Genomic DNA, 72089 nt, shown 5'->3' on the forward strand with positions numbered 1-72089 from the left:
ATGAAGAAAGACAACTTGAGCTAACCCTACAATTCTGACTTATTGACCAACCCACCACACACTTATGCTAGCTGAAGTGCCGGCAAACTTCCAAAATGAGAAAAAATTGTGAACTCCCATAAGTTTCTGATTGCTAGGTGTGGTACGAATCTAAACCAAAGTCTGGAAACTATTCAAAATCCTCCTTGTTCTTAAAAGGTTTCACATATTTAAGTCCTTCTAAAATGGCCACCCCATGGCGGAAATGACAGCCTTCAGTTTACTATTTTCAATTGAAACGATGGCCGTTGATTTGTCCAAAGAACTTTGATATTTTATTGTGACTATAACACCAAATTAATTGTTTTGTATAAAAAGGGGAAAAATGCATAATTTGCATCATTATTTGAAATAACCTCACATGAGCATATGGTCATCTATTGATCACATTTGGTAGTTATTTAATTAAAAATTACGAAGTCAAGTTCGGCCATTTTTATTTTCTGCTCAAATAACTTCAAAATTACGAAGTCAAGTCGTGTTCTCTCTTTATGTTACTGTCTTCAGCTTTCTCCTGCATCACATACCTTCTGTTACCTTCTGTTAGTGGTGGAGGAGAGTACCTTGGTGATGCTTGTTGTAACCTAAATTTTGACCCATTTTCTTTTTAATCTTATTTTAAAGGGCTAAAATTTGAAATTAAAAGATCAGGGCTTGAATAAAAAATTTAGAAACTTCAGGGACCAAATTGAAATTGGTCATGCCTCGTCCAAAACGGCACTGCTTCAAGCATACACAATTCTTCTTCTTCTTCCTCTAACACTGCAAATCCGCCTGCAAAGAAGGGAACAAATTAAAATGCCAGCATCCTAGTCCTATCAAAACACAAAAGATCAATCCTTATCTTCATGATGTTAACAACCAGGGGAGATAAGGATTGAATATTGCGTCCGCGTCTCAGCAGAAACCGACTCCCCAAGCCGTGCTTATCAGGAGGAGAGAAGTAAGCTGAGCAAATAAGGGTGATCCCTATAAATACCAGAGAAATCAACGAGGAGGAAAGAGGGGAGCAAAACGATTGAAGAGAAAACAGAGTAAAACAATTAAGCAAATAACAGAGTAAGGCAATTGAGAGAGAACAGAAGAGGAGACCGAGAGAGAGAACGGAAGAACTAGGAAAGTAACACGGGAAAGTAAACCAAAAACAAGAGAGAGAGGGGAGTGAGATTGAAAAGGAAAGCAAAGAGTAGGACGTTCTTCGACCAGAGCTAGGATCATCACCCTCGTCTTCGTCTCCGTTGCTGTCTTCACCCAGGTAAGCATTCTTCCTCCTGCCCTGCAATTCCATTTCCAAGTTTTGTTCAAAAACAGTGCTAAGGTAAAATTAATTACCTTTGCATTATGGAGTGCACGCTAGAACTAGTTCACATGAGCATGCTTTTTGGGCCGGTTACTGGCCTAAGCTAGTAACTGGACCGGGTTGGCTGGATCCAACCCAGCCTGTATGACTAGGCTCGATCTAACCCAAAAAAATAAAAAATAAAAATAAAAATATTCATAGAAAAAGGTGTAGAAAAATTGTTTCTTTATTAAAAATTCAAAATTTTGCGAAATTATTCACTAACACCAAAGTCAGGAATATCATATTTTTTGGATTTGTGCGATATTTACTAACGCCAGAGTTAGAAATATCCATAGGAATTATTTATTGTCACAAGAGTCAGGAACATGAAAGGAAGAATAACAAAGAAAAAGAAAAACAAATTCTTAGCAATTTTAGACAAATCAAGCAATGTAGTCTGCCTGAGATAGAACACTTAAGAGGTGATAACATCTTTTTTTTTGCGTAATCAGTCCCGTATAATAGAATCTTTGTTAACCAGTTAGGGTTCCTAGTAACCATAATACTAGGTGGCGACTCCTTAAACTAGATATTTTCTTCCTAAAAAAATAAGATACCAAATATCTATTCCTTTTCCAATCGAGATTATTTTTAATCGGTCGTCGTGATGTCCGGGTGTGACAGAATAAGGACTTTGCTGGGAACCTCTTAGGACTAAGCTTTGCCTTTTTCCAATCGACAATCTTTTACTCCAATATCTCCTCTGCTAAGTGCAATTGCATTTGCTCGTGAGGGTCGGCAACACAGTAATGGGAGGGACCCAAAACGGATAGTATACGACAAGGGTGGAGCCACCATACTTCCAGGCTTAGAAGTGGGCTCGCGTCACCAGAAAAAAAACCGTGAAGGCGGTAACACCCAAAGTGGACAATATACAGCATGTTGGGCCGAGTTGTTACATTTGGTATCAGAGTCGACCTCACTAATTGTCTGGTTGTGCTGACGAGGTCGTCAGACTCCTTAAAGGGGGTAGATTGTAATATCCCACATCGACGAGTGAGGCTTTGGTAGTTGGCCTTATTAGTAGTGTTGATTGCTAACATGTTGTATGTGTTTAAAACCGTAAGGGTTGGCAACCTGGTTCTGGGAGGGACCCAAAGCGGACAGTATCGACAGGTTTAGGCCGCTGCGATACTTTGGAGTACGTGTTTAAAATTGTGAGGGTCGGCAACCTAGGTATGGGAGGGACCCAAAGCGGATAGTATACGACAGGGGTGGGGCCCACCACACTAGAGTATGTTTTTTGGGGCGTAAGGCTCAAAAGTGAGCTCGCATCACTAGGAACAAAATTGTGAGGGCTATAAGACCCAAAATGGACAATATACAGCATATTGGGTTGGGTTGTTACAAAAATAAAATGGTACAAAATTGAAATATGTAAAAATAAACTTGAATAATATAAAATCCAACTATTCATTACAAATTTATATATTTAAATAAAAATTAAACTAGAACAATGGCGACGCTGGAGGAGGAGGAGGAGGAGGAGGCTAGTCGTTCGTGGAATCATATGGCCAAAAAGATAGTGCACACATACAACCTATCTGTGATCTCATGTCCAGGACCATTTTGCGGAGGTGTTCATAATCCGCCAAGAGTTGCTCATATTTTTATGTGAGATGAGTTGTATGCTGTTGCAAGGCCATGAACTATTAAGATTAGGTGCTCGATATCAATTTGGAGCTTCCATTAGTTAAGACACTATGGCCCGCTCGCAAGTTCTCGACCATAGTGTTAGAGAGTCCGTACACCTGATTTTTATCGAGTCTACCAGACAATCTTGCCTCCATCCACAAATTCGGATCGAAATCTATGTGAGTCGAAGGATCGTCCCCATATCTCTCCCTAAACCAGCTGTTATATGTCTCCTAGAAATGAAACCTAAAATCATCAAATTCAATTCAAGAAAATAATAACTTACAAAAAAAAATTCTTATCGTAAAGTGTTGAGCGTGGTTGTCGATGGATTGTTACACCTCTTTTTAGTGGTCTTCACTTCGCACCTGTGTCTCCACAAAAAGCTTCATTGGGCTTGACTCATGCCCAAGAGTTGCAGCCTATAAGAAAAATAACGTTGCAAGTTAAATATATTTATAAATAACAACAAATTAATTAAAGATAGGTGTAATTAAAAATAATCTTACAATCTGTTTCGCTTGCGAAACGATATAAACAGAGCCGCTGGTGTGCGTGGCAACTAAGCTGTGAATTTTCTAGCTCCAGTTCCCCGCATCAGACTGCAAGTGTTGTGTGAAATGCTCAGACATCACATGCTAAATATATTCCACCCATATATCCTTCGGGATGTATGGCGGCCTGAAATCCCTCCAAAACCACCACGCTATTCTAGCCAAACAGAGTGTTTTCCCTAGCATATTTTTGTGCCTCATACCAAAAATCACACAACTTACATGATACAAACATATTTTATGAGTTAATGGCAAATGCAATTTTAATATTTAAAACAAAAAATAATTATCATATTGTTTTCATCGTTACCTAGTTGCAGTATGATTCTCCCAAACCCTCTACGCAACATTGTCTTTTTCTCTAACCCATTCAAATTTACCCTTGCATTAACAATTTATGAAAAATAAATCAATATTGTAAATAAAGTATCCGAATTTACTTAAAAAAAAGTAGTAAAACTTTTAAGGTAACACTAGCTTGAAATCTTGAAAACCATGCATCGACATGAGGGTTCCAATCAGGATGCCTGCAAATCTAAATCCATTGAAACAAAGAAATCTCCATTGACAATTTAAACGCCGATGTTATTACCCGGGCGGCCTCAATATTTTGAACCTGAAAATCGATAAAATTAATGAAATATTAGTTGTTCATAAATTGTTAAACACAAACAAACTCAAAGCAAAACAAACTTACATTGAAAGATTATCCTTCCAATGCGCCACGTACTTCCACGTGATTTGATTACGTTGTGAAAGGACACCGCCTCTACATTGTGAAACAACACTGAAAGAGGCAGTGTCGTGTGTCGATGTAGGTGCCTCTTCTTGCTTAGCACCTAATGACATGTTGTCATCATCGCTACTAGAAGAACTAGCTGCAATCATGTTCTCACAGTGTGAAGTTGATTTTTCCCTATGCATTTACACAAAATTAATGAATATTAGCATAATCAATTTTTATTTTAAAAAAAAAAAATTGGCAGCACCTCCCCTATATTGGAGATTACCAAGAATTTTCAATTCTGTAAATATACAAAATATTTGCCACAAACCAATTGATTTTAATTTATTTCTACCAACAATTTTGGATTATTCAATTTCATCTTATTTTCAACATGATAATGTTTTTAATAAAGAATTGACAAGAATTCTTTGTAATTAAATTTAATCCTATATATTCAACTATTTATATTACAAATTTGACAATAACAATTAAAATTCAACAAACACAATAAAACATTATTGCAATGTAGACAATAAAATAGAAAAAAAAATTAAACCTATATATTCAATTAACATTTATTTATTGAATTTAACAATAACAATTAAAAGTCAACAAACACAATAAAACATTATCAATATGTAGACAATAATATATATATATATTCAATTAGCATTTATACCACAAATTTAACAATAACAATTAAAATTCAACAAACATAATAAAACATTATCACTATGTAGACAATAAAATATATAAAAAATACAAAAACAAATAGAATATGGTTAATGAAAAATGCTTACCTTAATAACATGCGTAATTTTAGAGTTTATCTACGTGTGATAAAACAAAAAAAAAAATACATTGTTAATAAACTGAAGAAAAAGAAGTAAAAAGATTCACCACATACCTTTTAATCGTGTTGATTATAAAAACCTTAAGTTCTACTACTATGAAGAGAGGATTCGAGTGAGGGGGATTTGAACGAGAGTGAAGAGAGAAAATAAAAGGAAAAAATGAACTTGGAGCAACCTCGCAAGGTTTTATACTGTGTTTTTATCAATGGAATTACCAACAGACTATTAAATATTATTTTAATTAATTCATCAGTGATTTCCTCGATAAAGTAACCTTGAAATTTTTATTTCACACTAAAATTTTCAAAAAACCCTCCAGATTTTTGGCGGTCCGTCACCAATTTTGTCGATATCAATGACACATCATTATAGAACTATCTTTGTTTGAATCCAACTATAATTCCATCAGTAAAAGCATTCACAAAAATTTACACATCATCATGTTTTTTTTATTATTATTTTTAATTCCTTTGATTCCGATAGGGATTCCCTCGGTATTTACTAATAGAAATAGTTTGTCAGTAAATACCGACAAAAATGGTGATGAGAACAATTCTGTTAGTAAATACCATGCTAAAATATCGACTGAATATTTTCGTTGGTGATTTTGTTTGTATTCGTATATTTTCTGGTAGTGTTCAAAGCCGAAAAAAACATATGATCTTCAGGTAATCTTTGTATAAATCCTAAATAACTCTAAATCAGTTTAATGAGATTGTTGGAACTCCCAAAAAGTTTTTTTGTTTATAGTTTTCATTGTGTGTATATGTTTCAAAAATCTAACATGATCAATTATATATATATAACCAATATTAAACTAGGCTACAGATCTATCCCACTTTCTCTTCACGGGTCTATATAATATTACTGTTCCAAACAATTTTGATTTAACGAGAGTACTTTTAAATTACATGAGTAGAAAACAATTGATTGAGATGCAACTAATTCTAGGCAAGCCACCTTGGATATATTATAGTCTTGTCGAGTCATACCCTGAAATTTGTTCACTTTTTAAATGCATCATTCATTGAATAATTTGTTCACTTTTTAAATGCAGGCATATGGAGCAGGTAACCCAACAAGTTTTCTTTACGGAGGAAAATCGTGTACTAATGAATACTTAGATTTTTAACTCAAGGTCTCAAATTATGTATAATTAAATATCACTTAAGTATTATAAAAATGTTTTATTTGCTTATCTTGAAAATAATCTGTTTTATTTATTTATTCATTTAAGAAATAGCTAATTATACTCCAGTCATAAAATAATAACAATTACTTTTATTCGATTACTTGCATAAATTCAGTATTTGTGAAAAAAAATCCCAATAAAAAATGAATGAAAATTTTTTTTGGACTTAATAAAAATAGGTGTGGATATTAGCAAAATTAAGTTTTTTCCAATAAAATGAACATTTATGCCAAGATATATTGCTCCTTCCATTAGCTATGGTGGGATAATGGTACGTTGATTACAATTTATTTAGTCAAATATGTTTATTATCATTCAATTCCCAGGTAAACGGAATAAACTCTGGTTCAATCACTGGATTTTGGACAACATTGCATAAAATACCTTTATGTGTGACTGCTTGAAGAAGACAGAAAACGATGAGCAAGGAGAACTAAGGATTTGAAATCTCATTAATGGAGGATTCGAGATGGCCAGTTCCAGATTGATCTGATGGATATGATTCATGATTAGTCAATGACCTTGATGTTGATATTGGTTGCTCTCTAGAGGAGGGAATATCTTGTGCCGGCCTTGATGTTTCTTGTTCCTCCATAGCGGAGTGCATACAATATGGAGGTCTTGATGGTAATGGAAGAACGAAAGAGTCGCTGCTAAGCATCAGAATAACTGAAGCCATGGTTGGTCTATCTGCTACCTTTTCTTGGACACATAGTAATCCTATGTGGAAACATCTTATCAATACATCTTTCCTTGAAACAACCCTTTTGAGAATAGGATCTATCAGATTTAATGTTCTTCCTTCATGCCAACTCTCCCATGCCTGCAAACATTTTGATTTTATCAATTGTGCCTATGTTTTGGGGTAATAGATTAGAGAAATACAATGAACCTTTTTTAGCAGCAATAAAAAAAAAAGTTCAATTGATCTGAAACTACTCATAAAGATGTTACTTACGTTGGTGAGAAGGTATTGTTGCTCTTCCTCGCTATTGAATGAACCATTTTGACGACCAGTAATAATCTCCAAAACTAGCACACCGAAGCTAAAAACATCTGACTTCGCTGAGAAGCATCCATGCATCGCATATTCTGGAGCCATGTAGCCCCTGAAGGTAACCATAATTTAAATAATTTCAGTTCCACGAAATTTTAGCAATAAGCTGTAGCTAGATTCTTAAACTTACAAGGTCCCCACAATTCTACTTGTGGCATCTTGCGTTTGATCCATTTGAAATAGCTTTGCCATGCCAAAATCTGAGATTTTAGCATTCATTTGATCATCTAACAAAATGTTGCTAGCTTTTAGATCGCGATGAATAACCCGAAGCTGAGAATCTTGGTGAAGGTACAGAACTCCTCGAGCAATGCCTACTATGATCTGGTAGCGTATTTCCCAATCAATGAGCGATCGCTTGCTTGGATCTACAGCCATGAAGTCATAAAGCATGGGTATCAAAAAGGAACAAGGAGCAACATAATCTACTCTTTCAAAAAAATAAATTAAGAGTTAGAATAGTAACAAAATCGTGTTTTCGGATTACCAAATAAGAATTGATCGAGACTTGAATTAGGCAGAAACTCATACACTAGAAGCTTTTCTGTTCCTTCGAAGCAGAAACCAAGGAGCCTAACTAGATTCCTATGCTGAAGCCTCGCCACTAACAGGACCTCGTTCTTAAATTCAACTTCTCCTTGTGCAGAATTTCTTGCTAGTCTCTTTACAGCTATTGCTTGTCCATCTTGAAGCAGACCCTGAATCGTTTTTCCATTGAAAGAGTTTAAGATAAAAACAATGCAAATCAACATCATGTAATACAATCATCTTCAAGTTTTATAAAATGTAACAACTATTTGATTCACATTTCAACCTTTTAATATCATTAATTACCTTATAAACAGCACCAAAGCCACCTTGTCCAAGCTTATTATCATCAGAGAAGTTATGTGTTGCAACTCTGATGGATGCAAATCTGAATTGCACGCATTCATGGCCTCCATTTTCTTTGAAATCTTCATGAAAGAAAAACGTTGGAAGTAGTTAATGCCATTCTATGTTCAAATCTGTATCCCTGACAATTATTATGTATATTGAGTAAAGACTAACTTACTTTTGACCTCTTGCTTTGGCCGCCTATAATAAAGAAAGATGGAAGTGATAACTACAACTGCCATGAAGATTAATACGGAAACAATGATGATTACAACTTTCCGAGTTGTATTGCCATTCTCTGAAAACCATGGAAAGGTTTCAGATAAAATGTTAATAGAAGCTGAAATGTTAATGCTCAACTATGCGTGAAATGATTAAATTTATTGCCTTGTACGATAAAGAAGAATCCGTCGTTTGCATCAGTGCATATATTTGTTCTAATGGAAAAATCACTTGCCGATGGAAAAATTATGTTGGTAATTAAAAAAGAAAGATAAAATTTTCCTAAAACTTTCTCTGTAACTCTTTAATAACAAGGGAAGCAATATTTCCATCGGTAATTTCTGTTAATGATCTCGAATTTATTTTCTAATAGTGTATGCAAGATAAAGGCAAAGTCTCCGAAAGTCTGGCGGTCGGACTTTTTTTTTCTTGACCAATATAATCATATATAATTGTAACTACAGGTTCTCAACAGGGTTTAGGCTGCGGGAATCTAGAATTTTCCTTCTCCTTCAATCTAAAAGAAAAGTAGAAGGACAAGTACATGGGATTCCATTTCCACGTTTCAGTAGAAATACGTGATTTGAATTGAACAATTTTATTTTATTTTTTGCTTGAGAAAGGAGTTGAATTTAATTGAATACAAAGTGATCAGTAGAATTTATTACATTGAATTCACTCATTTTCTATGAATTTTTTTCAGGTGAGAATTAGGACAACTAGAGTTTTTGTATTCTCTTCTTAAAATTTAGGATGTTGCATGGATGACTTGGTATGAACCAAATAATTTAGTGTGTGTGTGTGTGTGTGTGTAAGGTAAAAGGGCTCTCTTAATTCATAACTTTTCAAGGTCTACCTGCAGCTGGCGATGGCGGAAGTGGTAGCTGTGCTAATGTGGCGGCTGTAACTCTATAAAAAGGGTAGGTTTCAAACCTTAAATAGCAGCTTCCTCTTACAATTCTCCCTCCAATCTTTCCTTCGATCTGTCCATCACAACAGCTTCGGATCTGTTGAAAAGTCCCAGCCAGGCAATCATCACAATCCTGGGCTGATAAATCAGGCATGCATTGAACGAGTCCAAATATTGTAATGATTCCCGCCGTTTGATTTCCTGTCGCAAACTTTAGAAGTGAAGTACCTGAGGCTGCAGCTGTACGAAGTCGACTTGTCAAGTTTCCAAGTGCCTGACTGAATAGATTCACATGCGAGGCATTTTCTGTGTTCCAAGTGTACACAATAAACTCTCCGTCTAAGACACCAAACGAGGATCTGTTGGAGTATCGTAGAATACAGAAATCATAAATTCCTATCGCCTCTTTCTGGTTAGGACAAACCTGTAAGATCTTACGCACAGAGTTACTAACGCAACCTCGACACTCATTCAGCAAAATATCTCCTCTACAAAGTGCAATTGCATGAACTTGGTCGGGCCTATTTGACCAGCAGAGAAATTATAATACCCGTAGTCAATTTGGGTATTGGAGGCCAGAGAAGAAAGGAGACTGTCAAGGTTCTTTTGGAAAGTGCTGTTAGCCGTGTAGTTGTTTTCGGTGTTTCTGCAAGACTGGTACAAGAAATTGTAAGTAAAGAAGGAAATTTGGTAATTGTAAAATCTTTATTAAAATCTTACGTTTACACTGTTGTAGTATATATACAAAAAAAAAGAATTTGTAACGTTCTAGGTTCCTATTATAATTAGGAAATTTACAACTGTAGAATAAATCAATTCCTAGAATCTCTCCAATGACAGTAAATGCTAACACTCCCCCTCAAGTTGGTGCAAAGATATCTTCGATGCCCAACTTGTCAAGTGAATTCTGAAAAATTTTGCTGGAGACGGCCTTTGTAAGGATATCTGCGAGCTGGTTTTCTGACCTCACGAATGGAAAATTAATCACCCCTTCTTCGAGATTTTGTTTGATGAAATGCCTGTCTATCTCGATATGTTTTGTGCGGTCATGTTGAACTGGGTTGTGAGATATTTCGATGGCAGCTTTATTATCGCAGTATAGGTTCATCTTTGATTCTGGACTGAACCCAATTTCGGACAATAACCTCTTGAGCCATAATAATTCGCATAGTCCCTTTGCCATTCCTCGAAACTCGGCTTCTGCACTTGACAAGGCAACTACCTTTTGTTTCTTGCTCCTCCATGTGACTAAGTTGCCGCCAACAAATGTGAAGTATCCCGACGTAGATTTTCTATCCGATATGCTTCCTGCCCAGTCAGCATCTGTGTATCCTTCAACCGCTAGATGACCATTTTTAGAAAATAAAAGGCCTCTTCCAGGAGCTGATTTTAAGTAACGTAGTATTCTAGTTACAGCATCCATGTGTTCTTCATTCGGACAATGCATAAATTTGCTGACTATGCTTACTGCATAACAAATATCAGGGCGAGTATGTGACAAATAAATTAATTTTCCCACCAGCCGTTGATACCTTTCCTTATTAGTTGAAGCCCTTTCCGTAGAGTCCCCAAATTTCTGATTTTGAATCATGGGGGTGTCAGCCGGTTTGCAGTCAAGCATTCCTACTTCGGTTAGTAGGTCTAGCACATATTTCCTTTGTGAAAGAAATATGCCTCGGTTTGATCTAGCCACTTCAATCCCAAGGAAATACTTTAGTCCTCCTAAGTTCTTCATCTCGAATTCGGTAGCCAATTGTTCCTGTAGTTTCAAGATTTCTTCTGTATCGTCTCCAGTAATGATCATGTCATCCACATAGATTATCAATGCAGTCACCTTTCCCTGTCGTTGTTTTAGAAATAGAGTATGATCCGAGTTGCTTTGTTGAAAGCCATATTTCTTCATTGCCATACTGAATCTCCCAAACCACGCGCGAGGTGATTGCTTTAGCCCATATAATGCCTTCTGTAGTTTGCAAACAATTCCAGTATTTGGGGATGAGGTATATCCAGGTGGGATGTCCATATACACCTCTTCTTCCAGGTCTCCATGCAAGAAAGCATTTTTTACATCAAATTGGTGTAGCGGCCAATCTAGATTTTCTGCTAGTGATAACAGCACTCGAACAGTGTTTAACTTTGCTACCGGAGAAAAAGTCTCATGATAGTCCACTCCATATGTCTGAGTATATCCTTTTGCTACCAGTCTTGCTTTAAACCGCTCAATGGTTCCATCCGCTTTGTGTTTGATAGAGAAGACCCATCTACACCCAACTGTTTTCTTCCCCTTCGGCATGGAATAAGTGCCCATGTTTTATTTTTCATCAGTGCTTCCATCTCCTCTTCTACTGCTCGTGCCCACTTAGGATCGGTCAAGGCTTCCTGAATTTCATGCGGGATATGATGAGCTGACAGCTTATTGGTAAAGTCTCTAAGTGGTTTGGTCAGCATTTGAGTTGTTACATGGTTGGAGATGGGATACTTCGATTGTTTTCCCTCTGTGCTAGGGGAGTATCTAGCTGGAGGCTTTTCCCCTATTTTTCCTGGCAGGTAATTTGTAACCAATAGGAGTATTCAAAACAGGATTGGAGGATGGAGCAAGAGAGTTTACCTCATGGATATTCTCTGGCGAGGAATGATCATCGTCGAGTACAGAGAGTAGAGGGGTCTGACTACTAGATGTGTGTTCAGTTTCACTTTCCATTTCAGCTTCTTTATCCCCGGTGTCGACTGCCAAGTCTGCAATTAAGTCCTCCTCTCCCATGTCCACAGATACACCCATCTCTTCCTCAACCGTGGCTGCCCTTTTTGTTTCCATGTCTTCTGATGGAGTACCCGTGGCATCATCGTCATCTTCCCTTTCCACGTTGATGACTGCCCGTATGTCCCTCTCTTCGTCTGCATGTATAGGCAGTATGCCCATCTCTTCGTTTCCTGCATTGCCCGTTCCATCATCCGCGGGCAGTGCAGGTATTGGTTCTATATTTGGGCAGCTCCACCACTTCTCTTCTTCCGTCCATGTCTCCCCCTGAAGCTGAGAAGTGGACACTGGAGAATAATAATTTTCAGCTTCTGAGAAGGTTACATCCATTGTGATGTATGTGCGTTTAGTTACTGGATTGTAGCAACAATAGCCCTTCTTTGATGCGCCATATCCCAGAAAGATGCACCGATCAGCACATGCATCCAGCTTGTTTCGTTGGTTCTTGTGAAGATGAACAAACGCTACACATCCAAATACACGTGGGGGCAACATTAGTATAGATGGTAGTGTAGTATGAGTGGCCAAGACTTGCAGCGGAGTCTTAAATTCTAAGACTTTAGAAGGCATCCGGTTCATTAGGTGCACAGCCGTGACCACAGCTTTATCCCAGTATCTATGGGGAACGTTTGCTCCAATTAGTAGTGCACGAGCAGTTTCTAAAATGTGTCTGTTTTTCCGTTCAGCTATACCATTTTGCTGTGGTGTTTGACTGCAAGAAAATTCATGTAGGAGACCAGCATTGTGGAAGTATTTCACAAAGTCTTGATTGATATATTCCCCTCCATTATCCGACCTCAAAATTCTGATTTTTGCTGAGAATTGGTTCTGTATCATAGCATGAAACGCACAAAATACACCAAAGACTTCATTCTTATTTTTGAGCAAATATATCCACGTCATCCGGGTGCAATCATCTATAAAAGTCACAAACCATCGAACACCATGAACCGTGGTGATCGGGGATGGTCCCCAAACATCCGAATGGATTAATGCAAAAGGAATATCACTTTTATTATAGCTAACCGGAAATGATACACGGTGGCTTTTTGCAAAAATGCATGTATCACATTTGAGGTCTAAATGTTTTTTACTAGAAAATAAATCTGGAAATAATTGCCTCATATAGCCGAATGACGGGTGCCCCAAACGAGCATGCCATAGCCGAATCTGTTTTTCTTGTGCAGTGGTTGAGTTCTTCACCATATTGATTTTTCCGATACTGAACTCATCTATGTAGTATAACCCCTCTCTCTTAGTACCACGCCCAATGATCTTCTTCGTGAGAATATCCTGAAAAAGGCAAAAATGTGGATACATTAAAACAATGCAATTTAGGTCTTCAGTAGCTTGTCCCACAGATATTAATTTTGTTGTAAGAGAAGGAACTAAAAGAGTATTAGTTAAGGATATTGATGGTGATAATTGTACTGTTCCAGCCCCTGTTACTGGATACAAGACCCCATTAGCATTTGAAATATTGTTCCTTCTTGGCGTTATGTATTCATCAAGGTCGTCTGGATTGTAGGTCATATGGTCTGTTGCACCAGAGTCTACAATCCAGTCATCATCCTTTTGTTTCGTAGAAACTACCAAAGCACTGCTGGTATAACAGCAGCCTTTACCTTGATCACTGCCATTACTAGCCGTCTCTGCCTTTGTCTCTACACAGGGAATGAGAGAAAGAGTAGGTTCTGCATGTGCTATTGCTGTCCGTTCAACTCCTCCATGTGCTATTGCTGCCCGTCCAACTCCTCCATTAGCTTCCTGTGATTTCTTTGCTTTAAATTCATTCCACCATTCCGGATAACCATGTAGCTTGAAGCACGTTTCCCGTGTGTGTTTGGCATTACCACAATGGGAGCAGCCAAGTCCTCCAGACAGATTTTTGCTTCCCCCCGTTGCTGCATATCCGGGTGCTCTTTTGGTCATGCGCAACATTTGATTTTGTTTCCCACTCTTCGTTGCCATAACTGAAGCAGTAGGGCCACCATTTGTTTCAAGCATTACAGACTGCCTAATGTCCTCTCTTCGAACATATGCGTAGGCCTGCTCAACAGATGGAAACGGTTGTAATTGTAGAACATCACTTCTGATTTTATCTAGCCGATCGTCCAGTCCATCAAGGAACACATACACCCGATCCTCTTGAAGCAGGGTGTTGTGTCTCTGTACATCAATTGCACACTCCATTGGGTTTGGTCGCCGGTAATCAATTTCCCTCCATAAGCCCTGAAGACAATTGTAATATCCCTCAATAGATTCCCCATTTTGTTTCATTCGAGTGGCCCTTCTCTTCAAATCGTATACCTGCGATTTATCATTCCCATCAAAATAAGTTGTGGCAATTGATTCCCATACCTGTTTTGCTGTTGGAAATCGGATAAAGTTGCCGACTAGAGAAGGGTCCATTGAATTAATCAGCCAACCCTTTACAATAGAGTTTTCTGTCCTCCATCTTCTGAATGTTGGATCATTCAATTCTGGTTGCGGAAGATCACCATTGATATATCCTAGTTTGTCTTTTCCTGAGATATACATCTCGACAATCTGAGACCATAGAGCATAATTAGTTCCATTGAGTTTGATAGCAATCGGTGCAGTAGTATCATATGTTACTGCAGGGGTCTGGTTCAGGCTTTGTCTCAAAGCCTGGGTCATTCTCGTAGTCAAATCTTCCAGGATAGCCTCTGTTCCTTGTTGATTTTGTTCTACTAAATCGGTAGGGGCTGCCATCGTATCTACTAAATCAGTAGGAATTTCCATCAAGTTTCTACGCTAACAGGGAGAGATAGTTTGTTCTGGGTGGCGGCTGCCTCTTTGTTTCACAACTCAAAGGAAAAAAAGGTTAAAAAATTTAGGGTATTTGCTCTGATACCATGTAAGTAAAGAAGGAAATTTGGTAATTGTAAAATCTTTATTAAAATCTTACGTTTACACTGTTGTAGTATATATACAAAAAAATAAAATTTGTAACGTTCTAGGTTCCTATTATAATTAGGAAATTTACAACTGTAGAATAAATCAATTCCTAGAATCTCTCCAATGACAGTAAATGCTAACAGAAATCTGGTTGAGCAATACTCAGTGAAGCTAGAAGAATACAAGAAAATGAAAACAACACTATCAGTCTTAAGGAATCCATCGGAAAAGGGTTGCTCACTCTTCCCTCAAGTTTTTGTTTTTTTTTGGGGAGAGGGATAGTGGATGATAGGTTTCATCTTAGGGTGTTAATTCTATTTATTTTTTGAAATCAGTAGTCTATGATTTCAATGCTTGAACATAGATAGCTACTATTTTGGGGGAGAAAATTGCTTTTGACACTTTAATTAATGGTCGATTTGAACACGAATTACTATAGGTGAACTTGGTCAACATGGAGGCCAGAAAAATGATTCAGGTATGCAAGTATGATGTGAAGCACATTCAATGAAGCAACAACTGTTATCATAGGTCATAAATCGGAGAGTCTTTAACAATTTACGAGATTATTTGATATAAAGGGAGCAGTGGCATACAATGGGAATAACACAGATCAAATACAAAGATCAACAAAAGGCTCATCAAATATGTTATTATGTGGGATAGTAGGCTTATCAAATATAAAGCAACACGTACGGTTGTATAGTTCAATCCTTTGTATACCAAAAAATTCACAATGCATTTACTCGTTTCTATGTCGTCCAGTCTCATTCCATCTTATTCTATCCAGCATACTAAAAGTATCCTTAAAAAGCGAAGTGATCGATTGTTGCCATAAAAAACGATGATCTGTTTATTACAGTTGTTTGATTTTGATATGTTATTATAAAATATTAAATTAATATGTTTGGTAAACAAGTAAATGGATTGAGATGTAAGTCATTAACGACAAGCCGCCCCTTGAACCATATCCTTCCTCTCAAGATCCAGATTTGATAAGTTAATCTAAGTTTACTTAGCTAATTTTTTTTAGTTGAAGCTTGTTTTCGATTTCATCCTTCAATATTAGATTGATTGAGAATTAGATTTAATAAATTTTTTTTTTACTTTCTATAGGGTTATCAGGGTCTCATGACCTCTATAGTAAAATTTAACAAGTTAACTAGAGTTCATTCAAGTTGATCTAATATATTTTTATTTCAATATTTTTTTAAAAAAGTTGTTTTAATTTTTTAAGTTCAATTATATTTTTTATCAGTCATCTGAGTTGTTTTTTTTTTTCATATAATTTATCAAGTCAATTCTTATACAATTTATTTATTTTCAGCTAAAAAATACATTAACACAATTTAAATATTTTTTTATATTAAAAAAATTAATTCGATCCACAGCATAGCCCTACAAGTAATAATCTAGTTTAATTCTAAATTTATTGGGTATTCCCTTCACATGCGATTATTAGACACCCTCTTACCTTTATATATATATAATAACATTAACAATATTTTTATTTTAAAATAATAAATAGGCTCCCTATTCAATGTTCAAATGGTAGCAGAGCCCATATGAATTTGCTTGTGGGCTTGTCATTTAATTAAAGAACTGATCAACTAGACAACCGGCCTCTTATCGTCTGTTCTTCTACGTGTTGGAAAACACGAAGGGCTAAGCGAGTCGACATCTTCATACCAACTTTTATGCCTTCATAAAGACACGCACAGACATGGAAAGCCCATGATATGAAACCTACTAAATCTTGTTATCCAAGATAGGCCTTTTAACACCAGGAATTGAGGATCCTTCAAAGCCTATAGCTGGGTTTGAACCTTGGCCCTCTTCTAAAGATACTCCCATGCCTACTATATATCCCTTTTTTCTTAAAGAACTAAAATTATGAGAGAAAAAATGTCAGATCCCCAGCTTTTAGATGCATGTAAATATATAGAGGGAAAGAGTAAGATCTGGGATTCGATAATCTAATCTCTCTGTTAATTATTGATTGTTTTAGGACCAGATTATAGTTATTTTTAAGTGTAGTCGAAGAATAGTTTAGTTTATTTTAAATATATCTGTATGGTCTCCGAAGAACAGGCTTGGCTTGAATTTGCACAGCCAATCAACCAAGATTTTTTACTCTTTTGCCTAATTGGTTGTCATTCAATCTATAAAATATAGCAAATATTGCTACCAAAAGCATCTCAGAAATATAATAAGGACGTAATTGAACAATCACGAAATCTAATGTGGCCCTTCTTTTTTATTCTTTTTCATCTATTTATTTCACCACAGCATTTGCTTCAAGTCCAACAAGAAACCACAGCTTCTGCTTCCATCAAAAAACAAGTAAGTTGAAGCAAAGTTGGAGCACCAACATGCTTAGTAACTTGCTCTTTACCTTAGGATGTTATCGAGGGTCCAGCTCAGAGATGGTAACCTCATTGTTAGACCACCGGGAAGATCTAGTTCTGGATTCATCCGACTCAATTAACCTTGAAGTATTCACCGATGACGGAAACGAGTCTTCCCTGTGCATAAAAAATGCAGGTTTTGAGGGTGCTGCGAGAGTGACAGAGTAGCTACTAAGCATCATAGAAACTTGAGCCATAGTTGGTCTGAGGGCTTCTTTTTCCTGAACACAGAGTAATCCGATGATGATGCATCTCGTAATTTCATTTCTTGGACCAACAATCAAGGTAGGATCTATTATGTCTAGAGGTGTCCCATCGTTCCATTTTCTCCATGACTGCAAAAATTTAGATAAAGTTCAAGCACATTATTCAAACAGAATCAATAAAATTAAGCACTGTTGATACTTACATAGGTTAGAAGGTCCTCTCCTTCGTCTCCTATGCCCCTGCCACCAATCTTTCGACCACTAACAATTTCTAAAACTAAGACACCGAAGCTATATACATCTGATTTAACGGAGAAATGTCCACGGATAACATATTCTGGAGCCATGTACCCGCTGCATGGAAACATCAGATTTGGATTAATTCTAGTTTAAACAATGACTGCCGAAAATCTACTATAAATTATTTCATTTTTTCCCAATCAATTTATTATAATTTGAAAATTTCTAAAACTAAGACACCGAAGCTATATACATCTGATTTAACGGAGAAATGTCCACGGATAACATATTCTGGAGCCATGTACCCGCTGCATGGAAACATCAGATTTGAATTAATTCTAGTTTAAACAATGACTGCCGAAAATCTACTATAAATTATTTCATTTTTTCCCAATCAATTTATTATAATTTGAAAATTTCTAAAACTAAGACACCGAAGCTATATACATCTGATTTAACGGAGAAATGTCCACGGATAACATATTCTGGAGCCATGTACCCGCTGCATGGAAACATCAGATTTGGATTAATTCTAGTTTAAACAATGACTGCCGACGAAAATCTACTATAAATTATTTCATTTTTTCCCAATCAATTTATTATAATTTGAAAATTTGTGGCAGACTGGCAGTATATACTCACAAGGTCCCAACAACTCTACTCGTGCTATCTTGAGCTTGATCCATAACAAACATTCTTGCCATTCCAAAATCTGCGATTTTTGGATTCATGTTCTCATCCAGCAGAATGTTAGCAGCTTTGAGATCACGATGAATAATCCGTAGTCGAGAGTCTTCATGTAGGTAAAGAAGCCCCCTTGCAATGCCATCTATGATTTCGTAGAGGGTTTCCCAATCTAGAAGTACACGCTTGACTGGATCTGAAAATCAACTAGAACCAGATCAATTACCTGAACTGACCATGGAGATTACATGTTCAAACTTGATCAAGGAATCAAATGACGAATATACCAAATATCAAGTTGTCGAGGCTTGAGTTGGGGAGAAACTCATAGACAAGAATCCTTTCTTCTTTCTCGAAGCAGAAACCCAGGAGTCTAACCAAATTCCGATGCTGAAGCTTGGCAACTAACATGACCTCATTCTTGAATTCTATCTCTCCTTGTCCTGATGTCCTAGACAATCTCTTTACAGCTATATCTTGTCCACTCGTCAGAGTGCCCTGGAATCATGTCAAAATCAGAAATGTTTAGAACAAATTGAATCTAGTCCAAAATTACCAAATGTCTCACATTGAATCATATTTGACAGGCAATTGATTTTCCTTTACCTTGTACACGACACCAAATCCTCCTTGTCCAAGTTTATTATCCTCAGAGAAGTTACCAGTTGCTGCTCTGACAGTGCCAAAATCAAGTTGGAGCAATTCTACATCTTCCATTTCATTTAAATCTACAACAAAGTAATCCTAACGCATAAGCAAATGAAAAGGCTGCTTCTCTGAACAGCTTGAATGAAACATATCTTCATGTAAAAAATGGTGTATTTTAACACTAGCAGAATTTCCCATCAATTATCATAACATCAGCAATTTAAAGCTTAAGATTGAGTGTAGGAATGGTAAGCAATAAAAAGAGGACTCTAAGAGGCTAAAAAGCTTCGCGTTATGTCCTTAACCTTTCAAATAACTTCAGAAATTACCTTCAGCTTCCTCTTCCTCTTCCTCTTCCCCCTTCTGCTTCCTCCTAGCTCTTAAGAAGATGCAGACGCAAACTATAAGAATCACAGAAACAGCTATCGGAACAATGGAAATGATGATGATGACATTTCTCTTCAAGCCCTTCTTTCCTAAAAACCAGAAATGAAATCTGATTTACACATGTTTAGGTTGAATTTATAGATTTGTCTAATAACTAACAAGTAGTAACAGAGTAAGTTAAGTCAATATCAAAAGGTTAACTTCTAAATTGCTGGGAATAGATCCTTAATTGAATCGAATCTTTAACAGCCTAAACCCACATACTCAAATTCAAAATAGTTGAAGAAAAGTATTTCATCTAGTCATGCTTTAAGTTGTGCGCATACCTTGTGAAGTTGAAGCTGGTGGTGATGGAATTGAATTGTTCGAAGTTGAATCTGGTGGTGGTGGGATTGAATTACTCGAAGGGTCATAGAAACGGTCTATCTCATACCTGAAATTACAGCTTGGATAAATAACTCTTCCTCCTTGTCTTGCATTACAACACTCTGGAATAAGTCCTGAAGCATTATACAGGCAATCCCTGCATTCCGAAGGAGATAAATCCGGAGTACACTGTACAAGTGCATATATTGTTTGTCTTAAAGTTATGGCGGTATCCTCACCGAATTTGACAGACTTTGAAAAAAAAAAAGAATATTAACATGGAAGCTCAAGACAAAATTGATTTAAATTAAATAGTAAAACCAATATTATTCAAGAACTAAAAATAATCATGCCAATTTTACATGCTTTATTTAATTTCATAAGATTTTAATTTAATTATCATTTTAACTTACAATTAAGGGCCTTCCGGATATAAAAAGTGGATTCAATAATATTTTCTTGAATGTGAGGTGAGAGGGCTTTGTCAAATATTTATTTTTCTTAGGTTACCTCTATAATTTCCTTAATACCTCAAATCACTTGTTGTATTCTACCCTTGAGAAAAGAAAAATTGTTTTCTCACCAAAGTTGAGAAAACTTGTTTCCTTGGTACACATTGCCTATCACAAAAAGACAACAGACCCGCTCACATGCAACTAGTTGTTTGGTTTGAAGACTTGTCAATATGAATATTCTTAGAGAAACACATAATTGTTTGTCCACTTCCTCAAAAAAATAAATTGGAATGACAAGATTGCCCACAGCAGTGTTGGAAATTCAAAACCAAAAATATTATTCACAACCAAAAATTCAAATAAAAATATTACTTCATCAGGTTTGATTTGTAGACACTACTGTTAGTGAAGTTACCAGTTTCTGAACAAAAATGATAAAGTGGATCTGCTTGTGCAATAGAGAGGACAAGAAGGTTAATGAAAATGGGACAAAAAAAGAAAAGCAATTTTGATGCTGCCATAGCCATTGCAGAACCTCACTTTCTCTTTGTGATTTTTATTGAGTGGCAGTAGGATTCCTTATAGTTTCAAGCATCGCACAGGTACTGGGTGGGCAATCTCCGAGTGAAATGGTGACTTTTCTGTTGGTCTACTCTCTACCTGCCTAATTTCTACGGAATAAATGGTTTGGTCCCCCATTTTTTGAAAGACTCGTTGAAGACTTGAACTCTTTGGCTATCACTAAAGGCAACGGACTCGGTCACATGGAACTCCTTGTTTGGTTTGAAGACTTACCTGTTGAAATAATTAAGATCAAACACAAAAAGAAGCTAAAATTCTGAATAATCTGTATATTATAATTGCTTAGTCTTAACATAAATATTATTTAACATCTCCCCTTAAACTCACAATGCAGAAGTTACGAGCATCGAAAGTTTTCCAACTAGAAAACAAAAACGAGAGATTGAATGCGTCTTCGTAAAGAAATCTACAATCTGCAAGGAAAAAGAAATAAAAGGTAAAGTAATGGTGTCATGCTTGAGACGATGACAAGTAAGATGACAATCGATCTCAATGTGTTTAGTTCGCTCATGAAAAACCGATTTGTGAGCGATCTAAATAGAACTCTTGTTGTCACAATACATAGGAGTAGGATGAGAAAAGATATGGCGGTATCCTCACCGAATTTGACAGACTTTGAAAAAAAAACAAGAAGAATATTAACATAGAAGCTCAAGACATAATTGACTTAAATTAAATAGTAAAACCAATATTATTCAAGAACTAAAAATAATCATGCCAATTTTACATGCTTTATTTAATTTCATAAGATTTTAATTTAATTATCCTTTTAACTTACAATTAAGGGCTTTTCGGATATAAAAAGTGGATTCAATAATATTTTCTTGAATGTGAGGTGAGAGGGTGATGCAAATCAGGAGGAGACAGAGGAAGGAACCTTGTAACACACAAAGACTACTGGAAGACAGAAACATGGGAAACCAAGGAACCGTGAAAGCTTACTAGCTGTAGTTATTATTTCTTAGTCTAGCTGTAGTTATTATTTTAGTTAGCTGGCAGTTTCCTAGTTAGACTAGGATTAGAGTTCAATTACGTATTAGATTATAATTCATTAAATAGATGGTATTTAAGAGGGGAACATAATATAAGAAACGACAGTTTTTGTAATCAAGCAATTTGCTATTCTTAAATACAAATTCAGGAGTGATTCCTCTACAGAGAGATTCTACATTAGTTTATTGTTTTCATTGTAAGCAACGAGAGGTTGCAGCAGAGAGCAATTACACCAAATTGGTATCAGAGCGGTTCATGACTGTAACCTGGAGTGGTAATTCCTATCCAATGTCAAACAGCTCAGCCCCTACTAATTCCCCATGCGAACATACAGACTTACAGCAACAAATCATCCATATCACCACTATGTTAGAACAGCTTGCTAACCGAATGGATGCTGTGGATGAACGTAGAGCAAGGTCTCCCAATAGAAGGGGGCGTGGACAATTTCGTGAAGAGGCACCAGGGGAAAATCTGGACGCTGAATATAAAGATGTTGAACCCCAACACCACCGACTACAACATCACAGAGAAGAGGTTCCACAGCACCTGCACCATAACAGAGAAGAACTTCCACGACACCGTAACAGGCGAGGACTGGAGACTCAACCAATCGATGAACTCACCAAGCGAATGAAGGTGGATGTGCCTGACTTCTATGGCAAACTGGAATCACATGCTTTCGAAGATTGGCTAATTACCATTGAAGACTACTTTGATTGGTTTGATGTATCGGAAGACCGAAAAGTCCGGTATATCAGGATGAAATTAAAGGGACATGCTCGTGTCTGGTGGGGAAGCGTAGAAGAACAACTGCGACGAACTCAACGCCCACCAATCTCAAACTGGGAGGAGATGAAGGAACGATTGAAAGAGAAATATTTACCAATTGATTATGAACAAATGATGTTTGAAGAAATGCTGCAACTAAGGCAAGGGGCCTTAACAGTAGATCAATATACAGATAGGTTCCATGAATTGACGGTTCGTAGCAGGATTACAGAGACCGATCAACAGACACTAGCCCGATATCGCAATGGCCTACGTGGGGAACTATACAAAGAAATGCTAATCGCAAGACTCATCACGGTGGAAGAAGCATACCAACTGGCACTGCGTATTGAGAAACAATTAGGGACCACAACCGGAAAGAAAGTCATGCCAATGGAGGGAAAACCAGGACATTCGACAAACTTTTCCATCCAAAAACCACACTTACCATATGACAGATCAAGTGGCTCAATACTGGGAGAACAAAGAGGAAAAGCAAAGGTTACAAGTGATGGTCCACAGTGCTACAAATGCAAAGGATTCGGACACTATGCTGTGGTGTGCCCCACCAGAGATAAGAAGCTTGCCTTTATATGTGAAAAAGAACTAACAGTAATGGGGGAGGCGGAAGGAGAGAAAATTGAAGACCTTGCAACTGAGAAGGAGGAACACCTGGACGCTTCTGATCTTCCAAGCTGTGTTATTCATCGAATATTAACAGGAAATAAAACTGAACTCAGAACAAATCAGGACTGGTTGCGCACCAACATCTTCCATACGCGACTAGAACATGGGGGCAGAGCACTCAATGTGATAATCGATAACGGCAGTGGTATGAATGTAATCTCTGAAACCGCAGTAGAACGACTACATTTGAAGACCGAGACACACCCATCTCCCTACCGAATAAGTTGGGTTAATGAACACAACTCAGTCTTAGTCAAACACCGTTGCCTAATACAGTTCTCATTAGGAAGAGAGTATGTAGATGAAGCATGGTGTGATATCATTCCAATGACCGTCTGCCACATGTTATTGGGACGCCCATGGCTTTACGACAGAAGAGTCTCTTATAATGGTTACACCAATACCTACTCTTTCCAGTTTAAAGGCAAGAGGCTAGTCCTAGTCCCACTACCAATTGCAGAATTTGAAACAACACAAAAACAGGTGCCAGTATTAAATATGAGGCAGTTCTCTCAAGCTGTCAATGGCGAACAAATGTTGTTGTTTGTAGTAAGGCGTGAAGTGAAACAAACTGATGGCCTAGTGCCCAAGGAGCTAGCATCCATACTGAAAAAATTCCAAGACATCATGCCAGATGAGATGCCCCACCAACTGCCACCAATGCGGGATGTACAGCACGCAATTGATCTCATCCCAGGGTCATCTTTACCCAATTTACCCCATTACAGGATGAGCCCTGCGGAGAATGAGGAGCTCAACCGACAGGTCCAGCAGCTAATGGACAGAGGATTCATCCGAGAGAGCCTTAGTCCCTGCGCAGTTCCAGTACTGCTCACACCAAAAAAAGATGGAAGCTGGAGGATGTGTGTTGACAGTCGAGCAATTAATAAAATAACAGTCAAATACCGATTCCCAATCCCCCGGCTGGATGACATGTTGGACTTACTAAACGGCGCCTCTATTTTTACCAAAATTGATCTACGTAGCGGATATCATCAAATTCGCATTCGTCCTGGAGACGAATGGAAGACAGCATTCAAAACAAAAGAGGGGCTATTTGAATGGCTAGTCATGCCCTTCGGATTAACCAATGCACCAAGCACCTTCATGCGTGTTATGACACAAATTCTCAAACCATTCCTGGGAAAATGTGTTGTGGTATACTTTGATGATATCTTAATTTTCAGCAACTGTTTGCAGGATCACTTAGCACATGTGGAGCAAGTCTTAACAACATTACAAGCAGAGCAACTCTATATTAATCATGCCAAATGTTCATTCCTGAAGAAGAAAGTCTATTTTCTAGGCTTTATCATTTCCAGCAAAGGTGTTGAAGTGGATCCCGCAAAAATACAAGCCATTCAGAATTGGCCAACACCTCAAAATGTCTCTGAGGTCCGTAGCTTTCATGGCCTAGCTACATTTTATCGACGTTTTATCCGTAATTTCAGCACTATCATGGCCCCAATAACTGAATGCCTAAAGGGTACCAATTTCAAATGGACAACAGCAGCAAACAAAGCCTTTGCTGACATCAAGGATAAGCTAGGGAATGCACCAGTACTAAGACTCCCTGATTTCTCCAAACTCTTTGAAGTCGCCTGTGATGCTTCACATATAGGAATCGGGGGGGTTCTAAGTCAAGAAGGACATCCAATCGCTTTTTACAGTGAAAAGCTCAATGATACTCGTCAGAGATATTCAACATACGACATGGAATTTTATGCCTTGATTCAGACAATTAAACATTGGCGTCCTTACCTGATCCATAGAGAATTTATCCTTTACACAGATCATGACTCTTTGAAACACCTTGGCTCTCAAAGCAAACTCAACCCAAGGCATTCTCGTTGGACAACATATCTGCAACAATTTGATTTCATCATCAAACACAAAGCAGGGACAGAAAACAAAGTGGCAGATGCACTAAGTCGACGACCCCACCTGCTACAAATGTTCTCAGCTCATACTACTGGCTTCGAAGAAATTAAGACTCAATACACTGATGACAATGATTTTGGCACAATATGGAGCAATTTACAAGCCAAAATCACGATCACTGGAGGAGACTATTCACTGAAGGATGATTACTTATTTTGTGGTACTAAGCTCTGCATCCCCAAAGGCTCACTACGTGACTTCATCATAATCGAACTCCATAGTGGTGGATTGGCCGGACATTTTGGCTATGACAAGACATTTGCCATAGTTGCTGATCGGTTCTACTGGCCTCGAATGCGTAAAGATGTGCACAAAGTGGTTGATAGGTGCAGGATTTGTCAACTAAACAAAGGAACCAAAAACCAAGCCGGACTCTACACACCCCTCCCAATCCCAGACCACCCATGGCAACATATTAGCATGGATTTTGTTCTCGGATTGCCCAGGACTGTGCGACAAAATGATTCAGTTATGGTAGTAGTTGATAGATTCTCAAAAATGGCTCATTTCATCCCCTGCAACAAGACCTTTGATGCATCCAAAGTAGCAGTTTTATTCTTACAAGAGGTGATCAGACTACATGGTGTACCCCTCTCCATTGTGTCTGACAGAGATGTCAAATTTGTTAGCTATTTTTGGAAGACTTTATGGTCCAAAATGGGGACAAAGTTAAAGTTTTCCAGCGCATTCCACCCGCAGACAGATGGCCAGACTGAAGTCCTCAACAGAAGTTTGGGAAACCTGCTACGTTGCCTCATTGCAGATCATGCAACCAGCTGGGACCTTGTGCTCCCACAAGCAGAGTTTGCTATTAATAATTCTGTTAATAGATCTACAGGACACACACCATTTGAAGCAGTATATGGGAGACGACCCTACACCCCCATGGATCTCAAACCACTACCCTTGCCTCCAAGACCAAGTGAAGCTGGCTTGGATTTTTCAGAATACATAAGAGATGTTCATACAGAGGTCAAAAGACGTCTGTCACTTAATACTGAAGCATACGCCGCCTCTGCCAATGTTAGGCGCAAGGACAAACAATTTCACAGTGGTGACATGGTGCTGGTTCGTCTCAAACCAGAAAGATTTCCTTCAGGAAGTTTCTCTAAACTACACGCACGTCGTGCGGGTCCTTTTCGTATTCTTAAGAAATTAGGCAACAATGCCTATGTCATAGACCTACCTTCTGAATTTGGCATTAGTCCAGTTTTCAACATTGAAGACATTACTGCCTTTAAAAGTGATGAAGATGTTTCAAGTCATACTTCCAGAACAGAGGAAATGCCAGCGTACCTCCCTAAAGTCTCTACAACCACCACACCACAAGAGGACATTGCCTCAATCATGGATCACCAGTTCGTTTCTACGCGTCGCGGGGGATATTACAAATTTTTGGTCCACTGGCGACATCGACCCCTATCCGACTCTGCATGGGTCAAAGGTACTGAGCTTCAGCGTCTGCACCCAGAATTGTTTACTGCCTATGTTCACCATAACTTGCCAGAGGCAAGTTCTTCAGAGGAGTTAGCAATTGATGCAAATCAGGAGGAGACAGAGGAAGGAACCTTGTAACACACAAAGACTACTGGAAGACAGAAACATGGGAAACCAAGGAACCGTGAAAGCTTACTAGCTGTAGTTATTATTTCTTAGTCTAGCTGTAGTTATTATTTTAGTTAGCTGGCAGTTTCCTAGTTAGACTAGGATTAGAGTTCAATTACGTATTAGATTATAATTCATTAAATAGAGGGTATTTAAGAGGGGAACATAACATAAGAAATGACAGTTTTTGTAATCAAGCAATTTGCTATTCTTAAATACAAATTCAGGAGTGATTCCTCTACAAAGAGATTCTGCATTAGTTTATTGTTTTCATTGTAAGCAACGAGAGGTTGCAGCAGAGAGCAATTACACCAGAGGGCTTTGTCAAATATTTGTTTTTCTTAGATTACCTCTATAATTTCCTTAATACCTCAAATGAGTAATTGTATTCTACCCTTGAGAAAAGAAAAATTGTTTTCTCACCAAAGTGCAGAAAACTTGATTCCTTAATACACATGCAACGGTTTTTAATTTCATAAATATCCAAGTATTGGAAGGGAAATGATTACTATCTCCGTGTGAAATTTTCGGTTGGTCTATTTTTTGACTGCTTAATTTCTATGGAAAAAAGGGATTGGTCCCCCATCTTTTCAGAAAAATGTGGAAATTTCAAATACTCTGCAAAGACTCGTGGAAGACATGTGACATTGCCTTCCACAATAAAGACAATAGACTCGTTCACATGGAACTAGTTGTTTGGTTTGAAGACTTGTTAATATGAATATTCTTGGAGAAACGCAGAATTGTTGGTCCACTTCCTCAGAAAAGAAATCAGAACGACAAGAATGCCCACAGCAGTGTTTGAAATTCAAAACCAAAATTATTTTATCGGAATATAAGCTCACCATATTAGATCATGAAAAATTAAACCAAAATTTTGAAATTTTGACTTGATAATTTTTAAAATTATAGGTCATTTCTTCTTTTACTTCTACCTAAACAATATTAGTAATCAAATAAATTAAATGATATAATCTTTGGACACCCTAGTATATCCCCTAGCAACATTAAATATTGTTTAATAAACTTACTCTACATGTCTCCTTAATTAGCCCATCCTATGCCTTTAATGTTTCACATATTTTTCAAAGCTAGCTTGTAGTGTAGGATGCCTTTAATGTTTCACATATTTTCCAAGCTAACTTGTAGCAACATTAAATATTAATTAATAATCACAAAAAGAATGCTACAAGTGAAATGATGACTTTGGATGCTGCCATTGGCTGATACAAAAGTCATTTGGTTTGAAGACTCTGTCGCTAGGAACTCCTTGTTTGGTTTGAAGACTTGGCGACCTGAATTAATATTCATGGAGAAACACAAAATTGCCTGTCCAATTCCTCAGAAACAATTAATGGAACTACGTACAAGATGACACACAGCAGAGTTGAAAATTCAAAACATGGAATAAATGGAGTCTTTGGTCAATGGCGAAGTCTCCCCGAGTATTTTAAGTCCAATTTTGTACATATAATTCAGTTCAGTCCCTTTTTCTCAAATTTATTCACAATTGCATCCTCTTTTCTCTTTCTCTCTCTCGAATGTATGTTCTCGAAAAGGCTCATCAATCCAGGAGTCTAAAGTTAGCCATGTTTAAATCTTTTCAAATCTGAATTCTGTAACTAACAAGCACATCTCAAGGCATCTGATATACATCACTTGAAAACGTAATGGAGCAATAAGATTAATACTTCTCTTCTTATCAATTCTTCATCGAAATATTTAAAAATACTTTCCCTATTTTTCACATAGAATTTTATAGGAATATATAGAAGCTCACCATATTAGATCATGAAAAAATAAACAAAGATTTTGAAACTTTTACTTGGTAATTATTGAAATTAAAGGTCGTTTTCCTTTCTTCCTTTTTTATTTGTTTACCTACATAATCATTAGTAATCAAATAAATTAATTATATGATGTAATCTTTGACCATCCTAGTATATACTATAGTCACACCAAGTATTAAGAACCCATATTACTCTCCATGTCTCCTTAATTAGCCCATCCTATGCCTTTGAGGTTTCACATAATTGTCGAAGCTACGTTGTAGTATAGTTTTGCATTTTTCTACTCGTATGTCACATGCTCTCAATTTTTGTCTTTTGTTTGCAAGGTCACATATACATGTTGTATCCTGAGATTTAACACAAAGCCTGCTTTACCTCGTTCCTATGATAAAAGTTCTTTCTAATATACTTGTGAGTGCTCCATAATTTCTATTTTTCTTTAAGCTTGTCATAATGAAATCTATTCACAGGTTACCATATATACTTTACATTTCGAGCCATGCTAACATTCCTAAAACTTGTTTGCATTTGTCACAAAGCATGCATGGTAGAAATTACACATTCTTTATTTTCCGAATAACAGAGGCATAAATTCCCAGAACTGTATCAAGACAAAATTCTTTGATTAAAGCTCAACAAAAGTGTGACAATTCATTGAAGTTCAATTAAGTTAATTCAAATTTCTCTTATTTATTTAAAAAATACTATCATCATTTGAATTTATTTTTTTTCATTAACGGAAAAAAATTTGGTCCAGCCAACAATAGCCATATTATTTTATAATCAAGATTGCAGTGTTGGAAATTCAAAACCAAAATTATTTTATAATCAAATAAAAACTTTGAAATTTCGACATAATAATTGTTAAAAATAGAGATCATTTTCTTCTTCTCATTTTTGTCTACCCACACAATCTTTAATAATCAAATAAATTAAATGATGTAATCGTTGACCACTCCCGTATATATATCCTCGATCCAGCCGCATTGAATACTAATAACCTATGCCTTCAAGGCTTCACTCATTTCTTGTCTTCTTTTTTTTTTTTTTTTATGATCCTGGGTGTCCGGGCCAGTTTACGCGCACCACAACTAATCCCAGGACCTACTGAATATCCTGTAAGCTCAGTAAGCAGGTAAGGCACCACGGGGATGACAAGCTGATACTCTTAAAGATCGAACCCAGGATATTCGTAAAAGCAAGCCTTGTAGTGGACCAATGGACTAAACCCTCAAATATCTCATTTCTTGTCTTTTGTATATACATGTATAGGTTAGTAAGTGTCTAGAACCAAAGCTAACATTAAGAGACGTATGTTGATTTACTTTGTAGTTTTTGAAAGGTAATATCTATTTGTTATTTTAAAGCTTATGAATTTCTCGTCAATAATTAACTCCAGCTCTTATGTGAATACGTGAATGAGGTGTTTGAGATTATAGCAGTAATTATTTTTTAAAATATTTTTTATATTAAAATATATTAAAATAATTTTTTTAAAAAAAATTATTAATATTAACACATCAATTTAAAAATATTTAAAAATTTTAAAACAAAAACAATTCAAATTTTAGCTAACGGCTAAGCAAACTGTATGCAAACGTTTTAAGTTATGTGCATGGATTTCTATAAAATTGAATTAATCATTCTAAATTAAATACAGGATCTCTATAAAATATCATTTTAATTTACAGATTGACCATTGCAATGAGATCAGAAGGAATGGCAGAGATTTTATTTTCTAATAAATCTGCATATGAGTTTCCGCTTTTCCTAACATGAACAAAAAGCATTTCCTGGAGCTTCACTGGTTTGTTCTGACCAGCACATTTCTTTCTCATGATGATGAAAGACGGACCGGTTCAGGAGTTGATACAGCCCTAGACTAAGGTTAAGGGTACTTGAGCGAGTTGATCTAAAAGTTGTCAAGTTAACCCATATTATAATTTAAAAAAACCCTTAAAACAATATCCTTTCAAGATTTTTTTTTATTTAAATAAACAATGTCATTTTGGTATAAAAATTAAAAACAAACCCTACCAAATCAAATTTCAAGTCAGCAAGTCGCCGAATCAATTCAATCGAGTAAGAATATGGATTGGCCCCAAAGGGTTTGCTGGAGTTTGAAAACTAAAAGAACGAACTTTTTTAAGAAACTTGAGCTAAAAGCCCAACAACCAAATAGATAATATATCACTGGAGTTTCCCAGTTCCCTCAAGCCTCATAATTAATGCAAATGCAATCCCCTTGGAGTTATTTTGTCATACAATTCTTCCCATCACAAGAGGTATAATTTCATAAAGGAAATAAACAAGAGATCCTTGATTCAAACACAATTTAATAATTCAGAAATGCTACAAATACAATGCTTACAACAATCATCCTCATCAAAGTAAAACTACCAGAAGTGAAAACAACGATTCTCAGAGAGAAATTAACTTCAAAATAAATAAAAACTGATTGTCCAATCAACAATAAATTTATATTTATTGTGTCCATAACAAATACAGACAACAACTATATTTATTGTTTTAATCCGAGGAAGAAGGGGCTGCAAAATAAGAAAGTGAACATGATGTAGATGGCTTGCTATCTGTCAAGCGGCTCATACATGCTGTAAGGACCATAGAAGTAGCAATATTGGCAAAACGTTGGCAATGGTAGTTTGACCTATGGCCGATGTTTTAGCTGCAAAAATATCAGAAAATTGCATGTGATTAGAGCATTTTATCATAACTGAATTAAATTTGGAAGCAGTTAAATTTTTCCATATTTGTTAACATATTCTGTAATGATTACTGCAGTACCTATTTTGGCCGCGGTACTGGCTCTTGGTGGCACTGCATCTGCTGTTGCTTGTGGTGGCGGTGGAAGGACTGAAAGATCATAGAAAGCGTCCTTTTCATATCGAAAGTGACAGCTAGGTGAAATCACCCTCCCTCCTTGCCTCTTATAACAGCATGTTGGAATCAATTTGATAGCTTGATTCAGGCAACCGCTGCATTGCTGCTGAGTCAAATCAGGAGTGCACTGTACAAGTGCATATATTGTTTGAAAGTTTGGGGCAGCTATTTGATCCATTGCATACTTGTAACTAGAATTCCCTGCTGCTGCTTCATCTCTCAGCCTATCTAACAAGGTCATCCGTGACTGATTGAACCCGACTACATCAGAGACATTAACTCGAACATCATACACCCAAAAACGAGGTCCTTCTTCCAAGAGATTAAATATAGAGCGGTTTGTGTAGCGCACCATACAATCATCTAACCCTCCAATTGCCTCCACAAAGTTTGGACAGAGTCTTACCAGGGAATCACTAGCATTTCTTATGCAACTGCGGCAGGCACCAGGACTGATATCCGGTCTACACAGTGCAATTGAATAGACTGTGTCCGCGTCTTGGCCGTTGGAAAAGTTGTAAAAGCCATTGTTTATTTCAGTGTTGGTGTAGATAGAGGTGAGGAGTTGATTGAGATTTGCCTGGTAAGTACTGTTCGTGGTGTAGTTGCCCTTTCCTACACATTCTTTATATAACAGCACAGGCTGGGCTGCTGGCTGCTGTGCCTTAGCTAGAGCCAGAACTTTCACGAACAGAAGACAGAGAGAAAAAAGCAATCTGGAAGAAGCCATCGGTTTTTAATTGTGCCTGCCTCTGAATCTGGTACAGTGATATGAAATGATCTTCCTAATTATTGAACATCTGGGAATTATTCAAAATAAATCTGGCTTGTGCATACAAGAATATTGGTAGTCTTCAAACTAAAAAGTCTCAATAAGTTAGTCTTAAATATATGGCGGTATCCTCACCGAATTTGACAGACTTCGGAAAAAAAAAAAAAAAAAAGAATATTAACATAGAAGCTCAAGACAAAATTGATTTAAATTAAATAGTAAAACCAATATTATTCAAGAACTAAAAATAATCATGCCAATTTTACATGCTTTATTTAATTTTATAAGATTTTAATTTAATTATCATTTTAACTTACAATTAAGGGCCTTCCGGATATAAAAAGTGGATTCAATAATATTTTCTTGAATGTGAGGTGAGAGGGCTTTGTCAAATATTTATTTTTCTTAGGCTACCTCTATAATTTCCTTAATACCTCAAATGAGTTATTGTTTTCTCACCAAAGTTGAGAAAACTTGATTCCTTAATACACATGCAACGGTTTTTAATTTCATAATTATCCAAGTAGTGGAAGGGAAATGATTACTATCTCCGTGTGAAATTTTCGGTTGGTCTCTTTTTTGACTGCTTAATTTCTATGGAAAAAATGGATTGGTCCCCCATCTTTTCAGAAAAAAGTGGAAATTTCAAATACTCTGCAAAGACTCGTGGAAGACATGTGGCATTGCCTTCCACAATAAAGACAATAGACTCGTTCACATGGAACTAGTTGTTTGGTTTGAAGACTTGTTAATATGAATATTCTTGGAGAAACGCAGAATTGTTGGTCCACTTCCTCAGAAAAGAAATCAGAACGACAAGAATGCCCACAGCAGTGTTTGAAATTCAAAACCAAAATTATTGTATCGGAATATATATAAGCTCAACATGTTAGATCATGAAAAATTAAACCAAAATTTTGAAATTTTGACTTTATAATTTTTAAAATTATAGGTCATTTCTTCTTTTACTTCTACCTAAACAATATTAGTAATCAAATAAATTAAATGATATATAATCTTTGGCCACCCTAGTATATCCTCTAGCAACATTAAATATTGGTCAATGGTGGAGTATCCCTTAGTAAATAAGTCTAATTTCGTACATATAATTCAGTTCAGTCCTTTATCTCAAATTTATTCACATTTGGATCCTCTGTTTTTTTTCTCTCTCTCAATACATATTCTTGAAAAAGTTAAAAAATAATTTCCTTTTGTTCACTGAAAATTTTACCGGAATAGAAGCTCCCCATATTAGATCTTGAAAAATTAAACCAAAATTTTGAGATTTTTCCTTCATAATTTCTAAACTTGAAGGTATTTAGATGCGATAGTTTAACTCGGGTCAATATAATATATTATTATTATTATATTTTAAAAAAATGTTATTCAATAATTTATTATATCAATATTTTAAAAAAATATTATCTAATATACATATCTTTTAGTTCATGATTACTTTTATTATTATTATTGTAAACACTTTAGTATTCCAATGTTGTATGGGTAAATGATTTAGCAAAAGTTAAGGGGGAGAGAGAGATCATATCGAACTAGCATGACAATAATTTTTTTTTTATTTCTTATAATAGACTTGAAATTTTTATATTATATTTTCTAATATTTGTTTTTAGTTGATAACAAGAAAAAAACAGGTGGAAAAGAACCTATATGAGATAATGTGTTGTCAATGTGGCATCATAGTGCCAAGCAGCATGAAACATTCCTAGATAACAAGTAACTTTTTAAAAAGTTACTGTAAGTACTTTTTTTATGTAATTTAATTATTATTTAAAATTAAAATCAATTTATTATTACATTTAATTTTCTTGTAGGAGAATTATAAAAAGAAGATGATTTCAAGATATGAAACTGATTGGAAAAATCATCTTTCATTTGATGGAGTAGCTTGGTTTGTGATTGTAAGAGTTACAAAAGGTGGAATATATGGTGCGCTTGCTATACCGAAATCCATGGTTAGTACGAGTACTTCATCACAATCCTATACAATGGAGTCAACACCTAATTGTTCATCAATTCAGGCATTGAAAGAGCAAATAAAGGCAAGAGAAGGTCATATTTTATCACTACAACAAGAGATGACTTCCGTCAAAAAATTTCTTAGTAACATGGGATACCAAGCTTAGGCATCAAATATGGACCAAGGTATGTCGACACCTATGGCTTCATCTATGCCGTCACATGTGGCTCTGCAGATGACGATATCTATGTATCCCCTGTCTATACCAGAATATCGATCTATATCTCGACCACCATATACTAGTCTCATCTTATGATGGATTGTCCTGGTTCGTTTCCACCACCACCTCCATGATAAAACATATTTATTAAATTGTGACTTATCTATATTGATGTAAGTTTAATAGGATTTTGAAATTTATTATGAAATTCATTTTTATATGACTTATTATTGTTGATAAAATAATTTCTTGTAAACCCCAAGAAAAATACATAAATAAAAGTGAAGGAATTCATGCATATGGTTAAATAAAAAATAGGAATTCAGAAATTTTTTAATATGAATTTATGGGTGAAATAATTCAAGATATTATAATGAACCCGGTATTGTTGAGGGTTGGATTTAATTGAAGAGAAAAAAAATACACTTAAAGGAAAAAGGGGGCCTAAATGCAAATAAGGGAAAATATAGAGTATAAATACTCTCTCCTCACCAAAACAAAATCTGCAGGAACCATAAGGAGAGAAGATAGGGAGTTTTATACCCATTCTTGACAAATCAAGAGAAAAACACTAACATTTCAAGAGCCCATCCAAGATTTAGAGCTTATAGATAGGATAAACACTTGAGAGCAAAGGATTACCAAGAAATTTAACAAGAAGAAAAGAAAGGAGGGAGTTGAAAATCTTTAACTGGTTGAACATGATCTTAAAAAAAAATCATTTTAAAATTTGATAAAGAATTGATGTCTTTATATTGAATCATAGGTTAGGGTTATTAGACATAAATTGGAGAACAAGTACTTATTGTTGAGATTAAGTTAATTTATGTTTGTGGTATGTAGTTTATGAAAGTATTGTGTGAAGGGGAGAGGGGGACAAATCTGGACAGACTTGTCTCCTGAATTTCGGTGAGATTTTGGATAGGAGGATAAGGGAATTAGGATTGGATTCCTTATAGAAATTTTAGATTTGAATGTTAGCTAACCAAGGAAACTGGTCTTGCTCAATTTGAAGATGTAGAACTCTAGATATGGGTTATCAACCGAAACTGAGTCGTGACTAATTATGTAGGGCAGTAGGACTGATTAGTTGATGAGCAATTTTGACTATCTTGGAGGCAGAACTGGGTTCTCTTTCCTTCAGAGAACTAGTAGCCTCGTGTCTTAGCTTTCTAATGAGATGAATCTCACTTAAAATGAAGTTTTAGAACTTTAGATATAGTTAAAAATCTGATGAGTGTTCAAACAGTAACAATTCAAAATCAGACAGTAACAGTTAAAAATTGGACAGTAACAGTTCAAAGTCAGACAGTAACAGTTCAAAGTCAGATGGTGTCAGATAGGAACAGTTGGAAATTGGACAGTAACAGTTCAAAGTCAGACAATAAAGGTTCAAAGTCAGACAGTTACAGTTAAAAGTCAAATAGTAACGGTTCAAAGTCAAACAGTAACAGCTGGAAATTGGACAGTAACATTTCAAAGTCAGACAGTAACATTTCAAAGTCAGACACTAACAGTTCAAAGTCAAACAATAATGGTTCAAAGTCAGACAGTAACAGTTGGAAAATTAGATAGTAACAATAGACTTTCACGTGAATACTATAAATAAGAATATAAAAGAATTAAGTCATACGAACACTTACACATTGAGATACTGACTCTGATAATATACATGATATATGTATGTATGTTATTATAAGGAAATGAAAATGCATAGAAAGTAACATATGAGCAATGGATGAATATGAATTCTCTATAATATCGGCTTGAAGGAATCATAACTAAAAAACTTCCTTGTGATTCAGGAGGAGCAACCAGGATTGGATCTTCTGTTAGGGGAGTTTGCGAGACAGGCGCAGCAGGTGCGTGATTTTCCTCCTATTTGCACTTATATAATTTAAAATTTGTCTGGTGAATGCAATTACAATAAATGTCGTGTTCAATGTAAATAAAATCTAGCGTAAATACAAGATTAGCTTCTGCTAATGGCATCCGTGATAGGATTGCCGGGAGATGATTTACAAGATTAGCTTCGGCTAATGGCATCCGTGATAGGATCGCCAGGAAATGGATTACAGGGTTAGACCTTACAAGGTCACCCAGTTCATGCAAGTAAATAAGATTATTCAATTAAGAATATGCAAATGAGTGTTTATTGGGTTTAAAAGATTTGCAAGCAAAATATAAGTTCTCTGTTAGAATTCTTATGGTTCGATAGAAAGTTAATACCTCATTCGTATTTATTACATTAGCATACATATATTCTTTATCAACATAATGATATATTTATTTATGTAACAAGTCCATCAAACATCTAGGAAGATCATTAGTTTAGGACTCTACTTTGTGAAGCTTATGTAAATATTTAATTTTTAAAAAAGGGAATTAACGTGTTTATGTAGTATACTTTTGTGTAAACCTTGATGTATTAATAAAAGTTCAGCTTAGCATTTAGTATTTTAGTTATCTTGTAACTAACCCTTTTGAAATATTTAGGAACACTTATTATGTTGTAAATACTTTCTTTGCATATTAGTATTCCTTTTCTCTTAAAATTTATGATATGATGTTTGGACTATGTTCATATTGATCTTACTTGCAGGATTAGGATATATATATATATATTGTGTGGAATTATGAGGTTTGATATAAGGTCCGGAATTATGGGACCTTGTGATGATGGGTTGATTGAGTAAATTGATAGTAGTCGATAACTTGGGATGTCCTAAATGCAAAAGAAACACTGCCGAATTTTTGAAAAAAAAAATCACCCTCAAATAAAGAGGATATGTTGTGATATTTTAACGTTGATTGAGTCGTACAGTCGGACTGTTACATTTCTAGTATTAATTTATGTTCTTTATATATTCATTCATAATTTTTGAAATATCCACGAATAATATAAGAAATTCAATAAATGGAAAAAAATAATTTTAAAAATTCATGTTTTAAAAAATATTTATTCGACAAATCAGCAACAGATCAACAATAAAATTTCCATTTCTGATTTGCAACCAACAAAATTGTAGTTGCTAATGAACAATGAAATATTCGTTGCTTATTTATCCAAACAACAATGAAATTTCAGCAAAAATCAGCAATTGATAATCCGTTGCTAAAAAAATAGCATATATTACTTGCATCTGATATTATTGATTGCTAAACCAAAAAATTTTAGCTTTATTTGCAATGGACTAGATAGTTGCTAATAAACCTTTTTTTTTTTTTAGTAGTGGGATTGTAACACCTCATCCTTCCCTTTAGAGGATGTTAAAACATGGAAATTCTACAATAATTACACATTGCAATAGAATATGAGTTTTGTATCTTCTTATCATGGTATTTTTGTGTGTCTATTTATACACATAATCATGCTCCTTTATTTATAAGTAATTCTATTGAAAATTTGAAAAAGTTTACTTTATAAGTGGACATATTAAGTTATCAGCTATCTCATCCATTTCACAATCATTATCACGACATAATCCATTTGTCTTAGACTTTATTCCATATCATTTCAACCAAAAGTCAATCCCAAACTTATGTAAACATATTTCATTCATCATGTCTATTTCACAAGAACTTAAATATAAATAGATGTTAAGAAAGAAAATATATCAAATCGCATATACCTATTAACTTGAATTACATAGAAAGAGAAGGAAAAATATAAACACATATCTTAAGCTTTTCTTTTTATCATACACATGATATGCTAGATTACTAAGTCTCTAATTAAATTCTTTTATTACATATATATGCATTTTATTTTATTTGAATTGAAATTGATATCTAGTATAAAACATGAGTATTTGATTTATACACACCATGAAAATTTATGCGAAGATATATATATATATCGACTTGTATAATAATATTTTACTTAAGAATTTCATTCCATAAATCCGATCATAGATAGAACAATGTCATTAAGGAAGAAGATATAATAAAAAGAGCTTTTTCAGTTTAGTTTACAAAAAATTTTACATGTACAACAAAAATTATGAATCCTGAAGTTTGCCTACAACCTATCTTCTTGACCTGCCAATACGCCAAGGTCCTGCAACAAAGATTTATTAAGCATAAGTTTATATTTCAAACATAATTTTTCTTCTAAGTATGTATGATGATGAGGGTACTCATCCTTTTTATCCAATCATATAGAAGATTTCACGAACAATAATTACACTTATATAATAATACTACATTGAGGTATTCGTGATCAACCTATCATTGACCCTAAAAATATCCTACAATTCAATTTATCTTCATTTTCAGGGTAACTTGGGCAATAAAACAATGTTTAATTACACATTCATAAACACAACCAGAAAATACTTAACCCCCAACAATTTGCGAGGACTTCACAACATTGGGTTTGCCTCGGCAAAACCATCTTCATCCCACGGAGTTCTACACAATTTGGGAAAAACACTCGCAACATTGAAGTTTCACATATTATGAAGGCAACTCCAACACATTAATTTTTTAAAATCTTCAGAAAAAATCACAACATTAATTATCACATGTTATGAAAATAACTCAACTACATTAGCTCCTAAAAGGCTTCAGAAACAATCATTTCAATGGCTTTCATAAATTGTGAAAGCAATCCAAACACATTGGTTTTCAAAAATTTCGGAAACAACCACAACATTGGATTTCATACCTTGCATAAGCAATTCAATCACATTGATTTCTAAAAACTTTGAAAATGATCCCAACATTGATTTTCACATATTGTGAAAGCAACTTAATCACATTGGTTTTTAAAAACTTCGGAAATGACCTTAACATTGGCTTTCAATATTGCGAAAGTAACTCAATCATATTGGTTTTCCAAAAACTTCAAAAACAATCTCAACATTGGTTTTCACATATTGCGAAAGCAACTCAATCACATTGGTTTCTGAAAACTTTAAAAACAATCTTAACATTGGCTTTTGTTCATTATGAAAGCAACTCAAACACATTTGTTGTACATTCACCATTTACGATTAATCTATAATCTTTTCATGCTCAGCATTTATGATTCCAGTGGAAAAGTTTAAATCAACATCATAAGTTGTAAGTGAGACTTTACTTACCTTCTTCTTCAGTCGAGTGAGCTCCACTGATAGAAGATCTTGTCCATGGTGTTCCTCATGGACCATAAGAATACTTTCTGTTAGTACATTCTTTAAAATCTACATACTTATTCTTTGTAAATAAAAACTTCTTTTAAACTTCATAGTTAGACTCATTATATCCAACAATATATGACAATACACTAGAACACTGTTTAGTGTTTCTCTCCCCACTAGAGTTGAAGAACTCGGGTTTAAATGGGGCTTGTTTCTTTAGTAAGCTAAGACACAAATACATAACTTTGGTGAAGGTTAAACTTAAATTTATCAAAATACATTGGCATACAAGTCTATCCTGTAACATATAACCTAACATTTCTCTAGTGTTTTATCCATATTTGGAGTTCTATAACTCTAAATGGGGTAAGATTTGTTTCCTGCAAAAGCTAACATCACTAACCACATTTTACATTAAGACATGTAAAATTTTAAATGTTTAAAATCTCATGAATGATTATTGCTATGAAAACGACATGTTTTTATACAATGGTGATAAAAAGATTGAAGAAAATGCTTAAAAATGATTGGTTGTTTGTTAGACCTACAAACCAGGAATTTTGACATTATTGCTAGCTAAATGGTGAACAGAAATTGGACTAGTTAAAGACAGAATTTGGGATGTTACCCTCATGAAAGTTGTATATTAGGGCATTAGCTTTTCGATGGGACTAGATTTGCTCAAATCAGAGTTATAAAACTCTCTATATAGATAAAAACCTGAAGACATGTCAGGCTAGGAACTACTGGATAAAATTTACATCAAACCTTGAACTGAAATTTGAGATTAACAACAGAAAAAAATTTGGGATACATAGATATCTTCATGTTATTTTAAACACTTGTTTAAAATAAACACAATAGTTTATTACATGATCATAAACACTTGTTATTTTAACATGCATACACAAATCAACATAGTTAAAGCAGAGATTTGTAGTAATTTGGTGAGTGCCTTAGTAAGGGAAGCTCCTCTACTATTTATATAAGTTAGGGCATTGTACATATGTTATGGTGTGACCTATTACACATGATAAAACTATACAAGAGGAAACATAATATTTTTTATTTTACAACACATCACATAACACACCCCCTCAAGCTGATGGTAGGGTATTCATGTGAAGCTTGGAACGTAGAGAAGCAAAACCAGAGGAAGCAAGTAGCTATGTAAGAACATCGACTAATTGATCTTTGGAGGAGATTAAGCGAATGTGAATCTCCTTATTAGCCACTCGATCATGAACAAAATGATAATCGACCTCAACATGCTTCATATGAGCATGAAATATCGGATTAACAGACAGGTAAGTAGCACCCAAATTATCACACCAGATAGTAATAGCAGAACTAGGAGAGAAATGTAAATCTGTCAAAAGATAGCGAAGCCAAAGAACCTCATCAGTACCATTAGCTAAGGCCTTATACTCTGCTTTAGTGAAGGATCGAGCAACAATGTGTAGCTTGCCAAATTTCTATGAAATGGGAGTGGTGCCAAGAAATACAATATATCCACCCATGGATTTTCGATCATCAATACTGTCGGCCCAATCAGCATCAGTAAAACCATAGAGAGACAAAGCAGAGTCACGAGTAAGGTGGAGACCAAAAGAAGATGTACCTTTTAAGTATTGTGGGATACGCTTAACAGCGGCCCAATGGCCTTCGGTAGGAGCATGCATAAACTGACATATTTTATTCACAGCATAATAGATATCTGGTCAAGTAAAGGTGAGATACTGAAGAGCACCAATAATTTGACGGAAGCGAGTGGGATCCGAAAACAACTCAGTAAACTGCAGATCAAGTTTGGAAATAGACGTTGGTGTATCAACAGGTTTACACGATGACATACCCGCATGACTCAAAATATTAAGAACATACTTATGTTGACTAAGCACAAGAACCATATTGGTGGGAGCGACTTCAATTCCTAAAAAATAATGGGCACGACCCAAATCATGAAGTTTAAACTCCAAACTCAGTAAGGTAATGAGGCGATGGATTAATTTAGAGTTATTACCGGTAATTAAGATGTCATCCACGTAGACAAGTTAGTAACAAATATCATTGTTCACATTCAGAATAAATAAGGAGGTATCCACCTTTGAAGCCCGAAAACCAATAGTCAAAAGGAAATCACTCAGTTGCATGTACTAGGCCAGCGATGCTTGTTTTAAGCCATAAAGAGATTTGTAAAGGCAACAGACATGAGTGGGCAAAGCAGAGTTAACAAAGTCTAGAGGTTGCTGCAAGTAAATAACCTCGTGAAGTGAGTCATTGAGGAAGGCATTATGAACATCAAGTTGTCGAATTTGCCATCCTTTTGAGACTACAACCATGAGAACTAATCGAACAGTAGTTGGTTTAACAATAGGACTGAAGGTTTTTAAATAATCTATACCTTCATGTTGGGTGAACCCTCGCGCAACCAAGCAAGCCTTGTACTAGTCAATAGTCCCATCCGTGCGACACTAGATTTTATACACCCATCGGTAACCAACAATGTTCATAGATGGATCAAATGACACCAATGACCAAGTGGCATTGGCATGCAAGGCTACAATTTCATCCTTCATGGCAGTATGCAAACACAAGTACTGGTCAGCTTCCTTAAAACTTAGAGGCTCAAGAGTATAGGGTGACATTACCTATGAAGCTAAAATGGGCGGAGAGGAAGCAGAAACAAAGCTGATGTTGGTAGTCTTCGGCTGTCAAGGACGCATCACCATGGGATGTTGCCGAATGGGTGGCGGAGCAGAAGGATGGGGGGAGGAAGTCTCTTATGGAAGAGAATATGTGGAGAGATCCACACATAAGTCTAGACCGGGTAGGGACTGAGCAGAGTACTTAGATGGAGAAGAAAGTGCTAATGACAAGGTTGGAGAGGTTGCAGCAGAGGGTGAATCTGATAAAGATACAACTGGCACCGCAGAACCTGAACCTATAAAATGATCAAGAGACATATAGATGAAGATGATGGTGAGGGGACCAACATGTTAGTGGGAAGGGAAGGTAGAGCTGAGACTAGTTGAGACGGAGAAAATATAAGGGAGGGTAGGCTGGAGACAGTGGTAGGCGGATAGGAGGATGGAGATGGGAGGACATACTCAATAAAAGGGAAAACTTGTTTATGAAATTGAACGTGACGGGAAATATAGATGCAGTCAAACAACAAATCAAGAAAACGATAGCCTAGATGAGATGAACTATAGCCTAAGAACACACATGGAGTGGAGCGATAATCTAGCTTATGAGCATTGTAAGGATGAAAAAAAGAAAAGTAGAGACATCCAAAAGTACATAAAAAGCATAATCAGGTGTCTAATGAAACAAACATTCAAAGGGAGATTTGTTGCTTAAAACCAAGGTTGGCATACGATTAATAAGATAAACCGAGGTTTTAAATGCATGATTCCATAATTTTAAAGGTGCCTTACATTGGCTTAGAAGAGTAAGACCGATTTCAACAATATAGCGATGACGACGCTCAACAATACTATTCTATTCATGAGTACGTGGACATATGAGACAATGAGTGTATAAATTTAATCTACATGTCTCTGTAATAAGCCCATCCTATGCCTTTAATGTTTCACATAATTTTCAAAGCTAACTTGTAGTGCAGGATGCCTTTAATGTTTCACATATTTTTCAAAGCTAACTTGTAGCAACATTAAATATTAATTAATAATCACAAAAAGAATGCTATAAGTGAAATGATGACTTTTGATGCTGCTATTGGCATTGCAATTTTGTTAAAGGAAAACCTCTGTATGAAAAAAAAAATCTTTTTGTTAAAGCAATTTTGATGCTGTCATAGGCATTACAGAACCTCACTTTCTCTTTGTGATTTTTATTGGGTTAAAGTTGGAATGTTTTTTTGGTAACTGTGAATTAATGTCCAGCCAGCTTACAAATATTTAAATTGACGAACAAACAAGTTTTTATTCATCCTTAGTTTTTTGACATTTAAACTAATAATTTTTAAAAATTAAATTCAGAATTTGATCAATAAGTTATACATAACTTCATCAGTTAAGTTATACTAAAATTAAAGTTGGATTCCTTTTAGTTTCATGCATGATGGTGGGAAATGGTGATTTGTGGAAGACATGAACACATTGACTGATACAAAAGTCATTTGGTTTGAAGACTCGGTCGCTAGGAACTCCTTGTTTGGTTTGAAGATTTGGTGACCTGAATTAATATTCATAGAGAAACACAAAATTGCCTGTACAATTCCTCAGAAAAGTTGGAACTACAAGATGACCCACAGCAGAGTTGAAAATTCAAAACATGGAATAAATGGAGTCTCTGGTCAATGGCGAAGTCTCCCCTTGTATTTTAAGTCCAATTTTGTACATATAATTCAGTTCAGTCCCCTTTTCTCAAATTTATTCACAATTGGATCCTCGTTTCTCTCTCAAGGCATCTGATATACATCACTTGAAAACGTAATGGAGCAATAAGATTAATACATCTCTTCTTATAAATTCTTCATGGAAATATTCAAAAATACTTTCCCTATTTTTCACATAGAATTTTATCGGAATAGAAGCTCACCATATTAGATCATAAAAAATTAAACAAAGATTTTGAAACTTTTACTTGGTAATTATTGAAATTAAAGGACGTTTTCCTTTTTTCCATTTTATTTGTTTACCTAAAAAATCATTAGTAATCAAATAAATTAATTATATGATGTAATCTTTGACCATCCTAGTATATTCAATAGTCACATTAAATATTAAGAACCATAGTACTCTACATGTCTCCTTAATTAACCCATCCTATGCCTTTCATGTTCCACATATTTGTCAAAGCTACGTTGTAGTATAGGTTTGCATTTTTCTACTCGTAAGTCACATGCTCTCAATTTTTGTCTTTTGTTTGCAAGGTCGCATATACATATATAGGTTGTATCCTGAGATTTAGCAAGTGTCTGGCACAAAAGTTGTTTTACCTCGTTAATATACTTGCGAGTCCTTATAGTAGAAAGAACGAAATATTAGTCGAAACATGGCAACATTTAGGAGGACTAAAAGGATACGTGAAGAGTTAAAGCTAAAAAATGTTCAAGTACATATTTTTGAGTTATTATATCCCTTGTAAAAAAAAAAAAAAAAAATTAACATGCCATCATAAAATAATGCCCCATATCGTAAAGGGACATAATAACAAAAGTTAAAATAAAATTACAGCTTTAACTCGAAATATGAAGTCTGAATCCCCTGTTCTATTATAATCAGTCAAAAGGAAAATATTTGTTGATTTGGAAAACCAAATAGCCACATTCCGTTATTTTCATGGAGCCTTTTCTTTTGAAAGAGGGTGGCAAACGAGGAATAGACAATTAATGTGGAATAGTCAAGTTCTTGGAATGTTCAATACGGGCAACAAAAGTGTCAGAGCAGTAGATATGGGCCCAGATCGTAGGGTCTGCTGATCAATGGGTTTTATACATTTACTTGAATTACTCGCATTTCTTGCTATTAGAATGATGTAATGCCACGTAATTGTTGTTTGAGGCTCCCATAGTTAATGTTATGCTTCCCACTCACAATCTCCAGAGCCATGCATATAATGTATAAAGAAGGTGTAAAGATGATAGAGTCCAATAAAAGAATAGGACATTGCATCAAAAAGAGATAAAAAAAAACTAAGCAAGAGGCTTATATGCAAGTTAACAATTTATTGTACAAAAGATCAAATATGGTATAAGAGAGACCACACATGAAAAGGAAAGGAGAGAAATGGCCAAAGAACCATGATAACAAAAAGATAGCAGCCCTAAAAAGAGTGAGCAAAAATGAAATGGCTACTTGAAGAGCCAAATCTTAAAAAAAGATGTTCCGCTAGAGAATTGTGATAGCAGCCACAAAAGAAGAATATGCCTAGAAGTAGCCATGTTCAGACAAAGACAATAATTGAAAAAATAATAATAAGATACTATTAACTAGCCATAATGAAATTAAGTAGTGACTACATAAAGATATAAGAGAGATCTTCTCAATATAAAGATAAAAGATCCATAAAATAGTGGTAATATGATCATACTACAATGAGACAATGGCCATAAAATAATAATAATAATAATAGTAAGTGCATGTCAAGGGAAATGGTAACAAGAACAAAAGTTTGTAAGCATCAACAACATAACTTTTAAAATTAAAAAAATAGTTCATCAATGATTTTTATGTAAAGAATAAACATATATAATATAGCAGACATACTCCATACTTTAATATTAAATTAAAACATTGTTGATAAAAAGGATATTAATTACACCGAGAAACCAATCACTAAAAGGTTAAGTCTAATGACTAATAATATTTTTAATATTTGGAGGATTATCACAGATTGCTAGAAGATGTTCAATGACTAATGAATTTTTTAATATTTGTGAGGGATTATGACATATTGCTAGACGATACACTTGATTTTCAATTATAAATTAATCAATAGTTGAATTGATAATAAATTAAATTATTTAAGTTATTTAATTTTATTTAATTAAAATTAAAATTTATATTTAAGTCAACATATTAAGAACCTAATGGGTCACACATATTAAGAATCATTAGTCAGAAATTAAATTGGGATGATTTAATTAAGTATGACTTGATTAAAATATATTTTAAAAATTAAGGATTAAAATATAATTAATTATAAAAGGATTATATTTCTAGACCCAGATAAATCAAGCAAGGACTTGATTGAGTTAATTTCTAAAAAATTTCTGAATTAATACATAAATTTTTTTTAGGGGGGCCAAATTGATATTTTGTTAATTTATAGGGTTTTTCAAACTTCTTTAGAAATAGTAAGTTATGCCTCATATTTTTTTAAAGAGTTGTTGTTTGTTATACAAAAAAAAAACTACGTAAACACAAAATTAGAGTTAACATTCTAGGCATAACAATCCCTCTCGTCTAAATGAAAATTTATAAGATTTCTTGGTTTATGTGGATTATCGTTAAAAGCTAGAAAATTAGACAAATTATATTTTGTTACAACTTAATTTTTAAAAATTATTCAAAGCTAAAAAAGATTAAAACTTTAAATAATAAGTCTCCAAATAACTTTAAATCTGTTTAACGAGATTTTAATAACTCTAAAATAATTTTATTTATAATTTTTACTACATATATGATATTCAAAAACCCAACGCATGCTTCCAAGATTCCTTTTCTCCTTTAAATATTTCTAACAGAGAACAGTTATGCTCTTGGAAATCTCAGATATACGTGGTGTATTGCGTTGAGAAAAACGCTTGTGCAGATCACCACCGAAACATCATATGCTGAGTCCATATATGTCACGACCCGAATCCCGGGTCCGTGACCGGCAACGCAGGAGCGGTGTCGAAAGGACACCTCACCTACGCTAAGCCTCAGAACAGACATATCAAAAGAACAATTTGTTCAAAAATACGCAGCGGCTCATAATATTCAGAAATATTATATTATTCAAATACTGATGAAACCGAACGATAATTATTAAAACAAAAATAATAATTCATAATACTCATTACATTGTCAAAATCCAAATTTAATTTAACCAAGGTAACAGTGGAGCATCTAAGATATCAAATCAAAACTGAAAGGAAAACCTCGCGAACAAGCAAGGCATACCGACCAGAACTAAAGAAGCGGAAACACTCAACAAAGTTCCAGAAACTAAGAACCTGAAATAATATTAAAAATGAGAGGTGAGTTCAACCAACTCAGTGAGGGAATAACATTTAATATACATTTTAGATATTTCAGATATTAATAAGTTGTAAGATGATTTATCTTAATATACATATACATATACATATACATATACATATACTTACTAAACATATTATCATAACGTAACATATAGTTATCATAACGTAACATATTATTATAACGTAGTGGATTACATGTCAGAGATCAGATGACACCCGAAGGTGACCAGATGACACCTGAAGGTGACCAGATGACACCCGTCGGTGACTAGATGACACCCGTCGGTGACCACTGTGGGATGATCAATCGCCACAGGCTGATGCCTCTCTCACCAGCTAGGTAACAGAATACTATGTGCACACAGGCTAACTATTCTCCGTTAGCATGGAGTACTGACAAGTCCCATATCAAGGCATAACAAATATTCACATAATCATCAAAGAAACGTATATCATATCAAATAGAATTTACTTTAACAGATTGCGAGTGAAAATTCAATAATAAATTAGTACTCGGAAAATAAAGCAACATATATAAATATTCAAGAAATTTACTAGTTGTACTCATTGTATAATCAACATACATATTTATTTATATTATATGCATATTAAAGATTATTCCACTCACCCGGAAAATACTGAACTAAAGGAATGTCAGACAAAAGACCCGAAAATCCGATTAAGGATCGTTAGGAGAACCTACAATAAATATATGAAATATACTCAAAAACAGATCAAACAAAAGATCCCAAAGCATAAAATAAACCGGGCTTAATCTCCCAAGTTTAGGGACTAAAACGACAATTTTCCAAAACAGGGACCAAAACTTAATTTTACCCAATTTTGAGGACCGAACTGTAAATATATAACCATACTGAAATTTATCCATAAATAATCCTCAATTCTGTCCAGGATATATCATTATGCTCCAAGGACCATTCTGGAACTTTACCAAATTTTTAGGGTCAAATTATACTTTTTGTCAAATTGGAGGACCAAACTGAAAATATCATATCTTCCTAATTATACTGGAATATTACCCTTAAATCATCCTCAGTTCTGTTCAGAACCTCAATTTATGTCCCAGGGACCAATCTGTAAAATTTCCAAAGTTTGGGGACTAAACTGCAATTTCTGCAAATTGAGGGACCAAACTGAATTTTCGTCATCTTCAACCTCAAACCCAGAATTTCAACAGATCACCTACTGTTATCCCCTGATTTCTAACACAATTTCACCATTTAAACAAAATCATAACTCAAAATCATTATCCTTCAATTTAATCTCTCAAAATCAACTAATTAATCAAATACCCACAATAATCAACTCCTAACCTTCAAATTAATTCATCAATTAACTCAAAATACAAACTTCAAAACTCTACAATTAATCAAAACCGAAATTTAACATATTATACACTTAAAACCATAAATCTTACCTTTTTACTTATTTCCTCTACTTCTCTTCTCCTTTTCCCCTTATTTTCCCTTATTTTCTCTTCTTCTTCTTCTTCCTCCCTTCTCTCTTACGGTTTGTTCTTCCAATATTCAGATCCCTCTTTTTTTTTTTTTTTTTCTTATTTATATTTATCAACCATTGGTCAATTACCACACTACCCCTCAATCATTTATACCCTCTCTTTAAGCCTCCAAGGGCTTTATTGTATTTTCCAATCTTTTCAATTTTCAAAACATTACAATATAAATCACATTAATTATTCTAGATTTGTCTACCGACTGAATTGATCAGCCAAGAAAAGACAATAGTATTATTACGGGTCCATTGTAAAAGATGTGTGTAATCAACTGTTGGTTTGGGAATACAACCATTTATAAAGCCCAATTTGTGTTTGCCTCAAGTGCCATAAGCATGGCACGAGACCATGTGAGCTATTGTCACCATCCAACAATTCCACACAAGAATGGAACCTAGATTAATTATCAGAATGATGTAAGGAGTGAGGAGAAGATGTTTCATATTCATATTTAAATATTTCATGTGTATTGTTGAAATGGCAGAATGGTTTGATGAATCCGTGGCTGGTTTTGATGACAAGTCTGCCTTTGGAATGAAGAAAGGAAAATACACGAGGGAAGACGGTCACCAGGAGGCAACCTGCTTTGATACCATGTTGGAATATGTGCTTGTGAGGCCATGAATATCATTGATAAAAAGGATGAGAATCTATACAAGAGAATTCCTATATTATATGGCGATATTTAAGGCTAATACAAGGTTAATTACATAAACTATGCTAATCCCATAAATTATACTGATATATCAGGAAATAAATATACAAGGTACTTAATGTCATAAACCATTGTGATATCTCAGAAAATTAATATAAAAGGGAATTTTAAAGATGAGGGAACATAATCTTCAATAACAATATATCAATGAAAGATGCACTTCCAGAAAATTATTTTGTCTCTCTTATTTTATTTTATTTTGGTTCTAAGTGCGCTGCCATTCTTCACATATTGCCAAAGCCAAAGTGCTTTTCCTTGCTGTAAAAACGAAGGTATTTTCATGGAGACTTTTCTTTTGGAAAGAGCGTAGCAAAAGTAGAAATAGGCAAACTAATAGGCTTGATGGTGGTTTGGCTTGATGTGAGGAAGACAGAGGTTCGTGGAATATGCAATTAAAGCAACAAAAGCATAAGAGCACGCGATATGGGGCCATATGGTCAGGTCTGGCACTTAGATGGAGAAGAAAGTGTTGATGACAACGTTGGAGAGGTTGCAGCAGAGGGTGAATCTGATAAAGATACAACTGGCACCGCAGAACCTGAACCTATAAAATGATCAAGAGACATGGAGATGATGGTGAGGGGACCAACATGTTAGTGGGAAGGGAAGGTGGGGCTGAGACTAGTTGAGACACAGAAAATATGATGGAGGGTAGGCTAGAGACAGTGGCAGGCGGAGAGGAGGATGGAGATGGGAGGATAGACTCAATAGAAGGGAAAACTTGTTTATAAAATCGAACGTGATGGGAAATATAGATGCAATCAAACAACAAATTCAGAAAAAGATAGCCTAGATGAGAAGAACTATAGCCTAAGAACACACATGAAGTGGAGCGATGGTCTAGCTTATGAGCATTGTAAGGACAAAGAAAATGAAAGTAGAGACATCCAAAAGTACATAAAAAGCATAATCAGGTGTCTAATGAAGCAAACATTCAAAGGAAGATTTGTTGCTTAAAACCAAGGTTGGCATACGATTAATAAGATAAACCGAGGTTTTAAATGCATGATTCTAGAATTTTAAAAGTGCTTTACATTGGCCTAGAAAAGTAAGACCGGTTTCAACAATATAACGATGACACTTAATAGTACCATTCTGTTCATAAATATGTGGACATATGAGAGGATGAGTGTATAAATTTACTAACTTGTCGTGTGGGATGCCTTTAATGTTTCACATATTTTTCAAAGCTAACTTGTAGCAACATTAAATATTAATTAATAATCACAAAAAGAATGCTATAAGTGAAATGATGACTTTTGATGCTGCGATTGGCATTGCAATTTTGTTAAAGGAAAACCTCTGTATGAAAAAAAAATATATATATATTTCTTTTTGTTACAGCAATTTTGATGCTGTCATAGGCATTGCAGAACCCCACTTTCTCTTTGTGATTTTTATTGGGTGAAAGTAGGGATATTTTTTTTGGTAACCGTGAATTAATGTCCAACTAGTTTACACATATTTTAATTAATAAAATGTATTAAGATTCTAAAATTTACGATCAAACAGGCTTTTATTGATTCTTATATTTATAATATTTAAACTAATAATTTAAAAAAAAATAAATTTAGAATTTAATCAGTGAAATTATACGGATTCTTTTAGTTTCATGCATGATGGTGGGAAATGGTGACTTGTGGAAGACATGAACACATTGGCTGATACAGAAGTCATTTGGTTTGAAGACTTGGTCGCTAGGAACTCCTTGTTTGGTTTGAAGACTTGAACACATTGGCTGATACAGAAGTCATTTGGTTTGAAGACTTGGTCGCTAGGAACTCCTTGTTTGGTTTGAAGACTTGGCGACCTGAATTAATATTCATGGAGAAACACAAAATTGCTTGTCCAATTCCTCGGAAAAGTTGGAACTACAGGATGACCCACAGCAGAGTTGAAAAATCAAAACATGGAATAAATGGAGTCTCTGGTCAATGGCGAAGTCTCCCCTAGTATTTTAAGGTCCAATTTTGTACATATAATTCAGTTCAGTCCCTTTTTCTCAAATTTATTCACAACTGGATCCTCATTTCTCTCTCTCTCTCGAATGCATATTCTAGGAAAGTCTCATCATTCCATGAGTCTAAATTAGAGCTAACATTTTGGACATAACAATCCCTCTTATCTAAATAAAAATTTAAAAGATTTTTTATTGAAGGTTTATGTGGATTATCGTTAAAAGCTAGAAAATTAGACAAATTATATTTTGTTACAGCATAATTTTTAAAAATTATTCAAAGCTGAAAAAGATTAAATCATTAAATAATAAATCTCCAAACAACTTTAAATCTGTTTAACAAGATTTTAATAACTCTAAAATAATTTTATTTATAATTTTTACTAGATATATAATATTCAAAAACCCAACACATGCTTCCAAGATCATAGTTATTAAACCCGGCCCGGGGGTTGACCCGGCCAAGGGGCCGGGTCTCGGGTTTCATGGGTCAACCCGGAATAATTAAAAAAAAATTAATATTTCATATGAAAAAATCCATGTAAATATAGATTATACATATTATAAATAATGAAGTTTTAAAAACATATTTTAAAATTTTTTTTATCCCACATTGAAAAAACATAACTTTTTTCTTTGGGAACATAAAGTATATATACTAATGGGTTTCAAATCCCACATTGAAAAAACATAAATTTTTTCATGGGAACACAGAGTATATATATGAATGAATTCAAATCCCACATTAAAAAGATACTATGTTATCCTTTTAAGTTGAAGTATTTAAACCAAAAGGTTTTTTTATCCCACATTGAAAAAACATGATTTTTTCCTTGGAAAAATAGAGTATATACACTAATGGGTTTCAAATCCCACATTGAAAAAACATAACTTTTTTCTTGAGAACATAGAGTATATATATGAAAGGACTTCAAATCTCACATTGAAAAGATACTATGTTATCCTTTTAAGTTGAAGTATTTAAACCAAAAAGTTTTTTTATCCCACATTGAAAAAAGATGATTTTTTTTCCTTGGGAACATAGATTATATATACTAATGGGTTTCAAATCCCACATTGAAAAAACATAACTTTTTTCATGGAAACATAGAGTATATATATGAAAGGACTTCAAATCCCACATTGAAAAGATACTATGTTATCATTTTAAGTTGAAGTATTTAAACCAAAAGGTTTTTTATCCCACATTGAAAAAACATGATTTTTTTCCTTGGGAACATAGATTATATATACTAATGGGTTTCAAATCCCACATTGAAAAAACATGATTTTTTTCATGTAAACATAGAGTATATATATGAAAGGGCTTCAAACCCCATATTGAAAAGATACTATGTCATCCCTTTAAGTTGAAGTATTTAAACCAAAAGGTTTTTTATCCCACATTGAAAAAACATGATTTTTTCCATGGGAACATAGAGTATATATACTAATGGGTTTCAAATCCCACATTGAAAAAAACATGATTTTTTTCATGTAAACATAGAGTATATATATGAAAGGGCTTCAAACCCCACATTGAAAAGATATTATGTTATCATTTTAAGTTGAAATATTTAAACCAATTTTTTTTATCCCATATTTAAAAAAAAATAAAAAAAACCGGGTCTCGTCCGGGTTTGCCTGGGTCCCAGGTTGACCCGCGGGGTCGTCTGGGTTTGCCCGGGTCGACCCGCCGGGCCGGGCCAGGTTTAATAACTATGTCCAAGATTCCTTTTCTCCTTTAAATATTTATAGCAGAGAACAGTTATGCTCTTGGAAATCTCAGATATACGTGGTGTATTGCGTTGAGAAAAACGCTTGTGCAGATCAACACCGAAACATCATATGCTGAGTCCATATAAATCACATTAATTATTCGAGATTTGTCTACCGACTGTTGGTTTGGGAATACAACAATTTATAAAGCCCAATTTGTGTTTGCCTCAAGTGCCATAGCATGGCACGAGACCATGTGAGCTATTGTCACCATCCAACAATTCCACACAAGAATGGAACCTAGATTAATTATCAGAATGATGTAAGGAGTGAGGAGAAGATGTTTCATATTCATATTTAAATATTTCATGTGTATTGTTGAAATGGCAGAATGGTTTGATGAATCCGTGGCTGGTTTTGATGACAAGTCTGCCTGTGGAATGAAGAAAGGAAAATACACGAGGGAAGACGGTCACCAGGAGGCAACCTGCTTTGATACCATGTTGGAATATGTGCTTGTGAGGCCATGAATATCATTGTGATATATCAGGAAATAAATATACAAGGTAATGTCATAAACCATTGTGATATCTCAGAAAATTAATATAAAAGGGAATTTTAAAGATGAGGGAACATAATCTTCAATAACAATAGATCAATGAAAGATGCACTTCCAGAAAATTATTTTGTCTCTCTTATTTTATTTTATTTTGGTTCTAAGTGCGCTGCCATTCTTCACAAATTGCCAAAGCCAAAGTGCTTTTCCTTGCTGTAAAAACGAAGGTATTTTCATGGAGACTTTTCTTTTGGAAAGAGCGTAGCAAAAGTAGAAATAGGCAAAGCTAATAGGCTTGATGGTGGTTTGGCTTGATGTGAGAAAGACAGAGGTTCGTGGAATATGCAATTAAAGCAACAAAAGCATAAGAGCACGCGATATGGGGCCATATGGTCAGGTCTGGCACTTAAAAATATTAGTATGAACACCTCTAAGGTAGAGAAAAATGTGACATTGATTTGGAATGAAGTGTGAAAAAAGGGCAACAGTAATTTGACAAGCACCTACAATTGCTTTGACGAATGAGACATTACAGGTATAGGGTGGGGTAAGGCTGAACATGTAGAGTATGGCTATTAATATTTAAGGTGTCTATAGGATTATTAGAATGGTTAAAGAATACTTAATTTATTTCACCAATGAAAATTATGTAGGTAGATTATAAAAAAAAAACCACACACAATTGCGATGTTAAATAATAAGCTATGACGTCCTGCATGTTTTGAAGATTATTTTTGTTGCATCAACGAGGATATAGCTCTGTGATTGACATATCATTCGCTGACAAAGATTTCGACTTGCTACTAGATTGGTCAGAGTCCGGCTCCATTATTGGCAAGCTCAAGCTGTTCCTGATTTTCACAAAATAATGCCCCATATCGTAAAGGGACATAATAACAAAAGTTAAAATAAAATTACAGCTTTAACTCGAAATATGAAGTCTGAATCCCCTGTTCTATTATAATCAGTCAAAAGGAAAATATTTGTTGATTTGGAAAACCAAATAGCCACATTCCGTTATTTTCATGGAGCCTTTTCTTTTGAAAGAGGGTGGCAAACGAGGAATAGACAATTAATGTGGAATAGTCAAGTTCTTGGAATGTTCAATACGAGCAACAAAAGTGTCAGAGCAGTAGATATGGGCCCAGATCGTAGGGTCTGCTGATCAATGGGTTTTATACATATACTTGAATTACTCGCATTTCTTGCTATTAGAATGATCTAATGCCACGTAATTGTTGTTTGAGGCTCCCATAGTTAATGTTATGCTTCCCACCCACAATCTCCAGAGCCATGCATATAATGGATATTCTGGTGCCCTTATATTCTCTGCACATCAAAATCATATTGCGCCACAATTTAGCCAAACAACACTAGAATATGCACTGAATTTCCTTTCTGTAAGAAAGAACTGACCTACACCCCTTTTTTTACACTCTAGACCTTGACATAACATAGTGTGAAAGTTAGATATTGTAAAACTGGAGTAATTTTTGGGATCTTAGCCTCTGAAATTGGCTGTAATTCATGGGCTGACAGACAAACTCTAAGAACGAATAAAAGTAATAAAGAGACAAGAAAACTTATTTTTCTCAATGAAGTATCAACGCAAACTTATTACATAAATTTAGTGCAATGTTCTTTCCCTCTCATCTTTTCTTCAAACTTGTTCATGAAGTTTACTAATGGATTCAAAATACATGTAAAAAGAAAAACTGAACTTAGAAAATAAATTTTTTTGCTTACCCTCAGTGGAAACCAATCATACCCATCAGTTTTAATTGAATGTTCATTTTTTTTTTTTAAGTAAATCTTATTTTTCTGAAATGAAAAGGGATCAAAGAATTTTTTGGAAGTCATTAGAGGTGTGTATCTATAAGAGTTTACCAAGTAAAACTCTACTTCCTTTTGGAGGAAACTTAGTATTGCATTATAAAAGATTAGAGAAAAAGAGTTTATCATGTTAATGAATTTACTTCCATTTGTGTTCTTATAGGTACATGAATGTTCTCCCAACTAACAGTTGCTTAGAATGGGTTGAGTGATTTCCAGGATAGGAAGGCCTGCAAATCAGAATATTTGGTTACAATGATGGGCTTTCAGCCACTTGAATTTGGTTTCATCTAGGCCTACAGCCCTCCTAGATATCATTGATTTAGGTGCTTCTAAAACCCAAGGTTCTTATTCAGATGTAGAATGTACGATAGGTTAGATTTGGGTATTGATTTCAATTGATTTTTGGGATCGTAGTTGTAATTTCAATAGCTTTTAGCATAGAATTAGTAGTTGAAGACTGATTTCAATTCTTTTTTATTCCTAGCCAATTGAATTAATCTCAAGAAATTATTATTTTTTGTTGCTTTTGGCTGTCCTGTTTTTTTTTTTTTTTTTTTTTTTTTTTTTTTACAATAAGCTTTATATAATATGAGGTTGATGAGGCAATCATAGAAGCAAAAATACGCAGCCATACTGTCAATTTTCTTTGCCATTCAAAAGCATGCATGATTTCGATATCAGCTAGAAGCACCTAATCTTCCTGGAGAACGTTAGAATTAATTTTGAAATCAATATTCTTTTAGTTCTTGTGTCTCTCAGGTATTATGCATAACTATCAAAGATATATTTATTTGCAAGTCTCTTAAATTATACTAGACAAGTATAATTATGTTTTCAGAGTATTGTAAGTCCAAGTTTAAGTCCATTAGGACTTCCTCTCTTAGGAGAATATTTGATCTTGTAAATAAAGGTATAAGATAATACAGTCCAACAAGAGAATAGGACCTTGCATCAAAAAGAGATAAAAGAAACCTAAGCAGGAGGCTTATATGCAAGTTAACAATTTATTGTACAAAAGATCAAATATGGTATAAGAGAGACCACACATGAAGAAGAAAGGAGAGAAATGGCCAAAGAGCCATGATAAGAAAAAGATAGCAGCCCTAAAAAGAGTGAGCCAAAATGGAATGGCTACTTGAAGAGCCGAATCTTAAAAAAAAATGTTCCACTGGAGAATTGTGATAGCAACCACAAAAGAAGAATATGCTTAGAAGTAGTCATGTTCAGACAAAGACAGTAATTGAAAAAATGATAATAAGATACTATTAACTAGCCATAATGAAATTAAGTAGTGACTACACAAAGATGTAAGAGAGATCTTCTCAATATGAAGATAGAAGATCCATAAAATGGTGGTAAGATGATCATACTACAATGAGACAAGAACAAAAGTTTGTAAGCATCAACAGCATATTTTTAAATCTCGAGAATTGAGAGACTTTTAAAATTGAAAAAAAAGTTTTATATTTTATTTAAATGATCAATGATTATTATATAAAGAATAAACATGTATGACATAACAGACATATCCCATACTTTAATGTTAAATTAAAACATTATTAAAAAAGAATATTAATTAGACCGAGAAACCAATCATTGAGAGGTTAAGTCTAATGACTAATAAATTTTTTAATATTGGGGAGATTATGACACATTGCTAGATGATGTCCAATGACTAATGAATTTTTTAATATTTGAGGGATTATGATATATTACTAGACAATACACTTTATTTTTAAATATAAAGTAATTAATAGTTGAATTGATAATAAATTAAATTATTTAAATTATTTAATTTTATTTAATTAAAATTAAAATTTATATTTGAGTCACACTCGCTCGCAAATCAACACCGAAACATCATAGGCTGAGTCCATATAAATCACATTAATTATTCGAGATTTGTCTCCCGACTGAATTGATCAGCCAAGAAAGGACAATAGTATTATTACGGGTCCATTGTAAAAGATGTGTGTAATAAACTGTTGGTTTGGGAATACAACCATTTATAAAGCCCAATTTGTGTTTGCCTCAAGTGCCATAAGCATGGCACGAGACCATGTGAGCTATTGTCACCATCCAACAATTCCACACAAGAATGGAACCTAGATTAATTATCAGAATGATGTAAGGAGTGAGGAGAAGATGTTTCATATTCATATTTAAATATTTCATGTGTATTGTTGAAATGGCAGCATGGTTTGATGAATCCGTGGCTGGTTTTGATGACAAGTCTGCCTTTGGAATGAAGCAAGGAAAATACACGAGGGAAGACGGTCACCAGGAGGCAACCTGCTTTGATACCATGTTGGAATATGTGCTTGTGAGGCCATGAATATCATTGATAAAAAGGATGAGAATCTATACAAGAGAATTACTATATTATATAGCGATATTTAAGGCTAATACAAGGTTAATTACATAAACTATGCTAATCCCATAAATTATACTGATATATCAGGAAATAAATATACAAGGTAATGTCATAAACCATTGTGATATCTCAGAAAATTAATATAGAAGGGAATTTTAAAGATGAGGGAACATAATCTTCAATAACAATAGATCAATGAAAGATGCACTTCCAGAAAATTATTTTGTCTCTCTTATTTTATTTTATTTTGGTTCTAAGTGCGCTGCCATTCTTCACAAATTGCCAAAGCCAAAGTGATTTTCCTTGCTGTAAAAACGAAGGTATTGAATATCTCAGAACAAGTAAAGTACAGTTATTTTCATGGAGACTTTTCTTTTGGAAAGAGCGTAGCAAAAGTAGAAATAGGCAAACTAATAGGCTTGATGTGAGAAAGACAGAGGTTCGTGGAATATGCAATTAAAGCAACAAAAGCATAAGAGCACGCGATATGGGGCCATATGGTCAGGTCTGGCACTTAAAAATATTAGTCAGGTATCTTTGTGGAAATAAGAAGCAAAATGCATTATGAACACCTCTGAGGTAGAGAAAAATGTGACATTGATTTGGAATGAAGTGTGAAAAAAGGGCAACAGTAATTTGACAAGCACCTACAATTGCTTTGACGAATGAGACATTACAGGTATAGGGTGGGGTAAGGCTGAACATGTAGAGTATGGCTATTAATATTTAAGGTGTCTATAGGATTATTAGAATGGTTAAAGAATACTTAATTTATTTCACCAATGAAAATTATGTAGGTAGATTAAAAAAAAAAAACCACACACAATTGCGATGTTAAATAATAAGCTATGACGTCCTGCATGTTTTGAAGATTATTTTTGTTGCATCAACGAGGATATAGCTCTGTGATTGACATATCATTCGCAGACAAAGATTTCGACTTGCTAGTAGATTGGTCAGAGTCCGGCTCCATTATTGGCAAGCTCAAGCTGTTCCTGATTTTCACAAAATAATGCCCCATATCGTAAAGGGACATAATAACAAAAGTTAAATAAAATAACAGCTTTAACTCGAAATATGAAGTCTGAATCTCCTGTTCTATAATCAGTCAAATAGAAAATATTTGTTGATTTGGAAAACCAAATAGCCACATTCCGTTATTTTCATGGAGCCTTTTCTTTGGAAAGAGGGTGGCAAACGAGGAATAGACAATTAATGGTCTTAACTGTTGTCTGGTTTTAAGCAAAGTTGTTGATTCCGTTCCGTTTCGGCCGGAATGCCCGGAACATCTCGTACCAGTTAAAAAAACGAAACAAAATGGAAAAAGTTTCGTCTCGCGTAAAATCTCGGTCTGATCCGGAAATTCCAGGCAAATTTCAGCCGGAACGTTCTGGCCAAAATCAATGTGTTCCGTTTCGGGTCAAAGCCACCGAGTCAAAGACTCAAAGTTAGATTCAAAATTAAACCTGGTTTATTTTTATTAACTGCACAGTACACTTACTGACTTACAAGGCTACAGCCCTACACCCGTACTCTTTTTCTCTTTTGCTAAACCAAATCCCTAATTTCATCAAACCTCCCCGTCCGCTCCCTTCCCTGTCAAGAGGATTATCACACAGAAGACAGAACCAGAAGATTCATCAAACCTCGCTGGCCATCCGCTCCCTTCCCTGCAGAGCTAAGGTGCGATCCTTTTTGGTCTTTCTGTTTTTTCTTTCATTGGTATTTGCCTTTCTGTTATTTTGGAGGTTTGCTGTAAATGAGGTTGATAATTCAGCTCTGGTGGTTCTTTCTTGAGCCAGCGGAGATGACAACAAAAGCTCCGTGGTTGGTCTGTGGAGTTTTGCTGTAAATAATCTGGATTGTGGAGTTTTGATAATCAGCTCTGTTTTTACTTTTTAGTGAGTGGACTGTGGAGTTCTTGAAAATCAGGACTGTGGGTTTGTGAGAGAGCGCGCATCTGTTAATTGTGAACTGCCCTTAATGTGGAAGAGAGAAGGGTAGAAAGCTAGTGGATGTTCAGTCTCTTCAGATGGCACAGAGAGAGGAACGATAAACCTTTTTCTCATGGATTCAATGAATCCTAGAAGATTAATGCTGTTTTATTTGATTCTCCTCACTAATCATCACTGGGACGAGGTTAATCCACTAAGAAAATCCTAATTACTTTTGGGGATGCCTTAGAAAATCAGGACAATGGGTTTCCTTTTATTGGATTCTTCCCTGCGAACTGCGAAGGAGAGGAGGGGTTTTTTTGGCATCAATGTCAGCGGATCAATCTGATACATTGCTGAAACGTTAATACCAAATTTTATATTTAATTTGGTCTTTCTTTGTATCTAATTTAATTCTGAAATGGAAAACTTACATTGCTGGAACATTAATACCAAAGATTATATAATTTAATTTGGTCTTCTTTGTATCTAAATTTTAAAATTATGTTGCTTGATATTGTGTTTGTATTTTGTCATGCATAATTTATCTTGAATTTAAATTATATTTGTTGAATATATATATATACATATGAACAGTACAACCCCGAAACGTCACGTCAAAACGGGCTAAAATGGTTCGAAATCAAAACATTCCGTTCCAATTAAAAAAACGAAACACCCGTCAAAAGGAAATTGAAAACCTTGGTTTTAAGTGAGAAACACTGGTTCTTGGAATGTTCAATAAGAGCAACAAAAGTGTCAGAGCAGTAAATATGGGCCCTGATCGTAGGGTCTGCTGATCAATGGATTTTACACTTTTACTTGAATTAGTCTAAATATCTCAGCAACTGTGGAAAATAAGAAGGAAAAAATGATTAATTAATGACATTGTTTTGCTATTCCAACATCAAAAAAATAATACACAAAGGCGCGGCAGGGCCCGTTGTCTAGTTTGTTAATTTTTAATTTGTTTTACTTGTTGTTTGATATCGCGTTGTCGTTTTAAAACTTGCTTACTTTTAATAGATCTCTTCTGCTAGCATATGTGGGCCGCTTTGGCACAAGATTTCAACTCTTTGACTTTCATATCAAACACATATTTCCATTTCCTTCTCATCGATTTTAATGTTGTAACTAATGTTCTAATGTTAACTACGACCATGCGCTAGCATGTTGTTTATAATGATTAATTAATGACATTGTTTTGCTATTCCAACATCAAAGTTTTGACGGAGTCTTTGAATAATTTTATACAGTCTAAAGGCAATTAAGCAGTCAGGAATTGGGACAACAAGTAAAGTCGCCATTTTCACATTGTGATACCGATCATTTCCCACCCACTACCTTTGCCATAAAACTAAAATATTTACTCTAAACTTTGTTTTATTTGGGGAAGGTTAATTGCAGTTTGATATGGAAAAACAGTAAATTTATTGATTTCCTTGGACTCTATTGCATTTTATATTTATGCATGTAAGGATCAATGGCAGGACAATATTATAATTGAACTAAGTGATTCGACCAGTTAAATAATTACGAAGCAGGCTCCAAAAAGAATCCTTTTAAATCTATTGTCATCAAATACCTACATTATCCTTCCTTTTTAGTGCAGTTAAACCCACCCATTGGATCAACCACCAACCAACCAATTCATGACATTACTCGGGACATGTTTATGTCAAACCAGGTAAAAACTGACGTGGTTAAACCTGTTTTATCTAACAAGTTAATCTACGATATAATTTGATTTTTTTTCAGAAAATATTGTTTTAAATTGACCCATCCAACCTATGACTTAACTTTTAAATCGGATCATTAGCCTAGCTGAATTTTATATTTATACTTATTTCTTCTTTTTTCTTTTTACAAAAAAAACTTTTCATTTTAGTGCAGCCTAACTAATTACCTTTGCCATAAAGTTTGGCACAAGTAAAGTCGCCATTTCAAACTGTGATACCGATCATTTCCCACCCACTATCTTTGCCATAAAACTAAAATGCAGCCTAACTAAAAAAAAAAAAAAATTGAATTTTTTATTGATTAAATATTTTTATTTATTATTGGGAACGCTATTTGCACGTTGAATAAATATATTTTTTTGTTAATTAAAAGAACTAGGTAAATCATTTTAGTAATCCACTACCTTTGCCATAAAACTAAAAATGCAGCCTAACTACAATAAATAAACGGATGATACATTGATATATAAATAGATTTTTAAAAAAAATTCTTATTTATAATGGATGATACATGAAAACAGAGAAATAAATCACTTGAATACATCAATTAAAAATTCTTATTCTTACGCGGAAAGTCAAGATATATAAAATACCATCTATGCAAGGGATTTCTTTCACGAAGAAAGAAATTGTGAACAGAAGTTAATATTTCCTCTGTTGAAATGGGTTCTAAAACTATCGTCTCTCTTCTTTTACATGTTATTATCGTAAGCATCACTCTTACCGGTGCTCAAGTCTGTTATAACACAGGAAACTTTACAGCTAATAGCACCTACGCAAAAAACCGAGACCTTGTTCTCCGTTCACTAGCTTCCACTGTCACAAACAATGGGGGTTTCTACAATACTACAATAGGTTTAGGCAATGACACAGTTTATGGTCTTGTGCTCTGTATGGCTTCCCCATCAGCTGAAAACTGTTCCATATGCGTCAATTCTGCTATTCAAACTCTCACGGCGGGATGTCCAAACCAAAAGGAAGCAATTTCATGGGGAGGGAATCCACTTCCATGTATTGTACATTATGCGAATCGTTATTTTTTAGGATCACTTGAGCAATCTCCTTGGCGCATTCTATATAATGGGGGTATCCTTGACGCAACTTTTAGACAGTTTGAACAATTTTGGAGTGGTTTGGGAGAAACGGTAAAAAACGCTTCCACGGGCTCATCCAGGCTTATGCCAGCAGTTGAGACAGCTGACCTACTATCCAATCTAAAAGCTTATGTATTTATGCAGTGCACTCCTGATGTATCACCGAGTAATTGTAGTGTTTGCCTACAACAATCCGTAGATGACTATAAAAGTTGTTGCTACCAGAATCAAGGAGGTATTGTCCTGAAACCAAACTGTGTTTTTCGGTGGGAGATTTATACCTTCTACGACTTATTTCCTCAAGTAACATCTCCATCACCATCTCCATCACCGTCACCATCTCCATCTCCATCTCCTCCATTTGTTATTAGTTCTCCTCCGCCAACCAATACCACAATCAGGAAAGGTAGGCTAACTTCTTTTTCTATACAGAAATTATTTCACTTGTTTTACGGTTTCCAGTTTCAGCTTCTGTAATTTCTATCTTAAACATGGCGTGCTTGGCAGGGAAGGAGAATACTGCTTCTCGGACAGTTATTGTTACCATCGTCCCTACAGCTATCTTCTTGGCACTTGTTATCCTCATTCTCACCATTTTCCATTTTAGGAAGCCAAGGCAAGAGGTCAAAAGTAAGTTATTGTTTATTGGTTCTTACATATTAAACAGCTTGGGTTCATTAATACGAATCAAATTCACTAGATAATTTGTTTTTCTTCCAAACAATCTACAAATTAACTTTGGAAACAAAACATTAATTAAGAACTTGCATTTTGTGAAGATTTTGATGAAATTAGTAGCACAAAATTGGGGGAATTCAAATTTGCCACCATCAAACGTGCAACAAACGACTTCTCTGTTAATAATAAGCTTGGACAAGGTGGTTTTGGTGCTGTTTACAAGGTACTTTAATGTACAAAAGAAACGGTATCGATTTTTTTATAAAAAAAAAATTAAGAACTTTGAAGGTTAATTTATATTTCAAATTGATGCACTTAATTTTCTCTGTTTCTTTTTCTCAATGGATATATGGTATAGGGTATACTTGCAGATGGACAAGCTATAGCTGTAAAGAGATTATCAAGTAATTCTGGGCAAGGAGAAGTAGAATTTAGGAATGAGGTAGGGCTACTAGCCAAACTTGCTCACCGCAATCTTGTTAGGTTACTGGGGTTCTGCTTGGAAGGAACAGAAAAGCTTCTAATCTACGAGTTTGTGCCTAATTCAAGTCTCGATAAATTTATACATGGTAATCCTGAATTCCATATTATCTTATACATTTGTTTTCCTCATCATTTTTGTAAGAGAATTATAACTAGTGTCAAATTCTATAGACAAGTTTTCCGAAGTTTCTGAAGCTCTCATTTTATGAACGCTTAGATCCAAACAAACGATTAGTCCTGGATTGGGAGAAGCGCTACAAAATCATAGAATGCATAGCTAGAGGGATTCTGTACCTGCATCAAGATTCTCAGCTCCGGATTATTCATCGTGACCTCAAGCCTAGCAACATTCTGTTAGATGGGAACATGAATGCTAAAATTTCAGATTTTGGAATGGCAAAGTTAATGAAAACTGATCAAACTCATGATGCTACATCGAGGATCGCTGGAACCTTGTAAGTCTAATTTATAGCAATAATGAAAGAGGTGTGAATACTGAATGCTTATGATTCGCAACTAAGATATGTTAATGTACCATTTCAGTGGCTATATTGCTCCAGAGTATGCATGGAAAGGACAGTTCTCGGTCAAGTCAGATGTGTTTAGTTTTGGAGTGCTAGTCTTGGAGATTGTGAGCGGTCAGAAACCTAGTTTCCGCAATGGAGATGACATGGAGCACCTTACGAGCCATGTAAGTACAACCATCTACAAATCAAACACATCAGTGAAAGATTTACCCTTCAATATTGTGAATTCACTTCGGATAAATGTTTTAGACATGGAGACGTTGGAGGGAAGGGACTGCTTTTGATCTTATTGATCCCATTTTGAGAAAAGGCTCAACAGCTGAAATGATGAGATGCATCCACATTGGGTTACTCTGCGTTCAAGAAAATGTAGCTGACAGGCCGATAATGGCTTCAGTTGTTCAGATGCTAAGCAACTCCTCTCTTACTTTACAAATACCTTTTGAACCAGCTTCTTCATTGAGCTATACTTCAACGATGGCGCAATCCCAGCTTAAGATTATCCCACTATCGAAGAATGAGATTTCAATTACTGAGTTAGATCCTCGATAATTTCCTCATCATATAGCGAAGGAATGGGGTTTGTTATTGTTAAGGAAATAATCAATTTAATAGTCTTGATTATTTTCTACTCAATAAAAGGAAGAAATGAAGGGATTGAACAATTCAAGACAATCACAAAATTATTTCAATCATATTGAAGAAGATGATGAAACATATATGTATTGTCGTATGGCAATATAAATTCTACATGAGTTGAATAAAATATATAAAACTATAACATTCTTTTATATTCTTAATTTCTACATTTTATTAGAGCAAGTTCATCATATCTTAATTTAAATATTAGCTTTTGCTTTTTTCAACAGGTGACTTTTATATCATCTGTCCAACCATTTGAAAAGACTATTTTTCAATATTTTTATTGTCTACCATATATTTTATTTACTATTTTTTTCAAAGATTCATCAAATCTTGAATTATTGATTCATCATCCTTTAAGTCCCTATTATTCAAGTAGTTCAAATACTGTCTCAGTTATTGTTATGAAAACCATAATTGTGTCTTTTGTGGCATTATTTTTCTTTGTGCAGTATTTACTCCTTGTTTATTGTTATATCCGAGAATAAAACATGAAATCTTGACTTTGAATTTGATTTACGGTTGTTCCCGTTATGTTTTTATGGTTGCAAGCACACAATAAGCTCAACCTAATTATTAATTAATAAAGATTGCTTATTGATAAGCAGACGAGGCTACCCTGACTATACAAGTGGTCACTTTAATAAGCAGACGAGGCTACCTCATGAAAATTAAATTATCGTTAGTTTGATAAGGTCTGTTAAGTAATAATTATGGTAAATAACCGATTAAAAAAGTTGTATGGGTGAGTACAAAGAAAATTATTGGTGGATTTCAAAAAAAAAAAAAAAAAAAACAGTTATTCCCTTGTTAATTTCATCGGCAAATCTATTATGTCAATATTTTTGACAAACATATCGATTATAATTTATAGTTGTTATTTTTTTTTTTATGAATCCATCAATAATATTAAAGTTATAACCAGCAGCGTAACCCCCTCTCTCCCTCTCTCAATCCTTTCTTCTTCTTTTTCAATAGAAAACAACACCCTTTCCCCCTCTATTTTATTATAAATCTAAGTTTTTTTTATCATAAATTCAATGACCTCAACACTTATTATGTTAATATCTTTTTCCTTTTGAAGATTCATCACATCAAGTAAACCAATATTATATAAATGTATAATTCTGTACATGTTAGGATTTGTTCAATATTTTTGAGAAATTATATTTGTTTGTCATTTGATGAAATTGAGTTTGATTTTATAATTTAAGCGTGCTATGATGAAAGAAATGATGAGTTATATATTTAATAAAACAATTTCACAATTTAAACATTTTTTTTGGTTATTTTAGGACTTGTTTTTTTTTTTCAAGAAACATATAGTGTTGTAACCCATTTTCGAGTCCCCGCATTAAAATAAAAAAAAATCAAAAACTTTTATCAAAAAAATATGATAGTGAAAAGAGGATGCTAGAGCACTTTAAAAATAGTCAAAATTAGTTGAGGAGGTTTAAAAATACAAAGATTAAAATTTAACAGTATTTTATTGACTAATGATAGCCCTATTGATAAAGAAAATTCAATTGGAGGAAGAAAAATCTAAAATCAGATGTTTATGGACTCAATTAAATTTTATTGAAGGTTTAATTGAATTATGGAGGTTTTGATTGCAATAAAAATTGATTTTGGACTTAATTTGGGCTTTAATTGGAAGAAATTAAAATTCTAGGGTCAAATTATAATTTTTGAAAGTTAATTTGGTCAAATCAAGGGCTTAATTGCATAAATATTGAAGTTTGATGGCCAATTAAGGACTTAATTGAATAAATCCGAAACTAAGGACCAATTAAAAATGCACGTAAATGGAGGGGCTGTAATTAAAACTGGATCAGGGACCAAATTGAAAAAATTAGAAGTTTATTGCTCAATTGAGGATCCAATTGCACTAATTCAAGACCAAGGATCAAAGTGAAAAGAACGGCCAATTTCAAAGCTGTTGTTTGATTTTTGGCGGGATGCAATTTTATTGTTTTTTAAAATCAGCACCCAATACAGAAAAATGACATAAAAAATTGATGATTTTCATATATAATCTTATTAGATAATGATTTTAGTCTCTTGCATGGATGAACTTGTGCTGCCTTAAATATAAGGATGTAGCAATAACAACATACAAAACAAAACATAGAATTTAACACTTAAAAACTTACTATGTTCCAACAACTCTGCTGGTATTTCCTTGACTTTGATCCCTCTTCAAGAATCTTTGCCATACCAAAATCGGCAATCTTGGGGTTCATTTCCCCATCCAACAAAACATTACTTGCTTTAAGATCACGGTGGATAATTCTGAGACGAGAATCTTCATGGAGATAAAGTAGACCACGAGCAATCCCCGATATGATTTAGTATCGATTCCACCAATCCAACAGTCTTTGCTTTGCAGGATCTTCATTTGTCCAAAAAAAATTAAATTAATAATAAATAAAAAATGAGGATGAAGTACGTGCGAAAAAGTATGTTAACAAAGGCAAAACCAAATAGAAAGTAGTCGAGGCTCTTGTTGGGAACATATTCATAGATGAGTAGCTTCTCTTCTCCATTAGGAAGTCTTCCCTGAATATAAAGATAGTTTAGATTTAAACATTTAAAGACTGAATTCAGAAAAGGTATATTAAATGTTAGTTTCTCACCATGTAGACATCACCAAATCCCCCCTTACCAATCTTGTTAATGTCAGAAAAATTGTTTGTAGCAGCTTCAATCGTTCCCAAATCAAATTGTAATGACTGAACCGAGGTGATTTCATCCCCAACTGCAGGGAGTAGAAAATAAGAATTGTTCAGAAGAGCCTAATAGAAAATTATTTGCAATAACAATATCAAACACTCTCTATGTTTTCTACAACCATTTCCCCCTTCTGGAGCATTGTATTTCTTCCTTGCTTTGTGGTGCAGATAACAGTAGAATAAAGTGAACAATAGCACCACAAAGGCACTTGTAGGAACAGTAATGTATACAATTGCCCGTGACGAAGTATTCCTTTTTCCTGCATAAAAACGAATAGCTTTACGATAGTATGATAGACATCTTATCTCTAAAAAGGGTTACGAATAAAACACATACCGCTGGGATTTGAAGAGGTTGTTGGAGGCGTTGGCAGAGATGGGGAACTTGCTGGAGGAGGTGGAGCTGGCGAAGCTGTGTAGAAAGGATAAATTTCATACCTTATACTGCAACTTGGTTTAAGAATGTTGCCACCTTGCTTTCCATTGCAGCAACCAGGAATGTCGCTGACGCAACTAGATAAGCATATTCCGCATTCAGATGGAGATATGTCTGGAGTGCATTGAACCAGCCCATATAACTTGCTAAAAGCAGTTCCATTTCTATCTCCCATTGCAAACAAATCACTAGAAGACACAGCCGAAGTAACAAGCTGGTTCATCAAGTCTCCCAAACTAGCATTAAATTGATTTAGGTTCATAACATTTTCGATATCATTCGCATTCCACAACAATATTGTTGGTCTTTGCTCTGCAATGGAGAATATTGAACGGTTAGAGTAACGTAACATACACCTATCATACCATATAATCGCCTCTTTGTTATCCGGGCATTGTTTCATGATATCTTCACTAGAGGTTTTAATGCAACTCTGACATAACTCTGGGGAGGTATCTCCTCTACATAGAAAGAGCCCATACACCCTATCAGAATTCTGACCAGCACTGGTGTTGTAGAAACCGTCCTTGTGAGCGGCGTTTGCATAGAGTGAAGAGAGTGTAATGTTGAGGTTTGATGGGAAAGAGCTATTTGTAGTAGATGAATTCGTACATTCATGATATCGATATTCAAATTGTTGGGCTGTGATAGAAGTGTACAAGATAGCCGTAAAGAAAAAGAAATGCCACACATAATAGGCCATCTAGTAGAAGAAAGGAGAAATTATAGGTTGAGAATTATTGAGCAAAGTTCTTCTTTATAGTAGAAAGAACGAAATATTTGTTGGAACATGGCATTTAAGAGGCCTAAAAGGAAACGTGAAGAGTTAAAGCTCGGAAATGTCCATGCTTTTGCGAGTTATTATATCCCTCATTATATGTTTTTTGCCTTCTTATACTCCTGGCTGAGTTATCGAGTCAAGTAATTATGATTAATTTTGAATATATAATATGTTTTGTTTACTCCTTTTATATCATATATGTGTAAAAAAATATATATGAACATGTAGCAATACATGAAATTAACTAAGAAGATGAAGTTTGGGACATGAAAACATGCTAGATATAATTATGGATCAGATTTGGTAGCAGATCAGACTTTTGTAATTGAAAGATCCTTAAAACCCTAAAATCAATTTCCTCTACCCCACTCATTTCGTACCCAACCACCCGTGCCGATAGGAGCAACTCTTCCAAGTCAAGTCCCGGCCACCATCAATGCATGAACATCGCGGTCTTCCATACCCAATATTGTCCCTTCTCCAGAACTTTGTTCTGTTCACATTTAAAATAATCCAAATTTCTTATCATTAAAGTTCATAGAAAATTCAAACATGTTTATTGAGTAGATATGTAATTATAGATTGATAACAGTAAATTTGTATATTTATAACATTAGGCTCGTAACATAGGTTAATAATCAATAGACTTATATAATTATAGACATGTAATTTTCATTGTAATACAATAAATTTATAGTTTTCATTAAAAAAAAAAACTCAAAAAATTCAAAAACTCGTTTTATCAAATTAAGAACAATTACATGACAAATTCAAAGTTTAATTAGGCTCCGTTTGTTTGTTGGAAAGTAGTTTCCTTTTGGAAAGTGAATTCCGAGAAAGTATTTTCCGATGTTTGGTAGTGTAATGAAAAATGAGTTGGAAAATATTTTCCAGTGTTTGGTTATGTCATGGAAAATGAGCTGGAAAATAACTTATTAATATTTTATTTTTCTCCAGTGTATTAAAATAATGAGAAACAAATCTTACAAATTAAAAAGTTGAATGAGAATGAAATTGAAAAAAAAAATATATAATTTCATAAATTATCTCAAATAAAATAAATAATAATCAAAATAATAGAGATCAAATCTAAAAAATTAAAAAAAAAATGAAAGATGAAGAAATTAAAATAATAATTGTCACACCCGACATCGCGGCGGCTCTAAAAATTAATTTTAAATCTTCAGAAAGAACGGATTTCTAGCATCCTGTTCTTTGATGGGAATATTCTTGTTTAAGGAGTCGCCACCTAGTATTATGGTCACTAGGAACCCTAACTGGCCAACAGAGATTCTATGGTACGTGACTGGTTACGTAAAAAGGAAAGATATTATCACCCCTTAAACGTCCTGCCTAAGGCAGGCTGCATTGCTATTATTTGTCATTTATTGCTAACATATATTTTTCATATCATGATGGTTTGCATATAATATTCCTGACTCTGGCGTCAGTGAATATTAAACTACAGATATTCCCAACTCTGGCGTTGGTAAATATTATGTAGATATCAGAGTGAATAAATTTAAATAATTACCTTTTTTAATCCTGACTCTGGCGTTGGTGAATAAACAAATAAAAATCAATTTATATTTGTTATTTTTACTCATGCAGATTATTTTTATTTTTACGTAGCTAAATAAGGTAAAAATACAATAAAATAAAATAAAATAAATTTTTATTAGTATTTTTTTATTCCTGACTCTGGCGTCAGTGAATAAACCAATAACTTTATTTTATTTTATGTTATTATATTTTTTTTGCATGCAATTTTTATTTTTTAGCTAGATAAAATGCAACGAATAAAAAATAATATAAATTTAAACCGGTGTTTTTTATTCCTGACTCTAGCATCAGTGAATAAACCAATAAATTTACATTATTTTTATTCATGCATATGTATTTTTTATTTTTTTTATATATTTTTTTTTTATTATTTTTTTGGGGCTGGGCTGGGCTAAACCCAGCCCAGCATACATATATTTTTGGGGCTGGGCTGGGCTAAACCCAGCCCAGCATACATACCTTTGGCTGGGCTCAGCTCAGCCCCACAGGGGCTGGGCTGAACCCAGCCAGTCCGGACCGGGTCACTGGCCCAAGCCAGTGACCCGGTTTTAAAAAACAAAACAGATGCACGCGTGATACAGATCACGCGTGCATCAACAGTGCGAAGGTAATTAAATTACCTTCGCACTGTTCAAACGTTATTTGAATCAACGAAGAACAGAAAAGAAAGAAAAAAAATGTATAGCGAAGGCGCACCTGTTTCTGGCGATTGAAGAAGATCGCGATGCTGGTGACTGTTACCCTCGTCCGGCTACTCTCCCCGCTGTGACCTCTCTGTTTTCCTTGCTTTTGATTTCTCGATTCTCAGTGTGAAGAAGCTGAGAGGTAATGGGTTCTTTGAGGTTTTTTTACTGATTTCAGGTTGCTTTTTCTGCAGGGATTCTCCTAATGGCGAAGATAATTCTCCTTTTTAGTCTGGTTTCTCGTTCTTGCTTTCACTCTGTTATTTTTTTTTTTGCTCTGTTTTCTCGTTGTTCTCTGTTTTTTTCTGGGTTGTATTTTTTTGATCCTCCTCCTTTCTCTAGGTTGATCTCCCTTTTATAGAGACCCAGCCACTAACCAGTCCTGCCTTTGCAGGACTGTTATCTTCCACGAACGAGATCGTGGGTGAGAGCCGTGATCCACGATTGGATCAAATCCGTTGCAGATTTTCAGCCTGTTGAATCGAGATGGAGAAGACGAACACGGCTATTCCACCAGCAACGACGTCGTTTTGGCAACACTGTA

General features: G+C 34.7%; 6 protein-coding genes and 1 long non-coding RNA gene across 7 annotated transcripts; 2 read left to right on the forward strand and 5 right to left on the reverse strand.

Moving 5' to 3' along the window:
* Nucleotides 1-715: 715 nt before the first annotated feature.
* On the reverse strand, nucleotides 716-11716 carry LOC118031895 (uncharacterized). Its single transcript, XM_073412632.1, is given in 15 exon segments — nucleotides 716-813; nucleotides 1243-1315; nucleotides 3133-3249; nucleotides 3385-3438; nucleotides 3526-3583; nucleotides 4268-4486; nucleotides 6865-7166; nucleotides 7302-7452; nucleotides 7531-7768; nucleotides 7888-8098; nucleotides 8235-8356; nucleotides 8455-8574; nucleotides 9355-9931; nucleotides 9934-10111; nucleotides 10374-11716. Coding segments are annotated over 15 exon segments (3861 nt in total).
* Nucleotides 11717-17224: 5508 nt separating this feature from the next.
* Nucleotides 17225-19738, reverse strand: LOC118031918 (cysteine-rich receptor-like protein kinase 29). The gene is made up of 6 exons (XM_035036432.2): nucleotides 19604-19738; nucleotides 19233-19354; nucleotides 18914-19124; nucleotides 18585-18822; nucleotides 17906-18056; nucleotides 17225-17831 (listed from the first exon to the last, which is right to left on the reverse strand). Exons 2-6 carry the CDS (start codon nucleotides 19341-19343, stop codon nucleotides 17493-17495), a joined length of 1050 nt encoding a protein of 349 aa, XP_034892323.2. The 5' UTR covers nucleotides 19344-19354; nucleotides 19604-19738; the 3' UTR covers nucleotides 17225-17492.
* Nucleotides 19739-31174: 11436 nt separating this feature from the next.
* LOC118031916 (cysteine-rich repeat secretory protein 38) lies at nucleotides 31175-32620 on the reverse strand. Its single transcript, XM_035036429.2, has 2 exons — nucleotides 31657-32620; nucleotides 31175-31537 (listed from the first exon to the last, which is right to left on the reverse strand). The coding sequence occupies exons 1-2, from the start codon at nucleotides 32480-32482 to the stop codon at nucleotides 31455-31457; spliced, it is 909 nt and encodes a 302-aa protein (XP_034892320.1). The 5' UTR covers nucleotides 32483-32620; the 3' UTR covers nucleotides 31175-31454.
* Nucleotides 32621-47560: 14940 nt separating this feature from the next.
* LOC140956116 (uncharacterized) lies at nucleotides 47561-49256 on the reverse strand. Its single transcript, XR_012171158.1, has 3 exons — nucleotides 49001-49256; nucleotides 47842-48261; nucleotides 47561-47799 (listed from the first exon to the last, which is right to left on the reverse strand). It is a non-coding gene; the product is annotated as an uncharacterized lncRNA (long non-coding RNA).
* Nucleotides 49257-62562: 13306 nt separating this feature from the next.
* Nucleotides 62563-63497, forward strand: LOC140956115 (cysteine-rich receptor-like protein kinase 14). Its single transcript, XM_073412413.1, has one exon. The coding sequence runs from the start codon at nucleotides 62589-62591 to the stop codon at nucleotides 63495-63497; it is 909 nt and encodes a 302-aa protein (XP_073268514.1). The 5' UTR covers nucleotides 62563-62588.
* Nucleotides 63498-63511: 14 nt separating this feature from the next.
* Nucleotides 63512-65453, forward strand: LOC118031914 (cysteine-rich receptor-like protein kinase 44). Its single transcript, XM_035036427.2, has 6 exons — nucleotides 63512-63650; nucleotides 63800-63921; nucleotides 64057-64267; nucleotides 64399-64636; nucleotides 64725-64872; nucleotides 64958-65453. Exons 1-6 carry the CDS (start codon nucleotides 63512-63514, stop codon nucleotides 65258-65260), a joined length of 1161 nt encoding a protein of 386 aa, XP_034892318.2. The 3' UTR covers nucleotides 65261-65453.
* Nucleotides 65454-67491: 2038 nt separating this feature from the next.
* Nucleotides 67492-69221, reverse strand: LOC118031894 (cysteine-rich receptor-like protein kinase 10). The gene is made up of 5 exons (XM_073412633.1): nucleotides 68420-69221; nucleotides 68202-68342; nucleotides 67987-68108; nucleotides 67800-67909; nucleotides 67492-67642 (listed from the first exon to the last, which is right to left on the reverse strand). The coding sequence occupies exons 1-5, from the start codon at nucleotides 69219-69221 to the stop codon at nucleotides 67492-67494; spliced, it is 1326 nt and encodes a 441-aa protein (XP_073268734.1).
* Between the last annotated feature and the right edge of the window lie 2868 nt (nucleotides 69222-72089).

The sequence above is a fragment of the Populus alba genome, chromosome 11, assembly GCF_005239225.2.
Source record: "Populus alba chromosome 11, ASM523922v2, whole genome shotgun sequence".
Taxonomy (NCBI): domain Eukaryota; kingdom Viridiplantae; phylum Streptophyta; class Magnoliopsida; order Malpighiales; family Salicaceae; genus Populus; species Populus alba.

What these genes read in the sequence shown, in the direction of transcription:
- LOC118031918 (XM_035036432.2), bottom strand. Translation starts at nt 19,343, where the DNA reads ATGGAAGATGTAGAATTGCTCCAACTTGATTTTGGCACTGTCAGAGCA. An exon ending in AGTAGAGTTGTTGGGACCTT is followed by an intron (nt 18,057 to 18,584) that starts GTGAGTATATAC and finishes GTTTCCATGCAG; the next exon opens with CGGGTACATGGCTCCAGAAT. An exon ending in GAGAGGACCTTCTAACCTAT is followed by an intron (nt 17,832 to 17,905) that starts GTAAGTATCAAC and finishes AAATTTTTGCAG; the next exon opens with TCATGGAGAAAATGGAACGA.
- LOC118031894 (XM_073412633.1), bottom strand. Translation starts at nt 69,221, where the DNA reads ATGGCCTATTATGTGTGGCATTTCTTTTTCTTTACGGCTATCTTGTAC. An exon ending in AACCTCTTCAAATCCCAGCG is followed by an intron (nt 68,343 to 68,419) that starts GTATGTGTTTTA and finishes GTTTTTATGCAG; the next exon opens with GAAAAAGGAATACTTCGTCA. An exon ending in TGCTCCAGAAGGGGGAAATG is followed by an intron (nt 68,109 to 68,201) that starts GTTGTAGAAAAC and finishes TACTCCCTGCAG; the next exon opens with TTGGGGATGAAATCACCTCG.
- LOC140956115 (XM_073412413.1), top strand. Translation starts at nt 62,589, where the DNA reads ATGGGTTCTAAAACTATCGTCTCTCTTCTTTTACATGTTATTATCGTA.
- LOC118031914 (XM_035036427.2), top strand. Translation starts at nt 63,512, where the DNA reads ATGGCGTGCTTGGCAGGGAAGGAGAATACTGCTTCTCGGACAGTTATT. An exon ending in GCCAAGGCAAGAGGTCAAAA is followed by an intron (nt 63,651 to 63,799) that starts GTAAGTTATTGT and finishes CATTTTGTGAAG; the next exon opens with ATTTTGATGAAATTAGTAGC. An exon ending in TGGAGCACCTTACGAGCCAT is followed by an intron (nt 64,873 to 64,957) that starts GTAAGTACAACC and finishes TAAATGTTTTAG; the next exon opens with ACATGGAGACGTTGGAGGGA.
- LOC118031916 (XM_035036429.2), bottom strand. Translation starts at nt 32,482, where the DNA reads ATGGCTTCTTCCAGATTGCTTTTTTCTCTCTGTCTTCTGTTCGTGAAA. An exon ending in CAGTACCGCGGCCAAAATAG is followed by an intron (nt 31,538 to 31,656) that starts GTACTGCAGTAA and finishes ATATTTTTGCAG; the next exon opens with CTAAAACATCGGCCATAGGT.